Source organism: Fringilla coelebs, assembly GCF_963513975.1.
Source record: "Fringilla coelebs genome assembly, chromosome: 2".
Classification (NCBI taxonomy): domain Eukaryota; kingdom Metazoa; phylum Chordata; class Aves; order Passeriformes; family Fringillidae; genus Fringilla; species Fringilla coelebs.
Window position 1 is genome coordinate 92256305 of NC_140029.1, and position 72089 is coordinate 92328393.

At 41.9% G+C, this 72089-nt stretch overlaps 1 protein-coding gene across 1 annotated transcript; it reads right to left on the reverse strand.

Annotated features, from left to right (window-relative positions):
- Positions 1 to 4385: 4385 nt before the first annotated feature.
- On the reverse strand, positions 4386 to 36551 carry SLC22A15 (solute carrier family 22 member 15; the record flags this gene model as incomplete). The annotated part of the gene is made up of 12 exons (XM_084227106.1): positions 4386 to 4472; positions 7618 to 7806; positions 10377 to 10449; positions 11302 to 11422; positions 12914 to 12999; positions 13764 to 13904; positions 15265 to 15480; positions 17229 to 17358; positions 18829 to 18993; positions 20001 to 20133; positions 23253 to 23465; positions 36465 to 36551. 12 exons carry the CDS (start codon positions 36549 to 36551, stop codon positions 4386 to 4388), a joined length of 1641 nt encoding a protein of 546 aa, XP_084083232.1.
- Between the last annotated feature and the right edge of the window lie 35538 nt (positions 36552 to 72089).

A 72089-nucleotide genomic window follows, 5' to 3' on the forward strand; every position in this document is an offset into this window, starting at 1 on the left:
ACCTGGGTAAAAGTTTTACCCAGCTATACTAGCCTTAAACAGCAGTAGCACCTGGAAAATCTGAAGGCCACAACAGACTAGACAAAATAAAAATACATTAAAATACACAGCATGGAAAAATTATGTATAAACTTGTTCACCCTCCAATTCCACATTTAGATCTGCAGAGAGGTTTTCTTACGTAGGTGTCTTTCTACCATCTACCCTGCAGTAAGATACAACAAATGAGACTCAAAATACAGCTATACCCTAAGTCTCCTGTTTGGTAAACAGCTGAATATAGACATTTCTGATACAAGCTTTGTGTCAGGCCAGACCAATGACAGCACTGCTCTTGGGCTTTTCTGACATCTTCACTGCAACGCTCACAGTTTGCAGTCACAGATTCAGCTGTGCCAAAGAGCATGACCAGAGAAGTGCTCACAGGGTGGGAAAAGGGATAAATAGCACACAACCTTCAGCTAAAACAAAATACTGCTCACCCAGTCTGCATTCAATGATTACCATGTGCATTCAGAAGACTCAATTCAAGAGTTTTAGTTCCAATGTTCCCATTAATACACTCCAGGAAAAATTCCTCACTTTCCCCTTTTCCTGAGTGCAAGAAAAACATTCTCTTGCAAACTGCTTTTAATATGCTTAGGTGAAATACACTGCAAAATGTATGGCTCAACTGCATTCCCCAAGGCTAAATAATATCCTACTAAGCTCAGAACATCCACACAGTTTGGAAAAGCTGGCATGGATTGCACACTTTGAGCTAATGAACATGTGGCTTCCATCCTTAAAGTCATCACTGTAACTACGGTGGAAACAACCTGCTCCATGTTAGTTAGGTGTCTCTGGAAGGGTTCCTTACTCAGCATCCTGACCTGAACACAGAGTCACCTCTGGCTCTCCTTTAACACAGAGCTTCTGCGCTTCTGGTATGTCAGGGGTCTCTGAACTTTCCCAATTTCTAATTAAGAGAGCACTAGCTTTGTTTTCAGAAGAAATTTAAAATTGTATTATATTAAAGGGTATTTCTACCCAACAGCTGCTATTTTGTGTTTTCACTTACCCTTGCCCTAAACTGTTTCAGTTGAATCCTCCATTTTTTTTTTCACTTTTTCCAGCTCATTCTCCTCAATGCTGCCTCACATGACCTGTCACTCTCCTTCACTCTAAGGTGTATTCACTTATCACTTGTGAGCTCCCCGGGTAGGTGAGGTGTGTTTGGGATTCTGCTGAGACCTGACTAATCAGCACCATGGGAAAACCTCTCTTCTCTCTAGCATAATCCCACTAAGTGAGCTACCTGAAAAAAAAGAAAAGAAAAAGGAAGAAAAAAAAAATCACAGCCAAAGGAATCCAGAGAAGAAATTCCATATTGGGAAAAGTGTTATCTTAATGCCTGCACAACATGAAAATGGCTAACAGTACTGGCTATTCTAGCAAAAAAACATGGCAGAAGATTATCATACTGCACTAAACTATAGCAAGAACCTTGGTCTCAGAGTCCTAGCACTACAACATGTAGTAGACTGATGTACCCAGTGCTCTACTTTGCAGCAGCTCCTCATGGCAAACTTACTACCCAGACACTGAGATACAACTATCTCAATATTGTAAGGCATTACATATTGTGGGTAAGAAGAAAAGTGATCCTACAGGTTTCTGTACCAGAGGGCCAGCTCATACTAAAAATGAACAGCCTCAGAAAAGAAACTTAATGCACCTACTAGGTTTGAATGTCAGAAGACAAAGCTGGAATGCAAAGTCTGATGCTACATTGCTGAGCTCCTTCTGCAGGGATTCTCTCCTGTAAACTTTCTGAATTAACTGATATGGGAAAGTAACAATGGAAGATTCAGAATTCCTTTGTAAATAGACCCTATAAAATTTCAAAGGTGAAAACATGGGACAGATTTACAGTTAAAAAAAGAGCAGCAATTCCTATGCAAAAAAAATGCTAATTTTGTCTTCCTATGCAAAAAAAATGCTAATTTTGTCCTCACTCTTGTTTCTGCAATTTCACATATGTATACCAATGACAAAGTGCATGAGTGGAGAGGTAAATTTAATTTTTATTTGAAGACTCACAAAATCTAGCTCAGGTCCCGCAAAGAGTAATCTTCTCCACCTGAACCATTACAGCATCCTACTGTTAATGAAAATTCTATTGAGGGTCTTGTGGCATTACACAGGGTTGCCAGGAGCAGATAATGACAGTTCCTGACTTATTCCACCCAACACCCAAAGAGGGACAGAGGCAACAAACACCTAAAAACAACTGTTAGTTCTTGATAACATGTTATTACTACCAGGCTTACTGCTGTTTGCCATCAGCAATAAAAAATCATTTTCCCAGCTGTCCATAAATTAAAGTGTAAGCAAAAAATTTAAAACTATTTGAATAGCTCCAACTTTTCCAACTGTTTCTGAGTACCTTATTTGGTGAAATTTTCTTATACACAAAAGGGCCAAATAAGGCAGGAAGACTACCCAGCTGGGTTAAAAAATACCACATCTACAACAACTACTCAACATCTGGGGGCTGGGGTGGGGGGAAATGAAGACCATAAGTGAGACAGTGAAGAATAATACAGACAAAAATTACAACAATATTGACAGACTGTTCATAGGAACTGAAGTTCCCAACTTTGCTCACAGTCAACACCTGGATCAAGTTCAGACCCAACTGGAATGCTGCATGCGTCAAACTGCAGACTCTGGGCTGCTCTCTGCACCAACCAGGGCAGTTGCACTTTGCTCAGCATTACAGTTCACAGCGAACAAAGTTCAAGCAGCTAGCTGCAAACCTCAGATGCTCGTTACTTTCATTTCCTTGCAGAGTAGAGGAACTTCCCACTTCAACCAGGAAATATTCAGCAGACAGCTTTTTGATATTTTTAGACCCACCTTTTTTAATTCTAAGATCTGCAAAAATTACTTATGAGCCTGAAAATATATTTACTGCCATTGTGTGCCACTTTGCTAGGAACTTAAAGTAGGAATATTAATGTTTTATGGAAACCAATCTTAACAAAGAGAAAGCCACAGGTTAGAGGATGAAGATGACAATGTCATAAAGAAAACTGAATCTTTGTAAGGCCTCATTTTTGTAGTTGGAACATTCCACACGTTCATGTTTCATACTTCAGGATTCCATATCCCTCTAATGAAGCACTTACAGAAAGTTCAGTGAAAGAGCAAAGTGAAGCTGTTTTCCTTAAAAAGGTCAAGTAACCAAATGCTTGAGCAAGCATTGGTTAAAAAACATCAAGTAACCAAAAAGGTCCAAAGAGATTTGCTGTCTATTTAAATGAAAACCTTAGTTACACACAAGATTTTAAAATAAACACTAGCAGCTTTCTGATAATAGCACCCAAAGTATAACAGCACCCCACAGTTCCTCTGAGCACTTCAGAGTTAAGCCTTTTCCAGAAATAAAGACCCAGATAGGTCCACAAAAGTGAGCTATACATTCTATCACACCATACACACAGTATGTGAAAAATACCTCATCTTTGTCACACCCAGGAAATGATATCCATCACCAAATTATTTCACTCCACAGAGAAGTTGCTGAGTTTCAACAGTTGTGGCAAAGTGAGGACAAGGTAAAAGTAGGCAAAGCTATAAACAGCCAGGCTGAGATGTGGGGAACATGTGGCAAACATACGCACAAGATCAAGAAAAAGCTTTGTGTATGAAAAGAAGGAAAAAAGTCAGTAACTTTCCTCACGTTCACAGGCTTTGTGGCTGCTTTTTTGTGTAGTCCTTCCTCCCAACCTTCCATTATCACTAAGTTAAAGCCCAGCTCATGACTAACCACCTGCACCAGTAACTCTGCACAGGTGTGCACACAGAGAAACCTTTTGTTCACAGCTGCCTCTCCTCTACTAAATATGCAAAAGACATTTTAACATACAATTTCAGCAATTTTTTCCCACTGGAGTAGCACACAGCACATTCTCTGACCCCTTTCACCCTTATGGAAAATACAGTGGTTGTTTCCAAGTTTACCAATTTGTACTGAAATAAAATCCACCACCTTGAAAATAAAATACTAACACGTGCACTGATGATCTGTCCAAATCTGTCTAAGCCTAGGTTATTCCCTGGGCTTCTGAAATACTTCATCTCACTCCTGCTGTCTCACCTGGCTTCAAATGCAGTCCATGCACTGTATTCTGAACCACAAGAATTGGAATGGCTGCTTCCTATGGAGAGCATCAGTGATGTCATCAGTCTGAACAGTACTCAATCCCTCTCCAAGTAAGGAAAAACACAGGCACTTGCCCAATTACATTGCCTGGCAAGCAAGGTCCCCAGTCCTTGTCATACAGCTGGACTGACTGGGCAAGAAGAAGCATAAAATAGGCCACTGTTTCTTCTCTTCATTACTTGATCATGTGAGTCTCTTCATCAGCATCATAGAACTCCTCATCTTCACTTCCACTTCCTGTAGAGCTGTCTTTGTCTCCAGACTAGAAGTAAAAAGGAAGTTGTTAGTTAGACTGAAGCCACTAGATCAGTCTCAACATAAAGAGCATGAGCCACTACACTTCTGTAGAATGCTGGTATAAAAAAAGTAAGAAAACACAGGTCAAACCACTGTATTAAAAGTTTATAAAAGACATTATGTGAATTCAGATTCAAATCCTTGGTCCTTCAAAGTATCTTTAAAACACAATGTGGGATAGTGTCAAAAGCCTTCCCTGCTCTCCTCCCTTTCCTCATCCATATTGCCCTTCATGATGAAATGGCTGACTATCAAATCAAGCTGGCTGAGAAGGAATTGTCCTTAATAAATCCATGGGGTTGTAGTGGATGGACCTTCTCTGCTCCACCTTCAGTGTCTAGTTCACTAGAGAATATATGCAGGAGAGATTGGCTAGAGTGGCTCTGAAGAGGTAATCTACTAAACTTTCTTAAATTTAGTCTAAGCTACCTACTCTCTGGAGAGCTACCGGAAACACAGTAGCTCACCACAGCTCAGAACACACATACTACTTCTATAGGTACTGCTTCTCCATCCCCAATTCATACTTTTCCTTGGGTAGCATGGACATTTTACTGTGCAAGTTGAATTAGAAAGATCCCCCTGCAATACTAAATGAAAGTGTTATGGAAAAGGGAAAATCATTACCATGCTGTATGTTCAGAAGGTAAAATCCCTATTATAGGCATACATACTCCAGTCAGAGTCCTTTTCACGACATAATTTATACCACATACCCAAAATAAAGTCAGCTTTTACAGCTAATTGATTTTTATTTGGCCAGTGTAGCATTTTTCCATGGAACTGACACAAACGATTCCAGTTAAAAAGGTTCTCGTGCTAGTATAAACTCCATCTCATTTGATTATTTAGGATTTTTCCCCCAATATGCTTGCATCCATCTTAAGACCTCTGCCTGCCTAGTCATATGCTAAGAAGGGTGAGAGAGAGGGTGAAAAATAGAGAAATGGAAATAGTGCTCCTGACTGACAGTACCATGCAAGCAAATCTGTAGCTTTAGATCTCTCTTCAGAGGAGCTTTGCTACAGCAATGCGCGTTAACTGCAAAGGAATTTCAAACAGTTTGAGCACTACGACCTGTCAGAAGATGTAAAGGGAATCGTGTTAGGCTTTTTTTTTTTACTAGACTTCTAAAACTATTTGAGGAAAGTCAGGCTATTACTGGATGCTGTCCAACTTGAATATCACATTCATGTATGTTAACAGGAACAAAACCTCCGTTCTGGGCAATCAGAACACATGTTATCTTGAAAATGGTACAAAAGGACAATGGATTCCACAGGGGGAATTCAGGGTATGCCAAATAAATTCTAAATCTTTCTCACAACAGCTTCATAAGACCTCTCATGGCCTTGTCAAATAGGGTTAATGTTTAACAGCTTTCCATTTTATCAGCACTTTCTTTGTAAGCTTTAAAATAAATCCCTAATTCATTCCAGATATAACTTCACTGAAGTTACAGGATTAGTTAAGGCCTGAACCAATTACTTTTTCATTCAGATTCAGTAATTTTAATCCATCTGGGCAAAATGTTCCTGAAAACCATTCAGAACAACAGCCCCTTTCATGGGTCCTGTTGAGGTTGGGGTTTTTAAACCTATAGAAGGACAAGGAAAGAAGATTTAAACCTGAGAGGACTGACTGACATAAGCTAACCAATTTGTGGGAATACTAACAGACAATACTTATCAACTCAAAGGGTAATACTGACTGTAGTTAGTTAAAGAAGAAATTAAAAATGTGACTTCCCACCTGTAAGCTGGAGCACCTGCACTGCTTACAAAAATTGCTTTTGTTGGTAAACCATCTGCACAGTTAAGACGTAATAATCGTGTAATTACCAAAATAACAGCTGATGTAAACGTATATGATGGATTTGTGTAGTCAGCAAGAACGTGGTGCCATAACACATTATCCAGTATGGTTGAAAATGTTTATAAAATAAGCATATGAAGTAGCTAAAGTATAAAATTAGGGTTACAGGCCTGCCTTTTTCAGCCTTTCATCAAGGGTGCTTTTGTCACTAAACTGTGCTGTCCTATTACAGCTAAACTTGGTAAACAAGGCAAAGCATTGAAGCTTCTGATAGGAAGCAAATGTCCCTATTCTAGAAGTACATGATTTCTGTGAAAATAAGTATGACTGCCTGTGAATGTCAGAGTGCTTGACCAACAAATATTCAAATGAAAGTAAAGGTGTTAAAAGAATCCCATCTCATCTCAGCCTAATGGGGCAACTAACATTGTCTGTTAACAAGTTTCCCTTCAAGTCTTTTGACCACTTATTCTATTTCTGTAAGTCCCTCCATACTTCAAGTTTTGGGACCAGGATTTAAACTTTAAAATTTTACCCAGATTCAAACATCCACTCCCAGCTCTATAGCTACTTCTTTCTAATCCCACTTCATTCAGAGAATTAACTATGTCAAAAAACCTCCACGTGAGTGGAAGATACAGACACCCAGAAAGGCGTCCAGGAGTTTAACAAAATAAAGTGATCTGAAAATCACAATTCAAGGAAACCTCATTGAAAAACATCCTGCTGCCACATATATTTATGGTTATACCTGGAAGTTTTGTAGTTCCAGTATTTTCAATGAATCTCATTTCCCAGAGTCAGTAGTGGGAAAGATCTCAGAGGTTGGTCTGCCTTTAACCCATTCAGAGCCTGTCTAATACAGACCTGGTAACCGGCACTGCAAAATAGGTGGGGCAGGTCAGAAGTAGTATGCCGCCTTTGAGAGCAGCCCTTCACAAACAGGCTTTTGGTTTTGTTAACATATAAGGCTTCTCAAGCTTCAGTGTCCAGCTTTGGCTGAAGCACACTGTAGCAATCAGTCTTAGAGACTAGAGATGCACAGACATCACTTTATCCCAAAGGGAAATGTTGTAAGCTTGTGGCCTTGAAGGGATGAATTAATCCAGCTATATTTCAGACTGCATTTCCAGAAAACATTTCAGACATGATGGTAGGGCTGCTACACTATCTTCTCCTTGGGGCCTATCCTCCACAGGCCAAGAATCACTACCCTAATCTATTTAGAATAGAAGATTCAAGCTGACAGCTGAAATAAACACAACAGAAAAGTACTAGGAAAAAAAATAGTATACCTGTGAGCCATCTAGGGCTTGCAGTGACATGGCTTCATCACCCAGCCTCCAGTAGGAGCACACCTGCAGGTCTGAAATAGTTTCTAGCAAAGGGCTGTTTAAGGTCTCTGGCAACAACAAGCTTAAGAGCCCAGATAACAGACCAGTTGCTCCAAACACAATGTAAGGCAGAGACCACTGTACAGATTTCTGGAAAAAATAACAGAGTTAGGTTGAGATTGGCTCCTCATAGTTCATGTTGCATATTAAAGGACCTAGCCTTTACAACCATTCCCTCTGGCAGTGTTTGTGTTCCTATTTAGCACAAAAGTCACCAATCCTTCTGCTGAGGGTTTTTTTGTTTGGTTGGGATTTTTACCAGTATTGCCAGTTGTATCTTGTCAATACTATTAGACCCCTACAGATTTTGTCATGAACTTTAACAGAAACATCTGCTGAATTTGAACTCAATTCTTGCCTCTAATGTATTTACTTTTTAACAAATGTAACATTCCTCTGTAGAAGGGAATAGATACCCGAGAAACACAAGATATGCTGCTTGGAGATCTCTTGAGGTCATCTAGGCCAACCACCTACTCTAAGCACAATTACCGCCTCAATTAGATAAGGTCAATCACTGCTTCACATAATTAAATAGCAAAAAATCTCCAAGGATGGAGATTTGCCCCCCAAGTAGATTATTCCAGGCTGCATTATGCCTCTCAAAAACATTATTTTCCAAATTTCTTATCTAACCCCCAAGCCAAAACTTGTGATAAACATATGCTAACAATGTAGGATAGTGTCAAAAGCCTTCCCTGCTCTCCTCCCTTTCCTCATCCATATTGCCCTCTATGATGAAATGCCTGACTATCAAATCAAGCTGGCTGAGAAGGAATTGTCCTTAATAAATCCATGTTCACTGATCCCGATTACCTTCCTTGCCTTCACATGCTTATAAACAGATTCTGGGAGGCCATGTCTCAATCCTCCCACAGACTGAGTTAGAGGTGCTCAGCCTGTAATACCTGGGTTCCACTTTCTGATATTGGAGACACATGCAGGATGAGCCTTTTTCCTCTCACAGCTACCAGTGATCCCTCACTACAACAGTGGTTTACCACAGATGATGAACACTTGCTCCACTATTACAACCATTCTTATGGAATCTTACCCCACGGAATGGAAAGCTTTCATCTCTAAGTGTTCTTGAACCTACTGCTCCTCCTACTGTTTGCTGGCCTTCTGCTTCCTCAACTGTGCTGACAGGCAGAGTCTTGGAGAGTAGCTTTGTCTCTCAAGACTGAAGCACAAGTATTTCAGTGTATTCCATGTCACCCACCAATGGGATGCCCCTCCCATTCATCAACAGGCATATTTTCTTTAGCTGACAGAATCCCTATTTATGCTCCTTGCTAGTTTTAGCTTCAGCTGAGCTTTGGCATTCCTGGCATCATCTGTGACAGCCCAAGCAATGTTTATACTCTTCTTCCGATGCCTGTCCCTGTTTTCACAGTAAAGAAGGCTCACTTTAAAACGCAGAAAGAATTTAGCTGTGTGTTTCAAAAATTCACATTGTAGAGAGCAATTCTAAATTGATGAAAATAACAGGCTGTGATCAAATTAAAGACCAACATTTCATCTCTTATCTCAGCAGTTAACTTCTCCTATTTTTACTATTATGAGATCTCCAGACAAGACACTGAAAGTTCTTTAAAATATAATGGTGAAACACAAAAATTAGTGATTATTTTCTCAAATCAGGGTTTATTTGTTATGTAACCAGAATTACTTTCATTTTCATGGAACCCTTCAAACATTATGATCCAAGATTTGTGTCTCATGCAGTATCAAATCTCTGGCAGACACAATATAATGAATACCCCAACTGCTACATAAAAGCTGCCTATTAAATCCACCTGGTAGACTGGCAGCAGTCTTGACTTTGCCTGTTGCTCCCCAGAGGTGCTCATGCTCTCACCTGCCCAGCGCTTCGTTCTGCAGATTAAAAGGCTCTCTGTGCTCACCTGCCCTTTTGCTAACCTTCTGCCTCACATGTAAAATGGCAAATGACAGAGAGGAAAATTACCTGAGATAAAATCTGTCACATTAAAGGAATTGTCACGGGGCCTCAGCAAACAGCTGGAAAAGACTGGCACACTTTTTATCTGCATATACATAACACGCTAAGCACAGGAAAGTAATGGTATCACCCCCATGTTTTGTTCTTTAGAACCTTTTTTTGCCTCGCCAGTGTATCAGATCTCCACATCACCTTCATTTACTGAAAGGCAAACTGCTTTGCTGATATTTATAACCCATGGATATTTAATAAAAAGTGTACTGACATTAAAACGAACTTTTTCTCAAAAATATGAGTTATTGAGCCCATATACTTAAGTTTGATGCAGTAGTTCTTTTAACCACATGGGTGTTTTGCTATTGCTTGTGCAGGGTTTAAAATTTGGTATCACCATCTTGGTGATTTGAAATAATCATATTTTAAGGTCCACTAGATAGGATTCCTACAGAGCTGAAACTCCTACAGAGCTAAAACTCCTACAGAGCTAAAATATCTTCTAAATTAAATAATGCTAACATTTTGTTTAATCATACAGAAGATACCACAATGCTTTTGGCCTACCATGATACTGTTAAGACAGGCAATTTATGTATCTTAATTTATAAATGAAATTTATCCCAAACATTCCCATCTCTGTAAGCCTCTGATACACCAGAACCACAAAACAAAAATATATGTAACAGAAGTTCAGACAAACCAATGAAGGGACAAAAGGTGCAATGATTCCACCAACACGGGAAAACATGGAGCAGGCACCCATTCCAACATTCCTATGAAAAAAACCAAAAATAATTAATCTTTTGAAAAGTATTATTGAGCAAGAAAAAAGACTCAAGGAAAAAGTCATGACCCTGAGTACATTAACTGGCAAAGAAAAGTCAAATGTAAGTGAAAGCATCCCAAGAAAGGAATTAAATGTGCTTTTTGTGATTAAAATGATGCAAAAAATCCCCTTTAGATTCAGAATTTTTACATACACACATAGGCAAAACAAGTGTGATTCATCTTGCCTGTGTCTGAAACTTTGACTGAATTAATTTATTCAAATCCTTCTCATCATCAGATTGACCCACTCATGAGAAACACCACAGTATGGTTTCACTGGTGGCTGACCAGCATATGCACCCGTATGGCAGAAGCTCCTGTCTTCCCTGTCAGCACAAGCAGAGGGTGCTTCTGCCCCTACTGTTGCTCACACACTGCTTGTGAAGCACTGAGTTACTTCTACAAAGTTTATTGACCAGTCATCTTCAGTGTTCCTGGTTAAGCATGTATGATGATAGAGCTGTCTGGTTTTATAAAGCACTCATTAAAAGAAATATCTGCAGTGCTACAGTTATCCTCATTAGTAGAAGGGGAGTTGTAAGCAGGCCAAGCATCTAAGGGTCTATTTTACTGTCACATAAAAATACAGTTAGTCTGAAGAGAACACTGCAAACTTGAAGGAAGAGAGAGTGAGAAAATAAGGGAAGAAATTTCTGATGTAAAACTACATCTAACCATTACATGTAACTGAAAAAATCAAATAAAACCTATAGTTAATAGAAAAAAAAAAAAGAGAAATAAAAGATGATCATGTAAGAGAACCAGAAAAATGAAGACTTAAAATTAATTTGTGTTACCTTATGACTGTGGGATAAAGTTCTGATGTGTAGATGTAGACAATATTAAAAGCAGCACTGATTGTCAGTTTTCCCAGCAAAGACAGAGAGCGACTATTGACCACTGCAAACACTCCAGTATCTGAGAGAGAAAATGTGACCCTTGTAAGGCTTTTGAGCACTCCAATGCACCTCAAAGCATTTCAATCACACAATAGTACGGTGTGAAACGGAATCTAGTGAAGAATCTAAAAGCTGAAGCTACAATGCAGTATTTTCAGTCTACCATAAATTAAATACTAAATTAGTCCTATCAGAAAATCTAAGAAGAGTATAATAGATATCTTTTTCAAAAGTACATTTTTTTTAACAAGAGTCCTATTCATTGTCGTTTCTATAGCATAACAACATTCTTCTAACATTATTACTTTGAAATGAAGATGCTGTGAAGAATCACACTAAATTTCCCATCCAGCTTAGTTTATCAGAACAGCCAGTGCTTATCTGCTTTTAACAGGCAAATCAGAGCTCATGCCCAGTGAAGACAGGTGCTTGCTTCTGGCCAGTGAGTCCTTTCACTTCCCCAGGCACTTCACCATTGCCTGACTTGGGGAGTTCAGTACACAGTTGATTTCCTGGGGTCTCATGGTTCTGTCCTCTCTTTTCACATCTTATGTTTGGAATTACATGAAAAAAGTACTTGGTGACTGGTACCAGTCAAACCAGAATATTTCCAAGTGTCTATGTTGAAGCACCTGGAATAATTCTGAAAACTTGAGTTGCATGCCTTTAAAAAAGCTTTACCTATTTGATCCCCTATTAGTCCCACCCCTTTAAAAAAGCTTTACCTATTAGACCCACTGCCATCTAAAGCAAATTCTGTACTCTGTCAGAGATGTTTAATTTCTTTAATCACTCTTCAAGCATTTGAAACATTCTCTTACTTTATGAAAGGAAATATACACCCATAGATCTTACAAGCAAGGTGAATTTATCTATCTGGTTTTAAAAAGAAAAATTGCTATGTAATCTGAAAATTACAATTAGTGCATCTTTACACAAAAGATGTTTAATTTCACATTTCTTAAAGACTCCCCAATTCAGAAGTTTATCAGAATGCTCTCCCAAGCTGTAAGTTATGTGGCCACATTACTATTACCACAACCACACTACTTTCGAATATTACAGAGCAGTGTGGGAAAGACAGGAACTTGCTCCATCACTCAGTTCTTCAGATCTTCTGACATTAATCTTCCACTTGGAGAGAGATACCCAAGTTACATGGGTACTACTTACATTAACCTATCATCTAGCTATTGGAGATACCACAAGAAATATCATTCATTAGGATTATGTCAAAAACACTGGAAAGGAGCAACTAATGTGAACAGAAGTAAAGGGCAGAATCCAAAGGCAAAAATTCAAACCCAAACCTTACTAAGAAGTTTTCTCTAAGTTCTTAGGGAGGTTAATGCTTATTCTTTTTTTCTAATGAGTTGGCTTCTCTGGCTTCAAATATTGAGACTCACATACGGTATGAGCCTAATCTTTCAGCAGCTGTCAAATTATTATGCTGTAGGATGCTGCTTTTACCAGTTCTTATCACATACTTGAGAAACAAAAAACTACTTACCTCTCTTCTTAGGCAGAAACATGACAATAAGACAAGCCAATCCTCCCAGGAACAGAAATGCACTCAACGTTCGCTTCCGACCAAACCTGATAAGCAAAGATAACAAAGGTTTATATTCTGCATTAAGTTTGTGGGTTGCAGAGTAATGAATCCTCTGAATTCACAGTGACTCTTTCTTTGCAGTTGGGAATTCTGAATTCCATCTTCCACCAACACCTCATCTCACACCGTTTTTAAACAAGCTTCTGCTGCACACTTAACAAAATGAGCGCCAACTTTATACAGCAACTGACAATTTCTAGGATTTGGGGTTGCTTCCTGCTGTGTGTGACATTTGTAAAACTCCTGAGGGGAGACAGAGACTCCCAGAGACTGGGAGGAAATTCTACAAAAGCTGAGAGACACTGGACAATGTCTCTCAATGTATCGTGGTTCAAGAAAAGGCAGAGTATCTGCTCTGCTCTCGCAGTAGCTCACAGAGGTACTGCTATTTCAGGAGACCACACGACAGCCCGGGCAGAGTGCAGCCGGGACAGCTCTGTCTCAGCAGCGAGGATGGGATCACGGGGCAGCGGTGGGAAGGACGCTATCTAGTGTTAGCCTGCAGGCAGCGCAGCTTTCTCCGAGCTACAGCAACCCCACCCAAGCCAGAGGGATGGCTCACCGTGAGGTGAGAGACTGAAAACAAGTTAAACTGCTATTTGAAATAGACATAAATCAATGGCACTTTCACATCGAAGCGGGAAGCCCCACAAAACAGATACAAGCTAGGAGGTGGGATACACAGAAAACCTATCTTTGAGGAAAGTTTTAAGGAAATCCTGAATGGGTTAAAAAATTCCATACTTACCATTTTTGGTTAATCAAGTAAATACAGATTGGGTACGCTGGGATTTCTATCAAGCCTGACAGGGCTAAATTGGCATAAATATTTCCGCCTAAATCACCCACATTAAGGGTAAGACCGTAGTAAACCAAGCTGCACACAAACCTGCGAAAGACAGGAGAAAAAAAAAAAGTTAAATCAAAGCTGACACTTTGCCTGCCAAATTGAAGCACTGATCTGGCACAACACAATATAAACTATATCTAGTGTTTCAGCAGATAGGTCTAAAATGTTTCTCTCTAAGTGTATGATGCCTACTAGTGAAATAAACCATTTTGTCCCAGCAAAGACCCAATTCCTGACTTAATAGTGAGTAAAACTTAAGACTACACTTGCAAACAATGTGCATAAACCAGTATAAATTTAAAATACAATCATGACTAAATTATTTAACTTCAGAAATATCCTTGTCCCTTTTGTTTTTATTAGGTTACACTTTCATACACACTTTTTCAAATTGTGTCTAAATCAAATTTCTCAAGCAGTTCAAACAACACCTCGACCTTTTTTTAATTTCTAAACCCTGGCCCCATTTTATTCATTCATTCTCCAACTCTGTTTAACTTTTCTTTTATAACTGTATTGTCATGTTAACTTCTGTAAAGGGAGTTGTCTTTACAGAGAGGAAAGAAACCGGTCAGTAATTCATTCTGCAGCAAATCAGCAATTGTCATTTAAGGAACAGAATAATCAACTATTTATTCTGCAGTAAGCACTTTGAAAAGCAACATGAAAACAGCTCAGTGCTGTATGCTGACAAAACCATTTGTTTTATTCTTAATTGATACATCTTTCCCAAATACATGCATTATAAAAGCAACTACATGAGCAGTCATGCCCAAGGACCTGCATACTATGTCACACATAAGGTTTTTTTAAAGAAGCAGCAAAAGACCTCAGAGCTAGCAAGATATCCGAAAAAACCCAGGCACTTTTGGAGTTAAATTTCTGCTAGTAAATGGAGGGATCATCACGGGCTCCTGCAGCAAATGCTGCAGCAACACTGCACTTTCTCTTAAGAACTGTTGCCTACAATGTCTACTCATTAGACAACGTAGGGCACCCACCTAATGGTGGCATACCTTAAGCTAATGGGCTCCTTACACAAAAAACAAGGAATAATCCATGTGAAGAGATACTGACAGCTCTGAGCCTAAGAGGAGGACACTGTGACTAATCTCAGCAGCCTTGTGGGTCAGAACAGAAGGGGTAGTTCTCAACTATTTTCAGACTCAAAACACAAGATAGAAATGCAGAGATAAAACACCTCAGAACTGGACTAAAAATAGCTTTGTGCTAGAAATGCACTAAGGAAATACCGTAATAGATACTTAAATACTATAAAGGATTCTTTTTAGGTACAGTGTCCCTAACAATCTGTAGGATGAGACAATTCCCAGCACCACATTCTCTCAAAGACTTGAGGTTGCAGTAGCCAGCTGGGCCTACAAATCATTTCCAGTACCAGGTGAACATCATGATCAAGGTGCGTCCCAGGAGAATCCTATATCGGAACAGGTCCAGAAAGCTGCCAGCCTCTCTGGAGCTCCTCTCTGCTGGGAGTTTTAATGAAAAAGTGCATTTCTGCTTGCGGTTCCTCTTTGCAATGAGGTAGAGGGCATCTTCCGCCTCGTTCAGACGGCCCTGGGAATAGAGCCAGCGGGGGGACTCGGGAATGAATCTGAAACACAGACACACACAGACACCTTTAGGGGTTTTCTTCTCTGTGAGGCTGGACTTGTCTAAAGCAATAAGGCTGAAATGCACTTCAGTATAATAACGAGTTTTCAAACAACCCTTCAGGTATAAAATTCATGTATTGAAACAGAAACGAAGCATGTTGAACAGAAACGTGATCTGTACATAATTTAGATACCAAAAAATTACAGTGAGTGTATACATATATACACACATAGAAAGAACAACATTACAAATATGATTTTATACATATATATACACACATATATACACAAGTATGATTAGGATCCTGTCTTTGGAGAATTTTACTACAAGTAACACAGGATGCTTTTGTAAGACCCACTAGGGTTCCATTTCTCATTTTCCACAAGACCAACTTCCACTTCCCAGTTTTCAGCTTTTTACCAAATTCTCTCCTGTAGACAAGAAAGCAGAAACTGTGCACAAAGGTCATGCTCCTTGTGTGCACTCTTCACTTGACAGGTGTGTAACTCCAACAATATCTACTACACACATCTCCCATTATTTTCAGGCTTCCAGATCTAACTTAAACTTTGGAGTTTAAATTAGCTTTTGGCCAGAAACTTTTGAAGATTTTTGCCTTAGACCAGAAATTTTATTTTTCCTCTAAGTTTAAAAGAATGTGATTCTGTGTTTTCACCAAAAAAAGAGCTTAGAAAGGAACATATTTTCTTCCCCAGGATAAAAATCTGATAGTATTTTCTACATTGAGTAATTTTTAAGCAATGAGGCAGGGAGGCAGTGTGAAATTTGGAATTTAAAAACCCCTTTTCTTACAGGAAAGACAGGCTTCTGAGCACAGCTCTGAAATCACAAGTGTAACTCACTTCAAAAAGTTGTACATATCAATCTGAAAGTTTATTTTTTTTCCAAGGGTGCCTATCACCACAAGGTTTTGAAATATCCAAAGTGTCATCTCTGCCTTTCACCTCATGAACAGCCTCAAAGACCCTTCCCTGAATTTTGATGCTTCATTTGAAAGGGTGGTGTGGATTTTTTGAGGAGTAAAAGCTTTATTCAAAGAGTTACTGAAGTGAAATAGACGTTGGAAAGGAAAAGACCTCTAATTTAAACAGCAGCTAAAGTAATTTTGCTCTTTTAGCTACTGAGATTTAGATGTCAGAAAGCAAGTAAGAAAAGAAGACCACATGCATCACAGAGCTTTCAGTGCTGAAATTCACAAAAGCCCCTACTATCTCCAAAAAGATCACTTTTGAAAAATTAAAGGGAGCTGCCCATTTTTTCTTTTGCATGCCACTTTTAAGACTGGACAGGCAAGCAATTTTGATGCTATTCCCTCTGTGTAAACACAGGAGAAGCATCCTGTTATCACATAAATACAAAATCATTCCTGTATCTTTTACCATGTATTCATAGTGCCTTGTAGCACACCAGTTTAGGTCATCTACAGCACACCAGCTAAAGAACAGGACGTGCTTCTCTTCCACCCTAGAGACTGTTCCCATCTACAGGAATACTGCACACACAGTACAGTGCAGACTTACAGGCTCAGATATTGCAGCACTACTATGTGAAGAAACCACAGACCATGTCGGGGGGGAGGGGGTATGTACAAGTTGAGAGAAATACCTTATTTACATAACTTCATGCCATCCTAGAAAGTCAACTTGACTTAATAGCTTGGGTATTCTGCTTGATTTTTTTTTTTTTGGACATCTTTCTTTATGAAACTTGGTTTGAACAACTTACAGAGAGAAGAGAAAGACGACTGTTCCTTCCAGATTAACCACAACAGCCAGAGTCCTCCAGGAACGAATGAAATACCCTAATAAAGCATACTGGGCAATTCCAACAGCAAAGAACAAGCCACCAATGGAACCTAATACACAATTAAAAACAAAACAAAACATTATCACTTTTGTAAGAAACATTAGTAAATCTCAACAAATGGGATCAGACAAGAACTAACTCTTTACTAGCAAAATTTCATTCAGCAATTCAGGCAGAACCACAACTCTTTGACCAAAGAACACCTTGTCCTTCATTCATGCAGAGGAGAAGTATTACATCGAATTGCAAAGATCAGTAAGAGCCCCTTCTACATCCTCCACACCCAACAAAGCCCTGTGAAAAATGAAGTCTTCTAATTCCAAATATAAGTATGTGTATGTATGCAGCATAAATATGCACCTTTCTATGTGTAAAAATAAATACTACGAAACATTGAAAAAACGGTAGTTTTAGGAATATGTAGTATTCATTTATAGCTTCCATGATTTTTAAGACACCCTATTTTAAAACAGGCTCAGCATAGCACTTCTTGGGCTTTGTAAGTCAGGCCCTGGAGCTCTAGTGATGCCTTAGGTTTTAGCTTTCATATTTTTCAGATTCTGTACTGCTTTAGTGTGCAGCTCTGACCTTCACATTAAGGGATAGTAAGCTGTCTTCACAGAATAGCTAGACAAAACAATTCCTTTTCTAGCTTGGGACTGAGGACCACTGATCCAAATTTCAGGCCCAAGAGCATGAACAATAGTGGACTGAAGAGAGGAAAACAAGAAAGATGGGACTTATAACCTATGCTATAGTTGGACAATTAACTCCAATATGCAAATGGACCAGAACTTATAAAAATGAGAGACCCTGTGACTGGTCATCCATTTTTGTGATCACTTTGGTTCATCTTAGTTGCAGCCCTGGCTGGGTTCTTGTACTGCCCTAGGTGCATCCACTGAGGCCTTTTAATAAATACCTACTTTATTCTTTTACTCCATCTAGCCTCTGTTCTAGGTCAGCCTTCAACATGGCATCAGTAGCAGTAGAGGTTACACTCATTTCTGAAGGACAGGTCCAACACTAGCAATCAAGACAGTTAAGGGGACCTGTATCTTCTAAATTCTACGGGTAATTACTACATGGTACAACTTTTTTTAATAACATATAGCAACAGCTTTCTCATCCTCCTATGATATAAAAACACTTTTGATTTCTTTTTAAGAACTGCCAGGAAGGAAAGAATTTATATTTAGCATATGAACACTTGGCTCTGTTTAGTAGAGTCCAACATTATGATTAGCAAAGCTCAGTTGTAACAAACCTTAGATGAGTATTTAGCTGGTAACATTCATGGGAGAGGTTTCAGCTGGATCTTTGTCAACTTGAGTAATGCAGAGCTCTGAATGGCCCCAAGTCATCTGCCCTGCTTGTCCAAGGTTCATATTAAACAAGCAGAGTTCAAAGGCTGTGATCACAGATATGCTCAAGTGGAGCTAAAATTGCAACTGCTTTGTGTGCCTCAAGTGGTGAGTGAGATTGAAATCTATGAATTCTGACAATAAAGGCAGTTTACCTGCTAATGCCCAGTAGGCTGTACCCACACACTCATTCAGTAGAACAAAGGCTACCAGTGACATCCCACCATTCATCATCCCTACCAAGAATCGGGAAACGGCAAAGAATTCATACGAGGGTGAGAATCCGTTTGCAATAGCAAACAAGATGTCAAGTGCAAAACCTGGAAAATAATGCAAAAAGTTTCATTTTAGAAGGGTACCTAAAGAAACTGGTATCTTTATTTGATGCCCACTGGCATCTGTCCTAAGCCATCATAGTAAACACCACCACCACAGGTTTGGAAAGAAATTTAAATACATTAATATCAAATAATATCAAAAGTCAATATCAAAAAGGAGGGGGACACAGAAGGAGTGCTTTTCTGATACATAGTTTGCAGTTTGAACCTTTAAATTCAGTTCATAGCAGACAATTTTTTATACAGCCAGAATCATTGTCTGACTCATGTTAAAGATAGCTTTATATGTATCCCTGATACAAATGGCCAAATATCTCTCCTCATTTTTAGAGAGCAGTGTATAGAAACCTGAGAAGAGAAACATTGCCGGGGACAATACATGATGGGTTTGCACGCAGAGCAGGCCCACCTTTTTGTGCTTTGAATGAGTGCTGTTCCTTCAAAGAAAAACAAAAAGCATAAAACATTTATTTAAACTCTATGTGCTCATGCATTGACACACAACTTTGTACATACACAAAACATGCAGTTCCAAATGTTGTTTGATCCAGGGACAGCTAGAAAGCTTATGAGCTTCAAAACAGTAAGAGAATCACAAATACATAAAAATTAAATCATGCAGACAGGGGATAAAACGTGCAACAAATTCCTAACAGGTTATACAGGTAAGAATGCTGTTACAAAGCTACTAAACATACTAATTACAACTTGCAGAGATCCCACGAGCACAACATTGCACGAGTGAAAGCCTTTCATGGTGTGACTCACAAACCCAGAACACCTTGCAAAAATCCAAATGGTGACTGAACAGTGAAATATTGATTTGTCATCTCAACTTCTATGGAACAAGTGTATTAGAATGCCAAAACAAACAAAATCACAGCACATGATTTACAGCTGCATATCAAGCTCTCAGTAGAAACTGGGTTGTTGCCACTGATCTTCAGGGACACGACACCTTCACGTCATTCATTCTGTCGAGGGGTTACCTGTGAGATAGACTTTCTTCCTCCCGAAGCGATCGGACAGCTGGCCAAAGGAGATGGCTCCAACAAACACACCACTGAAGTAGAAAGAACTGGCAGCACTGACTTTGTACGATGCATTGCCAATTAAAAACCACTGGATGGAGGGGGAATTAAAAACAGAAACAACAAACCAGCAAAAAGGCAAATTAATCAGAATCTGAACAGTTCACCAACAGCTAATAGCTGGAGGGGATGTTTTAAAGAAGACCAAACTCTTCATAAATCTCCTAAGCATCATATTCAGTAAATCACCAGTCCCCACTGCTGTCTCCCAAACTCCTTGTAGGATACTAACAATCACAGCTCTCCTAAATCAAACACAGTCTTTGGTTCTGAAATCAAGAACAGATTCCTCACAATACTCTAATTTCTTGCAGATTTCTCCCACTTTCCCTTCTTCTGCCTTCATTTACATAAAGCTGTTTACCTAAATCGATTCAGCTCTACCTACTGACATGTGTCACTGCAGTGCGTAGAACACACATTGTGAAAAAACAGTTGTGGTTTATGTCTGAAGATACTCCTGCACATGCTCCTCTTTATGAACTCTCTTGTCCCTGAGCAATACTTTGGTAGCATTAGGCAGGCTACTCAGGTTTTCTGCACACACTCATCTTTTTTATAGTGTACTTCATCATTTCCAGTTCTCTTCAATTCCAATACAAATACATCTTGAAATGTTTGATTCTTACAGACTTAATGTCTCAAGCTGAACCTGACAAAATTCTTTGCCCCACAGAAATACAGAATGAAAATATGCCACGCTCTCAATGTTCAAAAGTTATTTCCTTTTGTATTCTAAACACTCCACATCTTCTGTTCTTTTCTTTTACTACTCCTCTTGCACCTTGAGATAATGTTTCCTTTTAGTGAGAACCAACTCTTCTTCCTGTGCTGGTAAGCTGGTGATTATGTCATTATCCCCGCAATAACTCTCTAATCTTCTCCTCATAATCTCCTCTTCCTCTACCAAAATCTCATTAAATATCCTCTCTAGCAAAGCTTATATTATTTCAAAGCTCAGTTATAAACTACCTCATCATGAGAACAGAGCCATGCAATTAAACCTCACAAAGATTAGGATGCTAACAAAATATCATTCATAAGCTCCAAGAAAATAACTTGCTTACTTTCTATATCTGCTTCATTTTGAATTGTTACTTTAACAGGAAGGTAGTTACTGATAATAGTAGGAAATGCACCCATAAAGTGCCAAGACTGACAAAATTCAACTGAAACCAACCACATGATCATAAATCTGATTTTGAAGCTTCTGCAGACTTCAAAAACAATTGCCAGAAAAATGCATTTGTGAAACAATTGCATATGAGATTAATTTTATCCTGGAATAACATGGTCAGATTGTTTTATAACAGCTACAAGTATAATGCCCTAACTTTTGGTAAAAAATTAAAAAAGCTGCCAACATGAAAATTGTTGACATGAGACACCTTCTGAATCATTCAGGGATTAAGGGATAATTTGGCTGTAAAGCAAAATTTCTTCTCAAGATTTATCTAAATGTCTAAGCCCTTTAGAGAGCTCAAGGCTTTTCTCTTCTACATAAAAACATGCTACATATATGCTTATTCAGAAATCAAGCTTTTTACATCACAATATTTTTCAGTGTAAATTTGCAATGGACTCGTTATCAATGATGTCACAAGGTTAAGCATTAACACATCCTCTTTAAATTTAGGAAAAAACTTCTTTACAATCAATCATGAAATCAGATTAATAATGACTTAGTGGTGAAATATTCTCCAGCTGTGTACGTTCTCTCTAGAAATGTATGTGCTTAGCACATAACCCCCAAATATAGCAAATAGCTAAAAAATTCATAAAAACTGTAATTTAATAGAGGGAAACAGAAGAGCTATGAAGATTTTATTCAAATGGGCCTCTACTGAAACATATGCTAAAGAATCAGAATCCAGACTCTACACAAGTAGCCTTGGGGTTGGGGTTTTTGGGATTTTTTGGCTGGGGAGTTTTTTAGGGTTTTTTCTTGCTCAAGCAGGCTTTGTTCTTTACCTGCATTTCTTATTTATGCAACCAAAATGTATAAAGATCTGTATAAAATCTATGTCATATGCTAGGCTCTACAAGCATGTCTGACGTGTCAAGTTTAAGAGAGCAAAAGATTCTTGGGCAAGTTACAAAAACAAAAAAAAACAAAAAAAAAACAACCAGAGAAAATTCAAAAAACTTATTGAGTTTTAAATAATGCTTAAGAAATCCACCATGCATTAAAATTTTAATTTAAATGGTATCATAAGTACTCATATCCTCTCTACTGTGAGAATAAGAAGCAATGCCTTTTGTACACAAAGACTTGGTACTTTTCCAAAGCTGGCCATTTTTATTAATATGCTCCTAACCAATAATACAGGAGTCATTTGGATAGCATTAATACCTCAGGACAATAGCCACAAACTATCAAATGGTACTACACTTGACTCCACAGTTCAGATCTACATTCAGGCTGAGTAACCAATTGTAACCAACGTACTCAGGGCTCTTGTAAAGGGAAATTTGACATTAACAGCTACTGACAGACCCAGGAAGGGCAGGTGTTGCACACATCAATGCAGAGTCTGGAATCATTCCTGTAGGGACTGTGGCTAAACCATGAAAGAAATCACTTAAAAAACACAGAGGGTGTGCCAACGAAGCCAAAGCTTGGTTTCCAACAGAATGTGAGGAAGCTGCTTTGTCCACCTGACTCCCCACTGCCCACGTTCTTGCGTGTCGAGTTGCAAAAACTGCAGGAGCCACTTCCTCCCTAGTTCCTCCAGCGCTTGCTAACTGCAGGATGGATGCACTACATGCAATGGAGCTCAGCAAGGGGATGGCCAGAAAGAGCTCACAGGTCATAAAAGATTTTGAGCAAATTAGTAAAATGAATATCATGATTCCAGCTCACATATGGAACCAGGCTGCAGGATGCAATATGTAACCTCCACACAGAAAAGGTGGGAAGTTTTGGAGCAGAACATTGATCAAGATCTGCACAGCAATATAAAGCTAGCTTTTGTTGCCAGTAAAGACATGAGCACATTACCTGGGCTCTAACTGGAGGTAGCATATTTCATTTGCTAATCAAAACATGCATTAGTATGCAAGTAGAAAGCAGTTCAAAGGGACCCCCAAAACCATCTCAGTAAGATTTACTACTCACACACAAGGCTGCAAAAGACATCCCAGACTTACCTCAGAGACTATGGATGTGAAGTTGCTGCCGAAGTGTACGTGCTCACGCACCTCGCTGCTGTTGGCAGTCAGAAGCCATTCCCCAAAAGCTCCCTGCTCGCTCACTGAATGGTTGCCATGGCTCTCATTAGCTGAGAGCCCTTGGAGATCCCAGTGGTAGGGAGGAGTTGCACCCACCAATGCGATGAGGATGGCTTCAGTAGCCACATAGAGCTGGCATGAAAGACAAAAAAACATCAGAGATGCTCAGCTTGAATCCAAGCATTGTCTCCTCCACAGCCAGATTGAATCAGTATTAAAATCATTCCTATTTTTCTATTTGCCTTCTACCACTGTGAGATGTCGTGTATAGCCCTTGTCTACTGAACAGCACACACTGAAGAACCACAGCTTTAACAAAGGGGTTCTTGCACTTTTTATGTGTGAGATATTTGAGAGAAGTTTCCCTCCTGACACCTTTCCCTCAGTCAGACAGCCCCAAACTCTCACCCACTGCAGGTTCAGATCATGGATTGAGGAAAATTTATTTGATATAGGGTCTCCTCGAGCCCAGTCATATAAGCTCTTGGAGATTCCTATCACACGCGAGATAGCTCAGCCACCTCAGATGGCATAAAATCAGCAGGATAGCTTCTGTGGCAGTGTTGAAAACAGAAAAGTTTTAATAAAAGGCAAAATAACAAAGCTCTTCACAGAGAAAAACCTAGCCAGGGCAAGAGGTTCTTGCTCCTGGTAAAACATCTCACAAAAGCGATTAGTTCCTTTGTTCTCTTTTTTTTCTAGTAAATTGCTTAGGCGGGACTTTCTGGCATCTGTACAATTGGCTATCCTTAAGTTTGAGGTGACGTCCCCAAGGTCCTATAAGGTGGCTTTTTACCTAATTGAGGAGAGAAACTTCCGGGCTTTTTTCCTTTTTTTAGGAGACAAAGGATAGTTTTGTCACTCCGTCAACAGGGGGCACATTCCTACAGCTATTAGATGTGCTAAGGAGGAGAAAACCCCTATTCTTTAATGCAATATATTACGCTTCTATCCTCTCCTTCCACCTGTGTTATTCACTCCTCTAATTTGGTATTTGGGCTAGATCTCCTCCTCGTGTTTTCATATCTAATACTTCCCAGTTTTAACAAAATGAATTCTTTGCTGGCTTTCTAACTTCAGTGGACCTGTTCTACTTTTAGAAGAGACAGAAACAACACACATGCTTTTTAAATAGACCTAAATATTTACAGATACACACAAAGTCTAAATAGTGATCAACAGTCACTTTTGTTTAGGAAAGAATAAATAAAACTGCTGGAAACCCAGACATTTCAAGTCTGGCCCAGAGCTGGGTTGCTGCTGCTCGCTGAGAAGAATAATCATAGGTCACATTACAACTACTGCTTAAAACCCCATGGTTTGAGACATGTTTGAACACAGAAGGGGCACAAATTCTGCAAGAGAAGATGGATCATAAAGTCTTCAGAGAGACAAAAGACATTGCTAGTAACAGCCCCACACACTCTCCAAATAAAACTGCTTCATCTCAAGCCCTCATTGAGGAACTGTACTCGGCACAGTGGTTCCTGATAAAACTAACAAACCCCTTCCTCCAAAAAAACCCTTATTCATGCCTCTCCATCCTTCAAATCCTACTTAGGTACCACCTGAACAGCCCTTGCTCTGCACCAAGCATCTCCTCCCTATGTTCCTGGGAAGAACATACCCACAGGAAGTGCGTTCTCTCAGAAGGCTGCTTCACAAATAATTCACAAAACTGGGAGAACCATAGGTACAAAAAAAGCAGCCTGAGGACCTCTGAATTCTGATGCAAGCAACATCAGATAATACTGCTCTGTACAACAGCTGAACAGCTGGAGTCACACCCAGATCTAAATGAAAATTATTACTAAACTAAAACAGAGCCCCGAGTTATTATCTGAAAGCAATTTTTCCCATTAGCTCCTCTTTGTATTTTACTTGATAAATTGCTACTTTAGTGGTAGGAGGAAGATAAATATTTTTAAAATAATTATCTTTCAATTTTCCATTAAAATTATCAAATATCAGAAGAAATTTGGAAAAAAAACCAGTTAACTGTTATTATTTAAGAACAACTTCTAGATCAACAAAATGAAAAGTAAAAGAACTCATCTGGGAAATAAGGCAATGACTAAGATCACATGGGAAAAGAGGTTTTAAAAAGCTGAGTGACCATGTTGCTAGGGATGTGTGTATACAGTACCTCAAGAGCAGCTTGAAATTACTGAGAAATGAGAATTACAGGTCATGATGTGTAGTGCATCCCCCTACACTGACTCACTCAGACAATTACGTGCCAGGGCTAAGTGATAATATCCTTGCTTTTGTCTTGTGAAACAATAAGCATATTTTTGAAGTAGATCAAGAAACGAAATCCTCAAGGCATTTGGTTTCAAGAAGGAAAACATAACACTTTTCATTTTTGCACGAGGTGAAACCAGCTACAGAAAACAGAATAGAAAAATAAGTGATTGCAGGCACATGCAGAAACACTACAGGGTTTTTTCAATAAAACCCCCTCAACAATCAGCCTTTGACATCCTAGTGGGTGCAGCAACTAAGGATATCACAAAGATAGAAACACTTTCAATTGATTTGCGCAATCAGCAAACCACATGAAGATGGAGATGTGTTTTGATATTATCAAACAGTATTGTTCTTTACTCAAGTTCACTAAATCACTGCTGACACAAAACTCTCCTTTCTAGTGGGCACTTGCCTTGTATTCTGGATAAGAGGTACAGTAAACCCTATTAATTTCATTGTGGACACAAAACAAAGCCCACAAAACACCCCCCCAAATTCACCGGCAATTCTCAAGGTCAGAAGCATTTTCTAGAAGTGATTTTAAAAACATGATGAAGGAAACTCTAGACTTAATTACAAAATAAAGTTTTTATTTAAGTAAGAGTTGTGTAAATTAATCTGAAGATTTCTCCCTTAAGAATTCTAAATGCTTGCATTTAGTATTAATAACATACTTGTGTAGACTGGTGAACAACACAAAACAGTAACAAATCAAATAGAAATGTTATATAACACTGTGTAAAATATAAAATTACTACATTGTATGCATTGTGGCAAACAAAGCCCTTGATTTTTCATTTGTTCTATAACCCAAATCAAGTCAAATATATGTCATTTAGTGTACAGTTCCTGTACATGATATATTTTAATTGGCTCTATATTTGGTTCCCTACCAAATTCCCTGCACTGATCTGTTATTAACCAGGATGAATACCAAGTACAGGGGGAAAGGCACCAGCTCCCAGTCACTGATGATGAGATGCTTAGAGTTCTGTTAGTTTAAGTTTCTCCTATTTGTCAATATTCTATTTAGGTTAATATTTTATAGTCTGCCTAAATTAGAAGACTGTGGTCTAAGGGAATTTATTAAAAGGTAATGCCCTAATAACCTGTAAACCCTCATGTTCCCTGCTAAGTAGAAGGGATTTTAGTTAGCCAGTTAAAGCTATTTCACGAACAGATTTTGAAATTAACTTAAAATTAATATTAATAGAAGTGACCAGCTTTCCAGATGTTCGTTTTCATAATACATTACATCCAGGAAAGATATAGAACCTCCAATAAGACTACCAAGGAAGGGGGAGAATTAATTTAAAGTTTCATTTGTGTATAGTGAAATGAGCACAAAAATAATTTCAGAAACTCTTTTAGACCTCATAATTTACCCATTATGAAGCACAAATGAAAAAACAAAAGCAAGACTTCAATTCTAGGAAGAGGAGCTTTCAACGTCTTTTAGTCAGCTCATCAGCAATTCTCAACTAGCCTGGTCATTCTAGACAAGTATCAGTGGAAGCATTCATTGCTGAACAAAACAATGAGTAAGACAGTAACTTCTGACCTTTCGAATACAGAAACATTAAAATTGCACCCCGAGGAAAGACAGAAATTAAGGAAGAACAATGAATGACCTTGCTCTGGAAGAAGCTTTTGATAAAGAGATGGTTACAGTTCAAGATTAGAATAATTTCTTCTGAACCCATGACAAGCAGCTGAAAAGCTGGAGGGCAACCTAATTTTTGAAAATCTGATGATCTCATCTGCTCCAAGTCATCTCCAAAGGGTGATTTGGCTTTAAATCCACATTTTTTCTCCTCAATAACTCCTATGTAGAAAAGCCCTACAAAGTCTTCTTGCTGAAAAATTATTCTTTGCTGCTGACAACACATTCCTCCATGAAACTATCCTTCCCTTCCTGGTGGCAAAGGAAGAGGGAGAACACCATAAGACAGAAGGAAAAGCTGTAGTTAAAGCAAAGAATCACCATGTGCAGAAGAACATGACATCTCAGGTCCTTACCAAGGCCAGACCCACTCTGACAGGAAATACTTCCCATGCAGAATGTCACCATTGTTGGTTGTTATAACCTGTGACTTACCAAGGACACAGAAGACACATATTTTGAAAGAACTTAGGGTTTCTGCAGACAAACAGAGAAAACCTACACAGTTTAGAGTTTTTAAGCCTGAAACTGCTGGCCTCCAGAATCCACAGCAAGAAGTCCAAAGTCTGTCCAAAACCTTACATAAGTTCATCCTAGAAATTCTTTAACATCCACAATGGAGACAAATATTGCACAACAGACCACAACTCTTAGAGCCTCACCTCCTACAAGTCTGTGGAAAATGCCCCTCTCTAGCTTCCCCCTCCTGTTCCAAACATCCAAACATACCCTCTCAGCTCTGTTTCATTCTCAGCATTACTTTGGTGGGCAGTGGCAGCAGCAGGGGTTTGTTGTCTCTGCTCAGCCTAGGTGCCTGTGAGCCAGGTGACTGCTGCCATACACAGACAAGGGCTGCTTTACTTTCCACGGGCAAACACTGGAGTCTGAAGAGCAAATACCTTCATTGTAAAGCTTTCTGCAACATCTCCTGTGTACACACCTTTGTCTGACAGGGCCACAGGAACACAGCGCCCTCACTCACAACACAGGCTGACATATCTCTCAACACGAATAATGAAGTTCAAAGTGTTATTTTGCTGCCTTTAGAAACATAAGGCAAAAAGAAAGCTCGTGGACTGGTAAGTTAAAGAACCAGGGCAATACACATGAACCAAAATTACAAAAAGCACTATCAATACTACCTCTGCTTCAACAGGAATGTTCAAGGAAGGCAAACTACATTAACGTGCAAACAAGTGCCACAACTCCTCAGTCAAGTACCAGCTACGTAGTTTCACCAATATCACATCAAAAGTGCCACTCCACTCTTGTTATGAGGAAAAGGACTAAGAAAAGAATAAAGCAAAGTGCTACAAGTTCCTAATCCAGTTTATGACTATAATGCAAAGCAGCCCAGGAATGGACCATCCCAATGGTATTAAGCGTAACATGAAAGAAAGTCAGCAACTGCTGGCAAAAAAAAGCAGGAACTGCGGGCTGACAAGCATCAGGCATGGTTTAGCGCTGCTTCCACAAGCATGATTATTCTTTTGTCTGCATTTCATGTTCACCCCTCTTTCTCTCTGTACTTTCCAGTATGTGTTGGCTATAAACTTATCTGAGTCACAGGCAGTATTTTCAGAGATCAAAGTCCTCACCTTTGCATGACATTCTGGGACACTGCCAAGGAATATTGAGTGAGCATCCTGGTTTCAGAGAGGCAGTTCCGCTAAGACTATAAGAAAAGCATATTCTTTGCTAAAGCATTTAACTTGGTAATTTAGTGATTACTTCCAAAGTTTTTGTTTAAGTATCCAGACTAAAAGACAATGCTGACATTCATATAAGCTACTTTCATTTATTTATTCATTTAACGACCTGTCTGAGGGCAAGCAATTAGATCTACTTGTTTGTGTTTTGTTTATGGGTTTTTTTAAAATGAACATGTCTTCTGTTTACTACTATTTCAGAGCAACATGATGCTCCAGAACTGAAAAAATATTTTTTTCCAGTTTCACTGTGGAACTTGCTAAACCATTAATTTTCAGCTTACAGCCTACAGGCCTCAGAATTCCCTGAATTACTTCTTGAAAGTGCTCAGAAAAATGATTAAGAATTACAAAAGTGTTTCAGCACTCTTAAATTTACTGTAAAAAAGCATAACCTCTTCAGGAAGAAGTCTGTCAAGGGTCTACAAATTGAAAGATATTAAAGGACTCTGGTATTTATATATTTTTAAGACACCAGTAACTAAACATCACACCACAAAGTTTTGTAAGCTAAACACACAACTCACTCCATCTTTCCTCAAAACCTTCATCTAGCCTTCCAAGGCAAATTCTTAACGCCCTTTCATCCTGAGCCCACCACAACTGGAAAAATGACCAGGTAAACACAACGTTTAACCAGGTTAAACTGCAAACTTACTCAGAGATCATACTGTAAACAGATAAGACCTAGAAAATAGATGTTATTGCTCCAGAGGGACTCCAGTCCCACTGGGCTAACCCTTGGAAAAAGCAAACAGGTTCTGCTTAATGTAAACAATACACAAGAAGCACTGTCTTAAAGAAGTTGTTATATTAACTACTCCAGTTAAAATAACAAAGGCATTTCAGACCACAAAACTTTATCAGAAATAAAGCGCAACTATCTCATGCAAGTGGGAAACAACTATTCTGAGTTCAATTACACACCTACTAATTTTCTCACCCAAGAGGAAAGGAATTTAGAGCCTCTAAAATGGAGACATGTCAGTGAGGAGTGCCTTGATATTGCTAGTGGAAAAACACAGGTAATTTATTGCCTACAAAACATGGCAAGTTAGAGACTGTGTGTACACAGGGGCAGAAAAGGAAGGAAGGGGAGATAATGTGTCATAATACAAATATTTTTAACCCATAGTGTTTGCTGCTCGGTAGAATTATGCCTGTTAACTCCCAGGCTGCTCTTCCAAGGGCGCTTAGAGGACAGACTAAAAGGCAAATAGCAGAAGATAGGATTGCTTCAGCTCCCACTGAGTCCAAATGCAATCCCATTGCACCAAATATTCTATGTAATAACAACTTTATTATTAATAATCTGAAAACATCTCCCCATATGTACCCACAGCCCATACAAAGATGACAATCACCATTGACACTGTGCCTGCAGGTACCTTCCATTCCCCGTTTTTAAAAAGACTTCACAAAAATCAAGGCATTCAGCCACAGCTCCAGCAAAGAGCCCCAGAGCAAGTTCCTTCAGACAACTTCACTCTACACACCATGTAGCCACCTTTCTTCTTTTTTTAAAAAAAGAAAGTTGGATTTTGGTTTGCTTTTTGGGTTGCCTTTTTTTTTAAACAGGCAGAATACTCTTCTACTCTTCTCTAGATAAGCCTTCAGAATGTCTGCTCTGTGCCTCTCCCAAAACTCATGCTTCTTGCTATGCCCATCAGCAGTAGTTCTGTTAAGGTCTTTACAACAGCACACTGAACAGGCATCTTCTTGGACTGAACTGCACAGAAGCTGAAGTCAGCCTTGTAAATTAAATTGCAGAAGCTGAGCAGAGGCGTCTATACAGATAGACATGCACAGAATGTGTGGTTTAGTGTCAGAGTGAATGTTGTCATCATTAGAAGGGTAAGAACATCCAGCAACTGGCACTTAAAAACACCTAAACACAGGCTCAATTGCATGTGCTTTGCAGTTTAGATACAGCTAAAGAAGGGAAGGTCTTGAAGTTACTGCTCACATTTCTTCTCTACATCAAGCTTGCTCTGACTATACTACTCTTGCAGATAAATGTAAAGGAGATAAATGTATGTGAATGATGCACTGGTATGATTAAGATACGACATAACTTTAAGGAAGATGAAGGCAGCTGATTACATATTCCTAACTTCCCTCCACTAGGGATTAGCTTTTAAAAAAACAAACAGAAGCAAGTTAGCTTTTTAAAATTAATCAGTAAGGAGGCAACTATTAGCATCCAGACTTCTGCACTGTATCTGAGAGTTAAGGACTCCACTGCTAATAAGACATTTCACAGCCCAGCATTGTTATTTCAGGTTTTCTGCAGAAAATACTACAATATCTGTATCAGCTGCATTCATATTTTTAAGGTTATAAATATAATAACATTAAAGGTAGGTGATTGTCTGTCTTAAGGAAGTTTGTTTTGGATCTGAAAGAAGGACAAAGAGGTCAAGGATTGTTGGTTAGCACCACTGAAATCAAATGTCACATGTGAACCAGAACTACTTTTTTTTTTTTGGAAAGATTCCCCCCACCCAATTGATGTAAATGGTAGGATTTCACTTAGCAGTTCCACCAACTTTCAGATGGAAATATTCTTAGCTAAATAAGCGACAGCAGGTCTTTATGCATCAATAGCTTACATACTCACACCCACCTCTTTTACTTGTCCTCCCAAAGAGGTGTATGCTATACCAGAAAAAGGATTTTTATTCAGTGATGCAAGTACTCTAAAAGCCTTCATCATATTTACATGGAAAGCAATACCATCCTTCAAAATAAGCATGTTCTGAGGAGGATACAATGCACAAAAAGATGTGAGAATACAAAGCTTTCCTCAAGAAAAACATTTGGGTCGCTACATCTTATGTTTGTATTCATGCCACATTTGAAATCTCTCCTCCACGGAAGTGGCTGCACATGTCTGACACACATTCTGCAACTGCGTTATTGAGAATCAGACAGACTTAAAACTCATACTTCTCCCACATACAGAAAACAAAACAAACATTAAGGAAATCAAACTCAAAAAAGATTACACAGAAATTCTGAAAATCCTTTTTATATCTGCCACCTTGCTCACTTACCTTACAGACACTTGAACTGTGTCTAAGTTACAGTGCAAGTAACTTTGAGCAAACACTCGTACCTGTCATGATGCCCCTGGAACAACTGCAGCACGCTATACCAGAGTTGTAATGCAATTTGTGATATATCCCTCTCCTTTCTTAATTTTAAATTGTTCACTACTTTTCCAATTTGTTTTGCTCTTCATATTTAGATAAGAGTCCAAATAGTACATATCATCAAGGACCAGGAATAAATTGTTCAATGTACCATCAGTTCTGGCTGGTTCAAAGAAAAGTTTAAAAGATTCAAGCAAATGTAAGTATTAAAAGAAGATTCACTGACCAAGTATTTCATTACTGTCATTGCAACTACAGAGTGATGTCTCATGCCATTAAAAGAGGTAGAGTATGTACAGGGCATAGATAAGAATGTCAAGAAACAGTTAAGCAAGGCTACATCGGGAATCACATCTGCATCCTGTCTGAAGACAGACACCATTTCTTCTGAATTATTTCTAGAGATTTGGAAAGTACTTAAGCCACATGCCCCAGAATGTAATTTCCCTCAAAACACTTGTGCAGATGGGATGATTAAAGACCATCTTTCTGCACTGGGATATTGTAATGACATACGTCATACATTATATTGTTGTCAACAGTAAAGTGAGGTTAGCAACACCATTCATTACAGCTGCACTGCATCACAAACAGTTTAAGGCAAAGATATCATTCAAGCAACTTGATGTAACTATCTTAACTGCTTTTACATCCTCCCTTCAGTTAGTAAGGAGTTCCCAAGATGGATGGGAAGAACCATCCTTGGTAATTATCCATATTACTGTGGAAAGCATATTACTCAACTTCAGGCAAAGCCTTTTTCAGCTGTGCAAACAAGAACTCCCTTCTGAATTTTAACATGTTTTTTAAAGCCTTTTAGTAGAGATACAGTAAGAGCACATTTCCATTCTGTTTGGGCTTGGGCAATCCTGTAACTCCAGTTCACCAGCGCAGGCCGGACTCGTTCAACCAGATATGATGAACAACAAGAGACAAAAAAACTTTTTATTTTTAAAGTATGTTTGTGTGCTCTCAAGCATCTGATCATGGTGTGGGATTTTGTTTCACATTGCTACACATACTAAACCAACACCAAAACACTATTCTTTAATAATACTTCAGTACAATTTCTTCAAAACGTTGCAACAACCTTTCTAGTAATCAACAGGTATGAAGTACTCACTTTAAGCTCAAAATAAATTCCTAAGTATTTTAAGAGTTATCAGCTCCCTTTCTTTCTCCCTCACTTTCTTAAAGATATACTAGAATGCAAGACTAATCCAGCCTTAATTTCCCATCATTAGTCAATCTTCACATTCTTCAGGCAAGTCTGGTCTTTCTGTAATTCCACGTTATTTGGGAAAACATTTCTCTACTGTCAGTCAGCTGCTGTCAGTCCATTATAAAGTTAGTAACTATTGCTATAGAATACATCTAAAAATCTTCCAAATTCCTATTAACTTGGTAGTGAATAAGCCAGACATACCTTGATGTAATAATAGCTCAGCAGGTTAATGAGTAACAGCAGCAGGTAGCAGAGGATAATAGAAATCAGGGAAGATGAAAGAAGGAGCCCACAAGACTCACGTTTAATCTAGTTTTCCACTGATAACATAGAAAAACATTTTTCTGATTAGAAGCAACCTGGAGGTTTTTGCCAGAATGTCAGTAAGCTCATTGCACATATCAAGTACCAGTTCACTCAAGCTCACCTGAAAACTGACTTATGTGGAAAGTCTCACCCCTACAGACAGAAGTGTTTGGTAGAGCTTGACTCAAAGAAATTCTGTGAACTAAACTATGTCTGTAATTAAAATTCAGAGACCAGATACACTGGTATATCACTAAGGCTACCTGGTGGGAGTAGTTTACTGTAGAAATTTATATAAAAAAAAAAAAATCACTGAAACTAAGCAAAATACTTACAAAGTATGAAACTCAAAGAGATTAATAACATGCAGAAATGAAAAAGCATAAAAGACTACAAGAAAAGCAAGCACACCTGCTGGGAATCTTACTAGAAAGGGAAAGCACAGAGTCTAAGCTCTGGATATTGGCTACAAAGATGAAGGGACTTGACGCAGCAGACAAATATTTTTACACATTGGGTATTCTTACCTTTAAGAATGTAGATATATTTTTTAAATCAACAGGCCAACATAATAATATAGGCCAGCTGAAAGAGCACATGGAAAGGGACAGGGAAACTAGCAACAAAATTGAATAATCATGGCACAGCCATTGATACAGACTACCAGGAATTCTCATTCTGCTGCCATATGCTGCATCTAATCCACTACAGGAGCCCACGATTTCCTAGATCTACATTCTACATCACACACACATGAGACATTACTTACCTTTGGGTCCATCCTCCAAAGGCTGATGATAAACCAGAGAAAAGATTAACACCAGTCGTGGAACCTGCCTTCAGTCTTGCTCCCGCACTTCCCAGTGACACATTATGTAAACTTGGCACCAATAAAGGAACACAAAGAGCAATCAACCACCCAAGCAGGAACCAGACGAATAAGTCCAAATCTACTCATCAACTGAAAGACAACAAGCTTCACATCTAAACTCCTTACACACTCCTGTGTCTGCATGATCTGAAGTAAAGAAAGCCTATGAGTCAGAGGATGATACTCATTGGTACAGTTCAAGAATTAAAGATAACATGAGAAGAAAAAAAGCAGACCTGCAAACCTGCTATCATTCCTTATTTATTCTGAATTAGTTCCAGGATTTGCAAAGACTCTTCTGTTTACTTCTCCCATGAGAAATGCAAGTTAATCCATTAAAAACAAAACAAATGAACACAAACATTACAGAACAGATGACCCATACTAAAAATTCTGGAAACACAGAGCACTTGCCATGGTTTGCAGTTCATTCCAGAACATGATCGGCACTGGAAGAAGAAGTAACTATTGCTTCCTTAAGTCTTAATCTTCAGTGAGCATATACATTTTCTAGCCAGCTGGCCAGCAGAATAAGCAATGTCTAATTTTAAGGAATTAATCAGCTAAATCAGTATAAATGAAAGAAAGGGGAAAAAAAACAGTACAAGGAAATAGAAACCTACAAAGCTTTTGGTGCTTATCATCAAAACTTTGCAACCAAGTACAGAGCTCCCATCCAACAAGACTGGGCATCTTAATCTTCTTCAGTCATCTCATAAAGCTTAATATTTTGGTGATTCTAGGGGAAGTAGGGGTTGCCACGAAAAGATATCTTCAGTCTCACAGCTCATGACTGAAGTTCTTGATTAGTACAAAATACGGGTCAGCAGAGGAGGGAGGACATTTATGTTCCCTTCTTCCTTCCTGCAACTATTAAATTTCCACAGTGGAAGTAACCCAGCACTTTTCAGCCTAGCTGAATTCATGACAATGAAGTTTTTGATGCTAACATGGGGTAAATCAGACTTCTGTTAGTTTCAAACCATACTTCTGTCCTATGCCTGACTGTGACAGTACACATACTATTCTTGTCTTCCTTCCCTGTCCTCACAGGAATATGCACAAAGATGAAGTGAAATTGAAAGGTGACAACCATGACTGCAGAGCACATCACTTGTACATGCAGGCTCTGAAACTCTCTCTCCAGAGAGCCTGTCTCTTCTAGAGCACTAGAAGAGTGTTCTCTTCTAGCACTCTACTGTTATTCTGGACTCCACTTTTATCATGCAACTTTAGTTCCAGCTTTGTATCTCACACATCTGACTACCCAAAATGCTGGGCCTCATCCAATACCTAATGGAGAGGCACTGCCCCTGTACTCAAAGAGTTAAGTTGGGGCAAATCAAAGCACCATAAGCAATCATCACCTGTCAGCTGGTTACACGAGAGCTTCTGCACACAGAGGTATCAGTGGCCACCTGTCACTTTATCAGTGACAATCAAGCCACATGCAACCTAGAAAATCCCAGTCTAGCCCATTTACTCCAGGTTGCACGCAGGATTCCCAACAGAGGTTCTTACAGAAATCCACATCTTCGAGTCCAGATCACAGAAACCTCCATTTAACCTCAGCCAGCCCTTCACCTGACCAGCTCCTAATGTGCTCCACGAGTGGCACAAGGTGTAACCGCCCAGGAAATGCGTCGCAGAGAGCATCAGCTGCCTGCCCCAAATTCACTCCGCAGAACTGAGCGCTGCCTTTGGGCAGAGGTCACCAGTGTCCCGGGAGCGCAGCACGCTGCTGCAGGACAGACCCAGAGGGGAAGACGTGTTAGTGCCACCAGCAGCCCTCAGTAGAAGCCCTCCCACACCAGCCTTCGCACCGGGCAGCACTCCCCGCAGGGATATCCACCCAATACTTTGGGAACAACTGCCCACCGCACCCAGAGCATCCCCCTCCCAGCACTGCTTCGCCCTCGGGACGGGAGCGGGCGGGAAGGGCGGCCTCTCACCTGGAGGAGCACGGCCAGAAGGACGCACAGGTACACCTGGTAAGGGCCCATCTGCCCCACCAGCGGGAACGCCTCCTCCACCTCCATCCCGCTCCCCGCCCGCCGCGCTGCTCCTACGAGCGGCCGCCGAGCAGCGCATTCCCGGGGCGGGGCGGAGCGCGGAGCGGCGGCCGGGCCCTCGCGGAGCTGGAGCAGAAGGAGAGGGAGGAGGAGGAGGAGGAGGGAAAGGAGGGAAAGGCGGGAGGCGAGATGCGGCGCTCATGCGCAGGCTCCGGGGAGAGCAGCCGGGATGCGGCCGCCTCCCTTCTTCCCGGGCGCCCGGCGGGGAAGCGGAAACGCGCGCGGCCTCAGCGCAGGCGCGCGGGCCGGTACTCGGCGGTTTGGGCTGGGGCCGTGAGGGGCGGCGCGCGGGGGCAGCGGCCGTGCGGGAGCCGTCAGGGGCAGCGCCGAGGGGCCTCGGGCCGGGCCCCCACAGTGAGCTCGGCACCGGGGGATGTGCCTCCTGCAGCCGCATCTGGGCACAGCTCTTGGGAAGGGGAAAGGGCACAGAGGTGTTGCCTCTGCTGCCTTGATTAGACCAGGGCCGCGCGCTGGCCCCTGCCCTGGATCCATGGTGGCGAGGTGTTGCCGGTTTTATGGCATTGTCCATGCAGCAGCTGGGCTCCTGCCGTCCAGTTTCATCCAGCAAAGCACAGCGGAGTTACAGTGTGCGCTCAGCGGGTTTGCACCGTGGGAAGCTGTACCCACAGAGTGCACGCCGCTAAAGTTCTGTCAGTTCACAGCGGACCCCAAAATGCTGGCACACCTCAGCTGTGGAGTGCTCTACAGTGATACTTCATAGCCTACCTGCCGATAATTGGGGAAAAAAAAAATAAATAAAGCCGAATCTGACATTCTGACATAAGGCTATTGTGTAGGTGCCGCTAGAGGTCAGTTCGGCACCCACACAAATCTTACTGTTCTTGATTTAATGCCTGGTGAGGACGTGCCTGTCTCCGTTACACCAGTTTCCACAAAACGGTAGCTGTAGTGTGTTTGATGAAAAAAAATTTTGAGAGCCTATACGGGGTAGAAGTTCTCACCTAGAAGTAATGGGACTGGGTTGGGAAGGAGCATGAACTCTACTGCATAGAGAAGGGAAGAGAGATAAATACAAGTGAAATAGGCATCTTGCAAAATGGCAATGATCTTTTCATGGTCCATTTTCATTACACCTTTTCCATAAAGCTCCAGGAACACGAAACAACTTACATTGTTGAGGCTTTTTTTTACCTAGCAGTACTAAGAAGCAGAAGCAACATCTTAATGCTTGTAGCTTTTATTGTATGAACAATAGAAAGGAAGAGAGTTGTCATGAGCTGTGACCTTTAGGACCATGCCAAGAGTCTGGGAAATAATACCATTTCTGTGCTGAAAAAATCTTGGCAAATCGACAATCATCAAAGCAATTTACTCTTAAAATGAAATTCACCTTTGCCCTAAGCACTTCTTTTCATATTTGAGGCTTAGAACAGATTGATTAAAGGCAAAACAGCAAAGGATTTCTGAAATGTCAGGACCTTTCTGCTGTTCACCCAACTGCACTTGTCTCATTTTATTGCTCGGCTAAGATGTGGAGGACATGTCATTGTGTTTGAGAGTTCTGCACTCATATCCCTGCATCCTTCCCATTCTTGCCAGTCAGCCACACTTTGTGGCAACCACAGCTTTATTCCAGCTTGTCCAGTAACAGGGAGCTTTACCATCAACACTCAGCTCTTCCCTGACTCTTGAGCCGAGGTGAACAGACCCTAGGGAAGGAGATGATACGTGTCTCCCTGTCAGGATTGTACTGCCCCCCAAATTGCTGTGTGCATCCTGCATTCCCCAGGCGCTTCTCATCTCTGTCTCACTTGAGACCTCCAGCACTCCTGCCTGGGGGTTTTCCTCCCTATGCTCCCTGCTTGCTTACAGCCACCCAAGCTCCAGGCTCTGCCTGCTATGTGGGCAGCAATTAAGAACTGTCAGCTTTTTGTATTCCCCTCCATGGGGTGCTGCCTTCCACATGATGCCTCTGCTCTGCTCGTGCCATGCCTCTGCTGAGATAGCACCTCTGATTCAGCTTCCAGTCCCGACCATAGTGAAGTTACAGCATTGGCCTTACACATATCAACACTGTGCAACAATGCCCTGTGCCTGGGGAAAACAGCTGTTGGGGAGCTGTCCCCTCTTGTGCTGCTGCTTTCCAAACTGAGTCCAGCAAAGAGCCATGAAGGTGATTAAGGGACTGGAGCATCTGTCATGAGAGGAAAGGCTAGAGCTGGGACTGTCTAGCCTAAAGCCAAGAAGGCTCAGGGAAGAACTTCACAATGTGTGTAAATAACCTGATGGAAAGGAATGAAGAAGAGGAACCCAGGCTCTTCTCAGTGCTGCCTTCCAACAGGACAAGAGGCAATGGGGACAAGTTAAAGAAAACTCACTGGCAATGATAGGCCACTGTTCCATGAGGCCAGTGGTTTTGGAGAGGATTGGATGGAATGTTTAGAGGTTTCAGTCAACAATAGCACTGCACTCCAATAGCAAATGATCTGCCCTTGCTGGAGCCCTCAGATCTTCCCAGAGAATTATTGTCTGTGAAGTTCATTAATGTACAATTTGCTCCCTCCTCCTCCTCATTAATAACCATGTCAAATAAGAATAGTCTTAATAATCCTGTCTGTGGGGAATTTTTCTTTTAATGAGAGCAAATCAGGCTTCTTACTCAGCCATAAATGTGGTGCCCTCTAGGTTTTTCCACATCGCTCCCAACCCTCTCTCTGTTACTACTGCTTCATGGGTTTGTTGCCATCATGGGTTTGTTACACATCAAATGCATCTGGGCAACCCAAATCTGAGACAGCTGCATGGCTTCTTTTGCAGCCTTTCTGAAATAATTGTTCCAGATATGTTCTGCTCTTTTCTGTCTATATGTAATGATGACCCAGAGCATTCAAAGTACTAGATATATGTAAATGCAAAGGGATAACCCTAAGCTATGTTCCTCTCTGGGAAACAAACAAACAAACAAGAATTTAAAATTTTTAAAAAAAGAGTAAAATCAGAGTTTTAGAGCTAAAAACTCATTCTGGTTCACTGATATTGTGTTTCAAGATTTGCTATATTCATTTGTAGTATATTCTGATAATAGCCAGTAATTTTTCTTCGGAAACACAAGCAATAGTAGTTTTAAAAAAGACCTTAAAAGAACTTCTGATGTTCCCACCTTCTGGCTGGGGATTGCTTAGCCATTCAAAGTTGTCCACACAAATTGTTGATTCAGCACTTGGCACAGATGAGATCTAAAGAAGTTCTGTTCCTGATGGAGGAAGTTTCAGGTCATCCATGAGTGGATAGTGTGAGTTAGATATGAAACTCTGTAGCCAGGCTGCTGTAGATGACAGAAGATAAGTGGGTTCAAGTGAAGGATCAACAAGTACTAAAAAGTATAAACTTCTTCTGAGGTTTATCTAAAAAAGGAAACATCTCTGACTCTGAGAAGTCCCCAGGGGACAAATTGTTCAAAGCAGATATCTGAAGGAAATATTTACCTTCTCTTGTGATACTCCTGTGTAGGCATTAGCTTTTGGCTACAGCAAGAGACAGCATTTGGGCCAGAAAGGACATTTGCAGTCCTGTTGCCACTTTTGCGATATTGCTCTTCATCAGGTTCCCATCTCCTCATGGCCTCCACCCCTCACCTCACAGGAGGTTTCCAGTACATCAGCTGTGCTGAATGCTGAACACTGAATGGCAAAAGACTGAGCTCTGACTGTGGCAGTGAGAATGGCAGCTGTGGGAAGAGTGGTGGAAATCTATTCCACAAGAATATAAAAGGGTTGTGGTTCATAAAACCTGTTACTATTAAACAAGTCTGGGGCTGAGAAGGGACCCCTCCTTTAGGATGAAAATGAAGCAGAGGTTCTCTTGATCTCTTAACTTCCTCTGGTCCACAGCACGATGACAGGAGCAGAGGGTTGACAGTATCTGCCAGAATGCTTGCCTTTGCTGGCCCCCTGTTACAGAAAATGAAGATTTTTTTTCCAACCAGACTAATCAGCTGCTCGTTGCAGCTGGCTTACCCCATAATACTATGCAAAGCTAGCATATGGCTCATTACAATATACCCTGACTAAGTGTGCAGCCAAACAATCCACCAAGGCATTTTTGCTTCTCTGATGTGTTGTTTGCACTTTTTGCAAACAAAGCAACAAACAATTCCTTTGGAGGCACTTTTCAATTTTAGATGAGGCTTGGGGATACTGAATTTCTGTCTGAACTGCGAATGATGTTAAAAGCTGATTCCCTGTCCCTTCCTAGATGGACAGTTGTCTGATGCAAAACAGATCCAGTTCAGGTTCCTGAGAAATCTGAGCTTGCTCGCATATCATGTATCTCTGGCAGAGGATAGTTGCTCTTAGGATGTCTCCCCTGCTCATGCCCGAAAGTGTACATCTGTGACCAACACCTTCTTGGCTAGAAGCCTCTGTAAATCCTGTTCAGTTTTCCATCACTTAGACATTGCCCACAGTGTCCATCCTGGGGTGGAAGCTCTGCTTTCATCACAGAAGGGGGTTTCAGATTGAGCAAAGGAGTTTATGAAGCAAACCTCTGTGCTTAAGCATACTAAAATCTTAGACATTAAAAAAAAAAGAAAAAACAGGGTAGTCTTAAGAAGCAGGATTGGCCTCTGTGGCCTCCCAGCAGTGCTTGGGACAGCGATTACAATGTTGAACATAAAGGTGAATGCTTGTACCTCTAAATGGCTCTCTTGAACAGTTGAGCCATACTGCCTTTGAGAGAACTCATGTGTTCTCTGTAGGTTCTTTTCTTTCCAAGCAGTCATCATTTGGCTGCAGTACGGCTCATAATCTTGACATTTACACCATTCATTCTCTGCCATATCATCAGCATGCAAAAGACTTGTTTGGACCATGCCTCGCTCTGGAGACTGATGAAGATCCCACAGAAGTAAGCAGGAGCACTTACAGGTGTTTTGTCTGGCAGAGGCAACAGCACTCTGGATTTGGAGGCAGAGGGCATTCGGCAAGTGATAGCTTTTTCACAATTCCCTCAAAATGCAAAAAGTAAGGATAACCTCATAGATTCCAGCAGTTATTTCTATCCCAGATGTGCCATGTAGTGCAGTGCTGGTATTCTGCTCGGTATGTTTGACCCCCCCATTAAATTTCTTAATCATCTCTGCTGCAGATTATCACAGGACTAACTTATCTTTCAACAGTAACTCCAAGCTGAAAAAATAAGGCTTTTGTTCCTGTCATGCTCTTAAAAATGAAGTGTGATAATTTAGGAGCACCCCTCAAAAAGGAAGGTGTAAAGACAGCCAGACACCAGGCAAGTGTTGCTGAGTATAAGGTAGAAGCTCATGGTCAAAATTATCAGAAGTTTGGAGACCTAGGAGCACTGTGGCAGCACCATGGAAAGTCTGATGAGGACCTGCTTGTTGTACCTGATGGGCAGGCACAGACCATGTTATATGGACTGCCAGGCTCTGGCTAGCACTAGCTCAGGGCTATCCAAAGTATGATCTAAGGAACCATGTAGATGCATCTTGGGCTTCTGCATAAAACAGGGGAAGCATGCATGGATGATGGGATTCTGTATATTTAGCTCTAGACATGGGGGGGGGGGATACTCCTTATGTGAATAAACAGAATTCCACAAAGAGGTTTTTTATCAGTAGTAGTAGGGCATTTCTCCAGCTAAAAGATTTGGGAGAGTTCCAAAGTCACAGAGGTCTTGTGGACTTTGTTTCTCCAAAGAACTGTAGTTCTCAAAGTGATCTTGTAGAGCATCTACAAAAGATGTCGGTGAAAGAAGACCCTCACTCACTACCAGGAAGGGACAGTAACACAGTCTGGGTTTTGCAGCAAAGAACTCTTTTGAAACTTATGCAGCTAGGCAGTGGAAGAAGATAATCCCAGGTGCTTCCCTTGTTACCCAACGAAAAAGGAGGTTTCGAGTCATCCTTGTGTTCTGACACCACAGTTCATTTATGGGTTAAAAAAAGACACACAGGACACAGTTTCATAGCATCATAGAATTGTTAAAGTTGGAAAAGACTTCTAAGATCATTGAGTTCAACCATTAGCCCAGCACCACCATCTTAACCACAAGGCCATGTCCCCAGGTGCCATTTCTAGATGGTTTTGAACACTTCCAGGTCCCGGCGCAGCCAGTTGCAACGCCTACCACCTTTCCAGTGAAGAAATTTTTCCTAATATCTACTCTAAACCTACCCTGGTGCCACGTTTCTCATGTTTCTGCTCGGCACCCTCAACAATTGGCACTTAGGATAAAAGAGCAGGGTGGGAAGAAGGCAAAAGCGAGCCCTTCTGTGGTCAGAGGCTCCCTCCCGGCCGCCAACTCTGGCCCGACGCGGGTGGAACAAACGGGAGGGCGGAACTCTTCCACCCAACAGAAGGCAGGAGCCGAGGAAGATGCTTAAATCTCTTTTCAGGACGGGACAAAACCCATCAATAAATGACCAGCTGGCGGAGGTTCCCTGCGCGCCGGGAACAAAGAGCGGCTGCGGCGCCGGCGGGGGCCCGCAGGGGGCGGCCGAGCGCTGCGGCGTCGGGCGGAGCGGCGGAGGGGCGCGGAGGGGCCGCGCTGCGCTCCGCGGGGCTTTGCAGCGCTGCTAATTAGTTCCCTGCAAGCCGCTTATGCAGGGCGGCACTCGAGCATCAGCCCTCTTGGCGTGTCTCCTGAAGCATAGGGCATGACAGCAACTTGCACATCTTGCTGCTTAAATGTGCTATTTAAATAAGGCATGGCTGAAATCTGGGGTTGGATGCTGTAGCCTGGATTAATCTTTGACAGAATATGAAAGCGGTCTCGTCGGATGTTTCTGGCAAAAGATAGGCAAATTTGCCATTCAGACTTGTAAAGATCTAGTTCTTAATTGCTATGACTATTAGTCACTATGCCCATCACTACATCGCACTATTCCAGCATGGAGCTGTGATATACAGCAAAAGCCAAAGAACATTTTTCCACCAGAAGTGAGAGCAGCACCTGCTCTACAAAGGGTTGACTTCCCAACAAGGCAATGATAAATACCAGTCTTACCAGTATATTGTCTCTTGGCCATGATGGTCATGTCTTCCAGACTGCTGGCGTGTTTTAAATTGCCGTAACAGGTACAGAGTAGCTACTAAATTTGTTTATGTTGGCAAAACCTAGGAGAAGGGCAGAATGAGACCCTTCCCAACTCTAAATCACATAGCTGAATTCCTGAAGGTAAATGCATGTGGCAGTTTTACACATTTTTAAGTCTCTGGGCTACTGCACAAAAGCAATTTTGTCTTGAGTTAGTGTAGGCTGAATGGGAGAAATCCTTTTAGAAAACTGAAATGGTAGAATCCAAGTCTTATGCAGCAAACTCAAAGACTTTTTAGAAAATCTGGACGATGCTAAAATCTGAGAGTCATCCTTGTCCTCCAAAGAGAGAAGGATTTCTCCACATTAAAAATACATGATCTTCTGAATCAACATGTTCTAGAGGAATTCAAAATACATTCAGCAAGAGGCAACCACATTTCTGGTCTTTCTGGATTTGTATGACAAAGGAAAGGGAGATCTTATTTCCACTAGTATTTCTATCGTGTAGAATTGTGGGTCATTCCCTGAACAAACCTGTTGGCTCTGCTGATTTTATTCCAGGATAGTTTCTGTACTCTGTAAGTCTGCTGGAAATGTGGATGCCTCTCCAAAACATCATGTTGCTGTTCTGGGTGGATTTCAGTAAAAGTTGTTACACAGCTCTATGGGTTTGGGTTTGAATGTCTTCCTCAATTCAGAGTCAAAGGCCATGAATGCCTGCACTTCAGTTCCTGTAAGTGTTTTATGGCCACAGGGAAAGCCTATGCTGGCCAGGGTGGGCTGTCTGACTTGGAAATGAGCTCCTTCTAAGACCTGACTAATCCAGTTGACCCTCCAGTGTCATTAGTATGCACCTCATATAGAAGCAGCTGTACTGTGTCTCAACAAAGATCAGTCCTGTCTCTACCACTGACGAGTTGCAGATACCAAGGGAAGACTATAGAAAAGGTGGAAAGTTTACCCCAAGATTTCCCAGGCCTCTTCCCCAGTCTTCTTGCAATGTGTGGCTGGTTCAGCCACAGCTGATGCCTTCATGCCTAGTAGGTCTGGATAGGTTCTCTTCCATTGTCCAGTCCCTTTTGAAAATCCTGCCCACACTTTTGTTCACTGTGTCTTGTAGTAAGGATTTCCACCGTGTAACTGCATGTTCTTTGAAAGAGAACCTCCTGTTGTTTTCCTGACACCTGCCACCTGCCAATACCTTGTTCTTCATTTGGTGAAATAGGAGATTTTGCATCTTCCATGCCACTTGTAGTTCTGTAAACTTTCACAGAATCATAGAATGGTTTGGGTTGAAAACAACGTTAGAGACTACCTAGTTCCAAACTCCCTCTCCATGGTCTTCCACTAGACCAGGGTGCTCAGAGCTTCACCCAACTTGACCTTGAAAACTTCCAGGGATGGGGCATCTGCAACTTCTCTGGGCAAGCTGTTCCTGTGCCTCACCATCCTGAGAGTAAAGAATTTCTTCCTAATATCCAATCTAAATCTCCTTTCTTTCAGTCTAAAGCTATTCTCCCTTGGCTTTTCACTACATGCCCTTGTGAAAAGTCCCTCTCCAGCTCTCTTTTAGGCCCCCTTCATCAGGTACTGGAAGGTGCTCTAAGGTCTCCCCAAAGCGTTTTCCTCTCCAGGCTGAACAGCCCCAGCTCTCTGAGATTGTCTGCTTTGTTACATCTGCTGTTCTTTTGGAACAGTGCACAGAGAAAGGATTACCTGGGAAAGCTCCTCAGCTGGAAATGCAGGGAGAAAGTGCATAAAAAGTTCTCAAATCTGTGATTTTCTGTAAGCAGCTCCCAAAGTACTTCTTTCAGTCCCAAGCTGGCCGTTTGGAGCAATCTGATTTAGGACTGTTGATATAAATGAAGTAAAAGCACTTTATATAAGTAAAAGTGAAGGAGAGCACTTTTGCTGTCAAAGGTGGTGCTGAATTCAAGCTATGCAGAACCTTCATATGTACAGACTTCTCAGAAGAGGTTGCAGACAATGTTCCTGCTCAATTTCCCCCTTCTGTGGGAGCTCTGAACTGTGAGAACAATCCATCCGGCTGAGTTTGGTCTCCCAGTCTAATTCTTTCTGGTAGTAACAAGCATGAAGATAGGGTAGGATACACATTTCTTCTCCCCAAAATCTGGTTATCCACAAGCTGTACTCATCAGTTGGCCTCAGACCCTGCAATTCTTGATGGGATTGCTCTGCTGATCTGTCCCCGAGACTGATCTCCAGGAGACCTGTGTGGAGCCAAGGAAAGAAGTTTCCTGAGCAGGGGACAGTTCACACAAGCAGCTATATCAGATTCTGGTGACAAACAGCATCAGTAGGAACTGACATAACTCCAAGCCCCAGTAGGAAGCAGCAATAGAGAACTTCCCTTCTTCAATTTCCACTACTGGCATTCAGGGCCTGAGGCCTCCTCTTGGAGACTGGGTTCATTCTCCATCACTTAGCTCCTCATTGACTCAAACTGCCAAGGAGGACATCTGGTAGCAAAGGGAGGTGGTGCTTTTTCTGAGGTGGAAATACAGTGTCTTTATTAGCTGCTGCATTTAGACTTCTAACTAATTTCATCTAGGCCACTGAACAGTTGGAGAATGACAGCAACTCCACTGAGTTTTGAGGGTACAAGTGTACCTAAAGGCTTCAGCTGTATTAACATGTTTGGCTACTGTGTGACAGATCTGCCGTGGGGTATGAATTCAGGGATGGCATTCTAAGAGGAGCTGGCATTTTTGATCGGTTCGTTGGTCATGACACCTGAGGCAGGAGTTTGCATAAGTCTCAAACCCTATTTCCAACGCCTTTAATGATTGCAGTCACTGAAGTGCATTGTGTCGAGGGTGCAAAGGCTCCATTTGGAGGGATAAAGGAAGCACAAGTGTGAACAGCTGCGTTACTCTTCAGCTGTTCAGTGAGGCTGGGATATCTATCCTAACCCCAGGGTGGGCAAGAAAAAGTGCTCCGAGCTTCACATCAGAGATAAACTTCCTCACTGCCTGCCAGTTTATTTTTCAGATCCTCATGTGTGAGTGTGGGGAACTGAATCCCACCCTAAATTATCAGATGTCCTGGGGACTAGAGTGAGGCAAGAACTGAAAGTCAGTTTTAGGAGTCTTAGAGAAATGGAACCCATGAGCAAAGCTGATTTTTGTAAGTTCTGTGAGATGCACAGGGAGTCAGCAGCAGTGCTGGAAGATGTTATGTGATCTTTTTCCAGATACAGCTGTGAAGTGGACTGCCACTATCCCAGGTCTTTTTGCAAAGACTAGGCTAGCAACCTTCCTGCAAGAAGGGGACCAAAGGTAGAAAACTCTCAGTAAGGGTAAACTCATTAGGACAACAGGTATCTAGGAGGATAAAATAAAGTCCCTACAGGGATTTTGATTTTAAATAATTTGTGAGATGCACAGGGAGCCAGATGGGTTTTAAACAAGGATTGTAGGGACAAGCTCATTTCTCAGTCGAAGAGTATACTGATCCTGTTCATGCTTCAGATGTGTGCCCCATTTTTTATACCAAGTGGAAAAAGAAACCCAACTTCTTGGACTTGACTTGCTTTGCTTCCTGTGAAATGTGTTTCTAAGGTTCAGTTTGCAGAGCTGAAAGAGATGCACGGGACATGAATGGAACATGGTGCGGTGAAGCTAACACACCGTAACATTTCCAGTACTCTGAATCAAGTATCTCTGCATGGCACAGTGTGGACCTGGCAGTTCATTCAAAGCCAGCTTACAACTCTCAGACTTGATATGCACTTGCATACCAGTCTCAGCCATTCTGGCCTGGCTAAGCGGGACTTTGATTGTTGTTTCTTCACAGAACATTTTTTTCTCAGTCAAAAACTTCATGTCAGTTCAGCCCTGTTCCATTCAAGTTACAGTGTTGGGAGAGGGAAAGCTACCAATGTTTGCTTTCTGTACTGAGAACAATAATGTTGGAAGCACTAATGAAGAGAAGGAAGGATGTTTTCATAGAAAACATGTTGCCTACGTTCCATCTGAGAATGCGAAAAAACTGTGGTTGCCAGCTCTAAACTTGACAGGTTGCTGCCAAAACAGAAGCATTGCCAATAAAAGCAAGGAGAGATTTGCTAAGAATACAGGCAGAGCTGATTTTGCTCTTCGTGAGTGGAGAACAGTTGGGAAGTGATTAGTCCACAGTGCCACTTGAAACAACTTTATCGTATGTGCCATATGGACTTCAATACAAACTTCTCTATAGTTTAATACTTGCTAATAAAGAAATCAACAGAAAGAAGCTAAGTGAGAAAAGTTACATCTATGTCTATGTAGACTGAAAGAGAAAGAGCGAAAATGGAAATTGAGAGGGTTTTTTTTTGCAGAGTTGCACTGCTAAACCTACAAGCAAACAGTCAAGAGGTGAGAACCACAGATCTGCCCATGGGAAGAACAGGAAAACTAACAATCAGCCAGCATGGATGAAACACCTCCCCAGGAAAGGGAATGCAAGACTTGAGGTAAAATGCAACACCCCCTTCTTCAAAGTGTGCTGTAACTTTAGTCATCTGACCAGAGTCCTATGTTCTCCTCTGTCATTTTCTGGCTCATCATGGCCACTTAAATTACATTACCAGTTACATTATATATGATCAGTTAAGTTATATTTCTAATACCAAAACAAGGAACCACACTCCATAATTCAGTCAAGCATCTATATTTTCAGAGTCAATAAAGACTTGTCAATTGAATCAATTGAGCTTTGTGATCAGAGGCAGGTCAATCTTCTACAAAACACTTGAGGACGTCAGTTCCTAGATTTTAGGTCTGGGGATTTAGTTTTTCTATAAACCAGAAAAATCTGGGGCCAGATTAGGTAATCTAAGGTATTTTCACCACACATGCCACCCCATCCATCCGTCCATCCATCCATCCATCCATCCATCCATCCATCCATCCATCCATCCATCATTAATGCCTCTAAGCAAGACTACTTAAAAACACTCATAAATTGCTGATTTCTTTAGAGCGCCAGTTAGGATTATTTATGTTCCATTTCCAGTTATCTGTAAATAAAACGTAACAGCTACAAAGACACTAAAGGAGGGGAAAGGCAGAAATGGAAGAGAGAATAGTCAAGAGAACTTTTTAGAGTCAATTAAAAGAAGTTTTTCCTTAATTCATGCTATACCAAATCCATATGAGACTTTGGGATTTTTTAGGTTGAAAAGTTTCTTGAAGCAATTTGAATTTTAATTTTGAAGTTTATCCCATTTCACATCAACTGAACATCCTCATGCTGTGCTCAGTACTTATAAGATCTATGCATTTACCTAGTGTCAGTCTCAGGTTATCCAAGCAGCATCAGACAAGCCATTTCACCTCTGTGCCTCCATTCCTCCTCTTCAAGAGGAACCAGAGCATTCTTCTTGCCTACATGCTAGCATTTTCCAGAACCCACATATTTCCTGATTTTGCTTTTGACCTTAAGTAGCTTTTGGATCACTGATCCAAAAGCTACGTAAGGTCAATGCAAAGATTTCAACTGATTTCCCTGAGCTTTACCTTAGTTTATAAATATACTCACTCTGAAGCCTTTGGACAAACAGCACTGTAAAAATGCACTGTTGGTACTGCTGCATCTTACACTGTCTTCAGTCCCTTCTTTAGCTGGCAATAGTCCCACGGAAGACAGACTGAGTGAAAGCCAAGTGTCAAGCTCCAGATTTCACCCATTGTCTTCTAAAACAACTGAGTTGTAATGCAAATTGTTCTGCTTTGTTAGGAATGAAGTGCAGCAACTCAACAGAAGTGTTTATTCTCAGGGATATTTCTTGATAGACAAGCTGCATTGCACCCAGGCGGGGAGATTAGCTTTTTGTTACATCCTAGATGGAGCAAGCCGAAAGGGAGCTTCCCTAGTGAGCAGAAGTATCCATATTTCCTAAGCAGGGAAGGCAATGACAGTTTAAAGCCAAACTCCTGTCAGCCAACAGGAAACCTCCCGTTAGCTCAGAAGTGCCCAGATTTATCTAATAAATCGGCAGCACAGGCAGGGAACTGACCCAGAGCCCACATGAGCAAGAATAGCTCTGCAGATTGGCCCCGTGACTCTGCTCCTTCTTTAAGCATTGTCTAAACTCCTTGCATTCATTTACCCACGTTGATGAATGGCTGCCGACTTTCGCCATTCATCAGTGCTGAGGCTGGGAAACGGCGTGGAGGCGCTTCTGGCCTTTTCAGTCCCATTTGGTTTAACACTCATCTACTGAGGTCTCTGTTTAGTGCTTAGGCCCTGACAGGAACCTTTCTGTGGTGAAGATCCAGCACTAGTTAATACTGGAAAGGAATCCCGCCAGACAGAGAAACCCTGCAATGCTTCCTCGGTGTCTCCCAGGCTATAAGGGTTTACCTCTTAACAAGATCGCCGAGATGAACAGATGTGCCCTGACCCGAAAATTCTCAGCGTTTTGATCAGTGTATTAACACACAACACTTGAATTGTCAAAATCATTTACACCTCCAAACACATTCCTTTTGCCAGGCAGTTGGAAGAAGTGTGTTGAATGTTTAAACAAAGGCACTGACCTGTGTGTGAGACTCAGCAAGCTCTTTGGATCGCTCACCCTGTAATATTGCTTGTCAAAGCAAGGCAGAGGTAGGAGTTCCTAAGTCTGAATTGCCACTCTGGAGTCACACAATACACAACAGACATTTCTTTCTGGCCTAGAAGTGGTGTCACGTGCAGAGAATCCTCTGTAAGCTCATGCAAGTGCACTGTGTCAGGTGGATAAGCAGGGAAGGTCAGTCATGCTGCTCCTCAGGGTGTTTCCCGGGGCTGGGCAAGAGGGGCAGCATTTATGGTCAGATAAAGGTCAGAAATCAATAGGGTTTAGGGCACATTTATGTGCTCTTTTAATAAGCAAGATCATCTTCAGATCCTTTTACAATAGTGTGTTGCATCATTCTTCATTGAGGGTGGAAGGACAGAGGTTGAAGATTTCAGTTTCTGTAGCCTGGGATATTTTGTAGAAGCTGCCAATGTCTTATTTCTGTCTATCAAGTGATCTACCAAAGCCATTGGTTCATCTTGGAGAGGATCCAGGGAATAAGAAAGAAATGGGTAACAATAACTCATTATTAAACCTGGGTTGTTGACTCCTTCCACCAGTGAGTAGTTTAGATATCAGGGATCAAAGGCATTGCTTCCAGCAGGAGGCATTTGCACACACATCTGTTTGGCACTAATAAAATAGCTGCTAGACAAAGTGGAGACTCCAGCCTTTGAAACCTATCCATCTGTTGTTTGGGGCTGAGGGCTCACAGTTCCTTGGGCAGCATTTGGAGTGATTTTGAGGATCCAGCAAAAGACATCTTTTCTGATGTAGCAGACTGTGTCAAAGTGGGAAGGAAATATTGGAGGAACTGCTAAGTCAGCTTGCACATGTATTTTAATGCTATTTGTAAAAAGATGTCTTCATCCCTAAGGAGACTTCTTCTCTTTTATAGCTGGAACCTTTCTGGTTCTTACCCAGTGAGCATGTGGCAATATAGAAGAGGATGACTGCCCGCAATCGTGTGAGATCTACAGCAAGAATGAGACTACATGGATAGAAAGCAGCTTGCAGAAATGGTGCAGGGGTAGTCTGCTTCAAGTCTCAAAGTTATGTCCCCTAGCCTGCATGGAAGTGTTCCTGCTTTGATTTTTTTATCATCATTGGTTATGGGGCACATGGACACAGAAATCAAAGCTATACCTTTCACATCTGACCATAGTAAAAGGTTAAGTAGTGAGATACTCTTGTTGTGGGTAAGCACACCCATACCCCCATGATAAAAGGAAGCCTGCAATTAATTTGGTGAGTACAGTAACCCCAGTGCAATAAAAACTGAGAGAGCTACTTTTAAGGAAGTTACAATGTATTGGTGCTTATACAAACATACCATGCAGAATAAACATAGGCAGAGGAAGAAACATCAACAACAAAACTCTCAGTGAGCCTCACTAAAGATCCTGCAAGTGATCCTACCTGTGAACTGAGAGAACTCCAGCTTGCCCAAAGACACAAACCCAGAGAAAACTCAGGGAAAGATTATCATGGGCTGCTGAATTGAACAAAAAGCAGCATCAAAATAATGGCTGATGTAGAAGAACCTGTGTATTTTCCAGAGCTAACAGTTTTCATTAAGCAGGAAAGCCAAATAATAAATCATAGTCCAGGACACATCCCACAGAAACAATTCAAGAGATAAGGTGGATAACATACAGGTCATGAGCAGGTGTGGAAGATGCTGGAGAAACAGCACCGTTTCACTTCCCATTGGGATCTCTTCTGCAGAAGGAAAGCACAGCTGTATAATGGATAGTGAGGTACATGACACAGACTTCCAGTGCAAAGGATTTTTGTAGCGTGACAGCAGAGCCAGGGAGATTCACATATGCAAGGCACATCTCTGAAGGCTGCCATTCAGCTACCATTGTAACTCTGCTCTGAGATCAATGACCAATGTGATTTCTGCTGGATTACTGACCCAGCTGCCGTGCAGTACTAAGAAAAATGATAAGCAAGAAAATGAGCTGGGAGAAATACATCCATGTGCTGATTATGCATTGGCCAGTGGAAGGTAAATGCAATTCATAGTAGAAAATGCATTATTCTGTACAAGAAACAGCAACCTATTATGTGCTGGAAACAGCTAAATATCCTGATCTCAGGAAAGATTCAAAGAAACCAACATGCTTTAGAAGAGTCAAGAGCCGACCGACAACAGCAAGCAGAATTTCAGTATTGATGTGTGCAGTGTACTAAAGCAAGGATAGCTGGGTGCCTACATCTCCCTGAGGGTTACAGACTTGATGACTTAATTGTCTGTCTAGGTCTATGACAACAACATTGGGCCATTTCTCCTGGTAAGTTGGCTCCTTCCATTTTTCTGGAAAGCTACTTTTTATCGCTATGGAGTTGACCAAACAGGATGTGCCTGACAGTACCAACACAATACCTGTCCAGAAGAAACATGATAAGGGCAGGAAGCTGGGGGTGACCTCAACATAGGCAGAACAGCACCTTCATCCACATGGTCTAACAGTTCTGGAGCAGGACAGAGCAATGACAGTCCACTGACTGTCCTAAACAAGAAGAAGTGAGGTCAGAGAGCTCAATCAGAAGCTGTAGGAGATGGGTCAGAGCTAGGGCAAAGCTGGTTACAACACAGGTCTGGAAAACCAATCAGTAAGGCAAGATAAGGCAGAGGTACAGTTCAGTCTAGATCTGGGCATCTGTGCCCTGAGCTTACCTTGGGTCTGTAGTAGACAGCCTAACAAAGGCTGTGTGAGATGCTGGTACTCAGTTTATTGTATGGGATCATGGGGGAATGCCAGAACATCCTTGTCATATGTGAGGATGAAGAGGTTATTGTAGATCTTATCCAGCTCTGTACCAAAATACTTCAAGAAGGTGAAAGCCCTTCAACACTAAGATAAAGTTAGATAGTAACCCCTTTGTGCCATCTGTGAGACTAATGAAGCTGAGAGATTTGCTAGCCTTGACTATAAAGCCAGAAAACAATGAAGAACACCTATAGATATTTTCTGACAACATGAAGAGAAAAAGACAGTGGCAAGAAGATTCCTGGCGGTATGACAAAAATTAAGTATGCAGTCTGTTACAATTCATACACAGCATTAAAATTATAATTTCTGCAAATGGCTGGACTCTTAGAAGCTGGGATTCATTAAGGATGTGATGGAAATCACATGGAAAGGATGTGATGGAAATCACATGGAAATCAAGGACCTTATGAGAAGAAGCAAGAATCAGGCCTCACACTCGGTTTCAAGTGCAAATCTGGGTATATAATTAAATCAAACATACTTCATGTCATCAGTACAGACCTAAGTCTGCCTTCACTGTGGGCAATGGGAGACACACACTTTCCAGCCTGAGGCTGCCGCCATGATTCACATGTACCATCACAGTGACACTGCATGGACAGCACTGGGCAGATAAGACCTCTGATCCTCACAGTGCCACACACCACAAGGGTCCCTGGTAATTATGATCAGGGAAATCAGAGGCTAGTGATAGACATGAAACAGGGTGAAAGGAATGCACCACTTTGCAAAAGCTTTCAGTTTTTGCTCATTTCCCGGAACAGGAAACACCATCAAAGGCAATGCAAGAGAAGCAGCAGACAGCACACTCAAAGAGACAAGCGCCATGAACCATGTCCAGAAATGGGTGCTCTTGTAAGTAGCCTCTGCCATCAGCTTGCTTGATGGGGAGTTAGGAAGAAAAAGCTGTGGGAGCAGCAAGAAGGATCAGCTAAATGGATGCAGCAAGAGGAAGGAAAACATCCATCAGAGAACAGGAACAGTGCACACAATGAGTAGGAGAGGGATCCAAAGTCTGGCAGATTTGAAAGGCAGCAATAAATGTTCTTCTAGATGGGTCTGTGTGTTGATAACTGCAGGGTTTGGCAAGGCAGCAAACATTCAAACAAAACAGACCAACAAAAGCAGCTAAAAAGCAAGAAACAGCAAGTTGTATGGGCCATGGAGCTGTGAGTGCAGGCTTGGAGCAGGCTGGGCTTTGGAGAATGCACTAGGAAGTCTGTCCAGCCACATGCAGACACAATGACTGCTGTTGCTGCAATGCCTCTAAAACAGCTGGTGTTGGTGAAGCACAGGTTTAGTCTTAGAAACATTGCACTTTTCTTTGCTGTGGGTCCTACTAAGCAGTGCTACTAAGCTACAGTCCAAGCTGAACACACTGCCAGTGCCCCCAGAGACATTTAAGACTCTTTTTCTGCCTTATACTCCATCAGCTGCAGAAGAGCGCATGTGTCTTGAAGAACCCCAGGTCCAAACCGTACCAGGATCCCTGATTTTCCAATTGTTTTGGTGTTTAGGCTGCTGAGGGTGAGCAAAGTGTGTGATAAGACACACTGAAACATCTGACATGAAGCCCGTCTCCAATTCTTTCAAAACAAATAGCATGCAAAAAAGGAGCAGGTTTTAACCAGCCTTGGTTTGCAGCCAACATGGGCACATGGTTAGCTTTAGCAGGACTGGACAGCATATGGCACAGCGACCTGGCTTGTTGTGAATAATGGAGTATAATAAAACCTGTCAAACTGCTATTGGCAGCTAGGGTGAGGAAAAGTCTCAGTGCACAGACAGTTTGAGAAAACCTACTTGTCACTGCCATGCAAAATATTTTATGGCAGTAAATATACATCATAAAGTGCCTCTCAGCCCTGCGTGCTTTATCCTCAGTCCCCGAACTTCTACAGGAGTCCAGCACAACTGTGGGGATAGCAAATGGGAAATGATAACAGCTGGGGGGAACAAAAAGCAGGTGCACGAGAAGGTGAAGAAGATAAAGACCCAAGGTCCAGAAGCAAGAACAGCAGGAGGAGTTAGAAGGGTAGTAGGAAGACAGAGGAGTGTCATGGCCACCAGCAGGTGTGTTGGCTGAGAAATACGAGGGGACTGCCTGTTGGCCCAGGTGGCAGAGGAGGAAATGGTGTGTACTCAAGGCAGGCAGAGGGAGGAGGAGGCAGGATCCTGTTGGAGAGGGCAGCACTGTCTGGCTCTAGGTTGGAGGAGGACTTTGTGGCTGATGGGAGGGCTGCATTTGTGTGCTAAAGCTTGAAGGCAAGGAATCAACATGGGAATTTCTTAGTTGTTCCATCCACACAGCCAGCAGGGAAATGTGGGATGGGGAAAATGCAGCTCTTTACCTATAAAAGTTCAACCAGTGCTTGGCCCCCACAGCATCTCTGCAGAGCTTGTGGGGCCGTGAACTAGGCTTGCAAGGGCAAATCCAGCTGATATGCACGGACTCCATCCCTGGCCTTGAAGGACTGAACAGAATTCTGCCAGAGCAACGCAGGTCAGAATTAACCTTGAATTTTCGTGTCTTGAGTCATCAGCCTGAGCTTAATTTTAGGCTGCATCTCTGGAGAAAAGTGAGTATTGCAAGGCTTAAGGGCAGCTCAGCCTGGGCTTCTTTGTGCCCTGCAGTGCTGTTCTCCCTCTGGCCTTGGATTTGTCCAGTTTCTGGAATTGTCCTGCTCTGCAAAAGCATAATGGGGAAGTAGAAGCACTGCTTAGTCATGATATCCTGCCATTTCAAGCATCAGTCTTGGTTTTGTTTTTGGTTTTTTTTTAAAAAAAACACTGAAAGTACTTCCCTTATAGACTTAACTGCCTTAAATATTGCTCCTGCTGCTTGGGGTGCCTTGTTTGTAGTATCAATGGCCTGCCTTAGCTGCACTAAATGCACTTACGTGGGAGCAATAGCAACAATCTGGAATTCAGAAAGTCTACAAACAGGCAGGCCTATTTTAATTAGTTGAGTACAGAGACTAATTAATATGCAAATGAGGAGCTTACCAATATTAATCATCTGTTTTACTAGGCTGCTTTACTAAAGAGTTTCTAACGAATTTGCAGATGAAGTTTCCATGACATTAAAAATCAGCTAAACACCTACCTGAGAAATAGTCTCCCACAATAAAGGGGAAAGAGAGAAGGGGAGACTGATGCTTTGGTTTTTTGGAAGGACAACATCAATGACTGAAACTAATTTTGTCTTTGGCAAGTGTCACATAGGCTGACTGAGTCAACTGCTTCCAAACCCTAATTGAAAGCATTTCAGTAAGCAAGACACCAAAAGGCACTTGGACAGTAGCAGCACACCCATGTCCATGTGTGCATATTTCCTTCTGAGAATTGCCTAAAAAATTGCATGATTTTCTAGAAAATTGCATGAGTGACTAAAAAATCACTGTCTATCTTTGACATCTCTCAATAGCTGTCAACACTGTGGAGCATAACCCCCAGGTAAGATCACACTGGGTTGTACCTTCTGTGTAATTTCCTATCTCCGCTCCTGTTACCAACGCCTTAGAACAGGGTAACTGAAATTCTGCCCCTGAGCTACACCACTCTTTCCTCTGTTAGTTTTACATTTTGCACTTCAATGAGCTTCTGGGTGGGTTTGGTGGAGCTTCTTGTCAAATTCACTCTCTGATTTTCATACTTTAGTTCAATGCAATTGCATATGGGTTCCCCTCGCTGCCCCGGGGAATGCAGAAATCAAATAAAGAATGTTTTCATCTCTAACAAATCTGTCAAAGTATTTCTGGTTTTCTTTTCATATACCTTCACCCCTGTGTTTCCTGTATTGAAAGCAGAACCTAAATTCTTGGTGTGATGTGCCCCTTTAAGTGGCTGAAAATGTGAGAATGAGATTTGCAAATCTCTTCTTGAGTTACAGGTGAGACCAAAAATCCGCCAGCAAGATACTTCAAAAAAAAATTAAAGACAGCCCTAAAAATGAATCCAAATCCACTGGCTGATCTTCAGGGCCAGTGAATGGAGCTTGGCGGGTGGTTTGGATTAAAGAGGTTCCTGAGGTTGCAGAGCTGGAAAATGGAAATAGCTCAGCAGCACCTGCCATCACTCCTGAGATAGCCTTCTCCCTCCCAGTTGAAAATGTGGAAGATACACATTTCATTTATTTGGAAACAAGACGGGCTGAGGCTGCCCTTGCACTCCATTCACCTGCGCTGAAATCAAAGCCAGGGGTATGTTTCCTTCCTGAGCTGGGGATACTAAGATGAGAAGGATAGCTGAGCCCCATCCTGACTCCAAGCACCTCCTGAAAATTCCTGCTGCTGCCAACTGGTAGCCAGTTTTCCTGTAGCTGTCTGAAACGTGGAAAATTGCTTTAATTTCAGTTTTTGCATTAATGTGGGAGACTTGCTCATTTGTCATCCTAGCACCAACTCTTTTTATCACTCCTTCCATGATGCTTTTAGCACATGACTTCAGGAGCTCTTGATGCAGTGCAGTAGGTGCCAAGAGAGCCCCACAAATTCCATGGAGATTCCACGGAGGTGTTGGCAGGACCTTGTGGGGGACAGGCCGGGGCAAAGGAGAAATCATGGGCTATGAGTCTATTTCTGAGGGATTTTGTTGTGTTCGGGAGTAAAGAAGGGAAGCGAAGAGGGAGAAGTGAGGAGTGGGAGATGTCATGTTAGTGTGGGAGGGTCTACAGGCTTTAAATCCACCTCAGAATTAGGATTTAATACCAACAACCCCACCATTGCTTCAGCTTGAGCTCCAATAGTACTCATTGTCCTAACAACCCCAAATCTGGCTTTCATGGAAAGAACTGTGCACACCATGGAGAGAGGCATGCTTGTGAAACAAGGACAGTTCCCTGATGGTTCAGATCCTTTAAAGGGGCTGGGTTATTAGCCAGGTGCATAACCCCATCCTGGACCCCATCCCCATGCTCCCACACACCTCCCACATGCATGTAGGTCTGAGCTTTGTTCCTTCAGATATTTGTGGCATATCCCACCTCATCTCCCTTGATGAGATTCCCCCTGCCTTCTGCATTCCAGAACTGGAAACACCAATCCTGGCACTCACAAGTCCTGAGTCTCAGCTGGAGATGGAACAAACATAGAGACGCGGGGCTGGCAACCTCCCTGTGTTGGTTCAGGGTCCTCTTCTCCATACATGGTGCCTCTTCAAGCACTTCAGCCTCAGAACTGAGGTGATAGAAGTGTTTCCTTCTACAGAGCTGCTGAATGGCTTGGACTCATCTTTCCTAGAGAAATCCGCCTCTGAGTGGTCATGAGAAACGGGCAGACTGCAGCCTCCAGAACAAACATTTTAGAAAGCTGTGAGTGACTGAAGATTAGTGAACAGAACAAACTGTTTCGCTGACTTTAGCTGTAGTTGTCACTAGCACAACACCCACATCAGCAGGTGGAAAGGAGGTGAGTGCAGGAGCTGGAGAGGTGTGATAAATACAGCTAAGTAGTTGAAAAAGCAAGAGCTATCATTTTGCTGATACAAGCGATTTAAAGTAGCCTCAGAATTTAGGATCTGTGAAATGAGCTCTTTCCATGTTTAAGGCTAATAGCACTATTCTCATGGGGGGGGGAAGACCCCATTGATTGGAGAGAATTCTAACAGGAAATGTTTTTTCTCAGCAGTAGCAATGCAAATAAGAACAGAGTGCTAGAGTTTGGTAATGGAAGGATTAAATCATGTAGAAACTGACTGAAAAGAAAGCAGGAAGCATGACTTTTTTTCCCCTTTTCCATGGAAAAGTAAGCAGAACTGAATGAGATTAAAAACCTAGGTAGGATGTTTCGGCTGTTTTATACAAGAAATTTCCATTGTGCCATTGGCCAAACTTTTGAGGTCATTTTGTTTTGGCGAGTTTGTAGGAAAATTTACAGTTTTTAGTATGATATCCTTATTTTTACGGGATAGTAAAAGTTTCAGGGGAAAATGAGCAGTCTTCCTGTTCTTTGAAGGGAGCATAAGGACAAGAGAAAAGACAGAAAGAAAAGAACAAATTTGGATAAACAGAAGCAGTGGAGTGTCTCATCTCTGATACAGAATCCCATAAAAAAGGCCACTGAAATGGTCTTTCCAAGCCCTGATGCCCTATCAGGGTATAATCCCTTTAAAGTAGTGTAAACCTCAGTGATTATTAATATAATTTTGGTTGTTTATATGAACCTTGAGGGGGAAAGGAAGCTTCTGCCATTTTAATTCCTTTGTTAATGTCTTTATGAATGCAATTAGCACTTCATTCACGCTTCTTTGTTTCTGGATCCCATTACGATATGGCTTATGCCAACTTCTCTCTCCCAGGAGAGGTGAGGCATCATGCAGCACTCCACTCAGCTGCGTGGCTGAGCACTGACAAACTCAATTTGCTGGAGGAGAGCATGAGATGACACGGTGCAGTCGCTGCTGCTGTGATATGGACAAATGGCCTCTTTTGTTCCAAGCAAGATGTCACCTGTCCTGAGGAAGTGCATCTGTGCATAGGTAAGTGAAAGAAAAACAAGGTTGATTTACCTGACAAGAAATTAGCCTACTGCAGCTGGTTCTAAAATGGAAGTACCTGATTATTTAGTCCCTTTTTTACAATTGCACCACGCAGCTGGTCAAGTACCTGTTCAGATGTTTTTAATTTCTTAAGATGATGTTAAAGTCATCCCTTTTATAACACTATCGGCCTCTAAAGTCCTAAACCAGGGATGGATTTGACCCCTCAGTTTTTTCCTGATTGCTCTAAAGGGCTCTGATGTAAGGTCAATGCCCCAAGCTGCAGGGCAGCTGAGGTTGTACAGCTTGACTTGTAGAATCATATGAAGCAATCATGAGTTGGAAGGATCCCACAAGCATCCCACTGAGTCTAACTTAAGAAAGCTGGACCTTTACATTACCAGAAGCATGGGTTCATTTGGGGCTGATCCTGTCAGTGTTCATCAGGGGAGGTTAAGAGGAAGCCCAATGAGATGAGTGGGCTTGTAGTGGCGTAAAGTTGAAGCCAGAAGGAGCTGAAGCCTGTCATTCTGTAAGGGCAGCTCTCCAGTGTTACATGGGCATTTACAGATGCAGGGACTGTGAGCATCAGGGGTTTGGGCAGCCCCTCTGAGCAGCAAGGAGCCTGTGTGTTTCCAAATATCCCACCAGGAACCAATTCACACCTAAATACTCTTGGAAATATTGTCCAGGACTTCTCTGAGGCGAGGAGCCAGCCCTGATTCGGGAGTGTGTTAACTGAGCACAACCAAGGAAATCCAGAGAGGTTTGAGCCTGTAGGAGCCCAGCAGTGCTCCCAGCTGCAGGATGATGAAATTTTTGCCACCTCCATCTGTGAGAGGATTGAGCTAGGTGCAGTTTACCCACAGGATTGATTCTTTAAAATTACTACAATATCCCATGAAGGGTGAAGAGTGTCTCTTCCCAAACAGGGATGAGGGCAGCTTATGAAGACATAAGCTGTTTCTCCTACCAAAAATTTCTGATGAGGCAGATGGGGAAATGCTGGTTTACAGACAGTGTTGTAGACTCTTTCTTCCTCTTTTTATTTTGATCCCATGCACTCTTTACCATACCCAGTACAACCGGGCATACAAAGCACATCAGCAGTCACTGAAGTCCAAACACTCCCTGTGGGCTCCAGGTCCCCTTTTACACTACCCCTACATCCCCAAGCAACCTACTGCCAGGTAAAGGGGATTGTTGTTTCCATCACAAGACAGAAGGAAGGGAAAAACTGTGGGCTGAGAGCCCAAGGAAAAGAGACAGGAATTCTTTATCGCTTATTAAATGTGCAATTCAAAACCTGGTGAATAGGGAGATGAAAAGCTCCTGCTGAGAAATGGAGAGAGAAATTGCATTTTGGCCTTGGGGAAACCTGTGCCTATAATATTAAAGATGTGCAAATAAATAAATAAAGGCAATAGCTCGATTTACGTGTCTAATATCCTTGCATGCCGTGATCAATGTCGATATTTTACTTTTTTATGAGGTTCTCCAAAAATCTATGGCGCTTTCCTTTATTAATTGTTATCCTCATTGCAAAGGTCTTTCACATGTCTCCAGCAACTAGGTCTTAGCTGTCAACTCCATTAAATTCTATTATAATGTGGCATGATTGAATGCTCCAGTGGGATTGGCCAGCCAGTGTGTATTAATATATTATGGAGCATGCAGAGGCAGGCACCAGCACCTTGCTGCATTCACAAAGATGCTGTTGTGTTTACATTTTTTTCCCCTCTCTGTGCACGTCTGCTGTTTCAGTGGAAACTGGCTTTACCATAAATTATCCCTTGCAAAAAGAACAATGTAAACTGTAAGGGAGCTTTCCCTGGGACGTGGAAGCCAGCGATCTTCCCTCAAGTGATCAGATTCTCATTCTCTGCCTTGGATGTATTTGTACGACTTTAATTAGTTTGTGTTTGTACAGTATGAAAATCTAGGAGGCCCATGTTATTTAACATTAGGGAATATTGAAGAGCAGAGGATTTCCCACCCTGCTGGTTATAAGCAGAGATGTTGTGCTGCTGGGAGGGAGCAGAATCAGAATTCAAATAGGCGTGATCATGGATTTTTTTTTAAAACAAAGGAATTTGGCAGATCACACATAAGCACAGTTTAAGACCTGTGCCTTTTGGGGGTGGTGCATGCACACACTGGATAGGATGTCACCGGCAATGACACCCCTTAGACAGCTTAATACCATCCTCAGTGCCTATCTGCAGCCTGAACTGAGCGACCCAACTTGGGCACCTTGTGCTTCTACCAGGAAGGCAAAAAAGCAAAGCAAGACCACAGGCTCCAACTAAAAGTCAGTTTAATTCAGAACTGGGAAAGAGAAAAGTAAAGGCATATCCAGCTCTCAAATCTTTGTTTGTCCAGAAGTGCTCTGATCAGATGCATTTCATAGTTAGCAGCATTAAGTCAGCACTTCTGGATCTCTGGAGAACTCTGATGGGTCACCAGCTTCTCAGCCCAACACTGCTGTGCTCATTGCTGCTATTCTCTCCCTTTGGCTGTGTTTACATTTGCCATTTCCAAAGCCCTGTGAGCAACCATGAGCAGGAACATGGCCAGGCAGCAGCTGCCCCAGCACTGCAATGGGTGAGCTTTGATGAGCACTAACACCTTGGCTGCAGCCAGACAACAGAAGATGTAACCTGATTGCCTCTTGGGGGCCATGCTGAGGTCAAATCAAACACAAATTTGTGTTGGACCAGGCAGGATATGTCTATAAGGAGCCAGGCAGGGTGTACCTCAGTGGTGCACTATAGGCACACTTTGTGAAACTCTTGTTATTGAGGAGTATCTGCCACAATGGGATTGTTTGAAATGCAGCAGTATCCTTCTCCTCCCCTGATTCATGCAGGTTCATATTCTGCACTGTGTGGTTTTAGTTCCGGTGCTCCTGACACACTAATTGCCACGGTCCAAGATATTGCCATGCCCAACTCAATCTGCTTTTAAAGACAAGAAGCTCACCTAATTCCGTAATTCATCCTTAGGATCACACTCCACTTGCTTCCAAATGAAAAATAATATACAGATTGATTGATCTTTTACAAGTGCTGAAGATGGTCTAGTGTTAGGGGCTGAGGCCAGGGAGAAAAAGATACTGCTCATACTAATAGACAGTAATTCTTTTCCCAGAATACCTGGAAAATTGCCTTTAGTCAATTCAAGAGACTAACCAATTTAGATGAATAAAAATAATCATTATGGTTACAACAGTGACTGGGGGGGATAAAAAAAAGGTAAAAAATCAAACCTTTCAGAGAAGCAGAAGGGGAAAGGGAAGCTTCTCCCAAAGATGTGGTTCACTTTTGTGCCTGTGCCATGCAGAAAGAAAAACAAGTCTGCTTTGTTCCTCCTCGAGCCAAGTCAAAGGGTGATGATGTAAAACAGAAGTGCAGGCTACGTTTTCCTGGATCCGAGGAAGATGTAAATGCGTAAAATGTGATGGAAGAGCTTTGATTTTTATTCTTTCTTTTCTCTTTTTTTTTCCTCCCCTTTCTTTTTTTTATTTTTTTTATTATTTCTCTCAGGAATGGTCTGACAGCCCCAGGCTGGAGTATGTGTCTCTCCCAACTACTCTGTCACCCAGGTAACCATGGAGACCATGACGATCGATTAGATGCCATCTGATCTCAGCCTCATAAAAAAAGCCCCACGTGCACCCGCGCGCGCGCATACGCGCACGCACTCACACAAAAAACAACCCAGGCAGCAGATGGCAACCAGGCCACTAGACCTGTCTCCAGAGAGAGCGAGCTGGGGAGAGGGACTGAGAGACACAGGCAGAGGGAGATCATGAGGGAACAGGGTAAAAAAAACAAAGACAGAAAAAGTGTGGAGGAGGGAGACAAAGAAGTGAAGAGATCAGGAGAAAGAAAGGAAAGAGGGAGAGGTGAGAAGAGGGTCCGCAGCTGCTGTGATTTCTGGGGGACTGCCTTGGGTGAAGCAGCAATCATTTACACTGCCTGCAAGTCTGTCTTGTTCTGAGGGTGGAGACTGAGGCTGAGAGAGATTAAGGAATTGAAGTATAAACACACCAGGCCAAATCCAAGGGAAAGCCCACGGAAGTGCAGTGAATGCGTCTTTGCGCACTTCTGCGACAGCTGACCCCTCCTTGCAATCGGTCAGGCCAAACGTGGTCTCTCTGTAAGCATGTGAGAAGGGCTCTAAACAGAAATCAGAGCTTCTCACCTCTCCCCAGGCCAGAGTGGGTACAATGTGAGAACTCCAGCACCAGCTCCATGCCACCAAGAGGATTGCAGCTACCCTCTGGGCATCCTATGGGGATGTGAGAGATGGAGCCAGAAGAGCTGCCTCACCTGCAGCTTACCTCTGAGGAGCTGTGCATTTTCTAGACGTTCTCACTAGCCTGGAGGTGACTGGCAGAAGCAAAACTGCTGAAATCCTTCACAGCAGGAACTCCTATGTCTGTACAATGCTTATGAAAACTGGGTCTCTCCAAGGCCCTTGTGGAAATGCCAAATAACCAAAGAAATCACAAAGGTGTCCTGGAACTGTAGGACAAAGGATTGGATTAAGATCCCAACAGCATCTCAAAAAATACTGGTGTTTGTACCAACACTTTGGTAGGGAGATACCAAAATGAGACAGGTTAGAGCCTCTCTGAAATCTTGCAGCAAGGATGTCCATTTTTTCTGCTGCTGTCAGTTGTAGAAGAAATAGAAATTTCTTTCCAGCACAAACTGATTTGAAAATGCATAGGCCCAGCATGGAGGTGCAAGGTGCAGAATCTCAGCTGGAGAGAAGGCCAGACCTATGTATATGACTTGCATGGGCCTCTTTTGGAAGCTGGGGGTGGGATTTATGTGATCAGTGCTGATGCTGATCTCCAGTCATCAGTCTGAACTACTCTTACTGGGGAGAAACAGGTCCTTCTGGTAAGTATTTCACATTCCTCTACCACAAACATCTAAAATAGGCAAGACGTGTCACATCATCATTGTGTCTTCTTTTCTCCAGTGAGCGTAGAGGGAGCCGGGAGGAACTCTCTCAGATGAACTGGGGACATAAGAAGTTAACGGAGATAAACTCTGCTCCAAGCATGTCAATGGCACCAAGACTCCTGCTAAATAGTTCATCTTTATCCCTGCCATCATTTTTTTACAGACATAAATGAATTCACATCTCAGCAAATGGGAGTTGGTCCCTAGGGATCCCTTCCCAGGATGCTTGTCAAGAATGGTGAGTATGAAACCCTCATTGTGAGGACATTGTCAGGTGAGGAAAATGGCTCATGTTCAGAACATGGGGATTCAGGTGACCTTGAAAATTGCTCTCAGGAACAGTGGACAACTTGAAAATTTGGTAACTGACAGCACCTGAAGTTAACCATAGTAAATCATAAGTAGTTTAAATACCAAAATGACAATCATCCTTTCCTAAATATGGTACCTGTCTGGTGTCAGGGGAGGCAGGCGAGGGCAGGGGACTGATGGTTGTCTGAAGTGGGGCTTCATTGAGACCAGCTCTCAAGATGGTGTTAATCTGCCTCTACTTTAAGGAGTAGGTAGAGAGGACCAGATCTGTATTCATGCTTCATAAAGATTAGTCATGATCTCTCTTTCCTGGAGTTTTGTGGGACATTCAAAACAGGGTATTGACCCCACTGATATCTAAATTACTTAATAGATTGACCTTTACTCTAGTTGACACAACAATCCAAACTTCAGGAAAGAAAAATAGCCATGAGCATTATCAAATTCAGATAATAGTTCTGCAAATCCTGAAGATGGCCTGCAGCCCAAATCCTTATTTTCAGAAATGTCATACTTCCTGGTTTCTTCTCCGAATAAGTCCTTTTAAAAGAAAGGTTTATTTACCTGTCCTCAAGGAAGCATAGAAAGGAAGCAAATCAGAAAGCCAAGAAGATGCTAGAGAAGGTCAACTACAGCTTTGCAAGTATTTCTTTCTAGATGCCTTCAAGGAAGATGAAAGCACAAAGCCATCTTCTATTCTCAGCCACCCCTGTAAAAAGTCACATGGAATATTTCTGCAACAACAAAGTTGCTCTGATTTTGCAATGAAGAAACTGAAAAGGCAACATAACAAGTCATCTCATGGCAGTCAGATCAGGTCTAATGTAATCCCCCTGACCACACTGGTTATTCCTCTGAACCTTTGTCATTCACCAGGAGCATCCTGCATCTCTCTGAGTGTAAGGCAGTGACATTGGATTAGTGTCACTAGCTGAGGGACAAAATTGCCCTAAGAAGGCTGAGTCCAGCTATCATGTGCGGGATTGTTGAAATGAACAGAATCTGGATCATGCATGCAGAAAGAGATGAGTTCCAGGACCGTCAGAGCAATGTCATGTCTAAAGGCAAGTATTGTTTCAGATAAAATTTGTTCTATTTACTCAATTAAAAGCAGAATGTTCTATGACCTTATATGACCAGAATGACCACCCCGCTAAACATCAGTGTCTCCATCTACTTTTCAGTCTTCCTGTTCTCCTGCGAGAGTTTCAACAGTGTTTGGTGTTTAAAAACAGTTGGTACTCATGGCCAGCTCCCATGACATTTTTTTTCTGGGATAACAAATCCAAAACCCAAGATAGAACTGATGGTTCTGGTTCTGTTAAGAGTCTACCTGGAGCTCATATCAAACTTCCTAGCTCTCCACTACCTTTCCCATATTGTGTCAACTGATGTAGCTTAAGAGAATTACCACGGCTTTACTGACATTGATCATACGGTAGGAAGTGGTCAAGGGCTCCTCACCAGCAGCAAGGATAGGTGTAAAACGTAAATGGGAAGCCTAGCATCAGGTTGGGTGTAAGCTGGCAGGGTGCAGCATGTTCAAACATTTGCTAATTACCAATGCATCTGACTCCCAGCAGAACTGAGTATTAGTTATCCTCGGGGCTGGAGGGCACCATTATTACTGCAGTGTTTTCTCACTGAGCTATCGCACCGAGAGGTGGCAACATGTGATACAGCATTTTTAAGCAAATGATCCTGAATCTCACTTGATTCGTGAACAAATATGGAAACTCGTTCAATTCAGCCTCAGAGATTTTTGCAAGAGGAACAGGAACTGGGCAGTGGGCTCAGTTTGGTCTGTTGGGTTGGCAGGGTTTTGCTTGACAGTTTCTCCTGCCTGCCAAAATATTACTGAGGTGCCCTGTTTGGAGCAAATCACCAGAGCATTACCCAGGGAAGTTTCTGAAATACACGGTAATGGAAATCAATATCCCATAATGATGTGACACAGGAGTACAAGAAAACTGGCATGTTTGGTGTCTGAGAGAAATTCTGAGTAGTTGATTTCTCTGTTTTGGCTAAATTGATGTGGATTACATGATCATATCCATAGGAACAGAGCACAGAACATCTTGGTTTGGGTGACCATAGGTAAGTTCCCAAAAATGAAGACACACTAAACAAATAGGGCCTTATCTTCAGAGCTCCTGTACATCCATAAATTCTCTAACCTTAGGTGCTGTGGGAGATAAATGACACTTTTATTTAGATGTTAAGATCTCAGATTAATTTTATTCACTCAGGTATAAAAATATGAGCCACTGTGCTTGGAAAGGTAATTAACAGTGCTTGTGAGGATTCTTCTTGAAATGACATCCATTATGTCTCTCATCAAACAGAGCTCTCTGTTCTTGCTCTTTAGATAATATTTTCCCATTTTGTTAAACTGGGAAAGGTAGCAGATTTCTCTCACAAGAAAGTACTTTCCTACAGCCTGTTATCGCCTGCCCTCATTTGCAAGAGTCCTATCAGCCAGCCTGTAAGCCATAAGCTTCTCCTCCCTTCAGCAGAGGTAATATACCTTCCACTTTTATTTCTTTTTTCTTTTTTTTTTCCATTTCAGCCAAACTCAATGTTTTGCTGTAAATTTGCATCCTGATCTTGCAGCTCATTTTCTTTCTGCACACTTAGCCCACCTGCCTCAAGAGACTGTGTCCCACTCCAGCCTCTCCTATGCCAAGAACCACTGGCATATTCAAATTTCTCAGAGCTTTTCTAAGTCTTATTTAACCAACAGGGCAAGAAAAGTATTGTTACTTCATCTTCTGGCTCTCAAACTCAAAAGCATTGCCTCACTAAGGAGTACAAGCACAGATATAATTTAAATATCTCCAAAATAGTCTTTTTGCCTAGCGAACTAATTGTAAATGCCTGATTTGCATAGACACAAGAGCAAACTACAAGGAGAAACTGATGAACAATAGAAAAAAACCCTAAATTTGGGAAGAACAGTTTTGTTTTGAGGGAAGAGCAGCTCTTGGCAGCAACCAGCGGAGAGCAGAGACGGGGATTATTCACAAGAGCAAGGGAAGTATTGTGGGACTGCATGAAGGAGCAAAACAAGAAGGCGTACAGGACATAGCAGAAGGAAAATGTGATCTGGACCTGTAAAGGCAGAGGCTGCCAGTGAGCCTGTGGGCTCTCCCACAGGCCTGAATCACGATGTGTGAAAGAGTGGTGAGCACAGTCCGATGCCAATGAAGGACTCTGCTGGCCCATACAGCTTGGTGGCACAGTGTCACTCATGAGAAGTGTAAGAATCCATCAGCTTCCCAAGAAGACCACTCCTGCTAGTGCTTCCTGAAAGAAAATGGTCACATGGAATGGAATGGAATGGAATGGAATGGAATGGAATGGAATGGAATGGAATGGAATGCTTCTAAGTGTCTGAGGGATGCCACAGGTTGATGTAGCTCAAATAGTGGCAAATCAGACAAGCTGTAGTACATGCATATCCTCTGTGGGTCTGACACAGGGTGAGATGCTGGAGAAGGTCTCCTGAAGCATCTTTAGAGCATATGAGAGCTGCTGGTAGATGGAAAAGCCTTCCATGGGACACAGAAATCCTATGGCTAGAGTATTTAAAACCAGGCAAAACAGTAAGAAAGGTATGATGCTTTATAAGCATATGATGGGAGAAGAAGGGAGCAGATGGAATCTTTTCCATTTCTAATTTCATAAACCCATTTCCTATTTTGTTTTACCCTATGTCTGCATGACATATTCATAAGGAACTCAGCAGAAGGGTGACCCCACCAATATTTGCAAGATGTCACACCTATGTCTGGCATAAAAAATAATGCCACCAGTGCTAGTAAGAGTGTGCTCTAGAGGCTCTGAAGACACCCAAGCTCTGGGCCAGAAGAAGTGGGACTTGGTAAAGCCATTATTAGTGAGAGTCTTAAGCCCAGACTGTCATTCTGAAAGGTAGAGGGCAACAAGTGTTCAAGCCTGAGTTTTGCTTCTGGGCCTGGGTGGTTTTGTGCCTTTGCTAATGAAGCTAATTTGACTTCTTTAGGTCTCTGTACTTGCTCAGGCACCCTCCTTTTACTACAGAAGACCTTAGGCTAAAGAGCAAGAGAGCCACTTGCTCTCAGCTGCTCAGGATGAGGTAAATTCACCAATTTCAAGCGGTAGGTTTGTCTGCCTATTGACTGGCCACAACTATTGAGATCAGCCTTGAAACTTGTCTTTAGAAGCTAACTTTTCAATACCACCAGTCCTAAGTTTTGTTTCCTTCTCAAGTCAAAAATCATGCAGAATTCCTAAGTGTGAATAATTTACATTAGAGGATGGTGTGGCAACGACTTAGATTAACACACTCAAATAAGTTCACCACCCTCAAGGATGCTCAAAGCTCAACATGACCTGATCATACTGCTAAGAATATTTTTTCCTTTTTTAATTTTTCCTTTTTTTTTTAGTAATTCCTCCTTCCCCTTTTTCTACTCCTTTCTTCTTTCCTTCCTTTTCATATCTTTTCTTGCCATTTACCTCCTTGCAGTACAGTCTCCTCTCCTTAGTAGAAAGCCTTGTACAGAACAGGATTCAGACAAGATGACCTGAGTGGGCAGTCAGGCACTATTTCGGACAGAGCATAGCCCAGCAACTCTCTTCCTCATGAAGCTTTTTGTCAAGGCTTGCTCTGGATTTGATTCCCCCCAGCCTTCAGGACTGCATCCTGCAAGTTTGATATAGTGCAATGCCAATTATTTCAGCTGTGACATGTGAGGATAAAGTTGTGGGGGAGGAGGCTGAATAAGTCCCTGAGAAATCACAGTGGCCAGATCTTCAGGAGCTCTGAAGAAACTAATTCCCTTCAAAATCAATACTGCAATGCCATTGAGAAATCAAAGCAATGCACTTGAGTGAGAGCAGAGCTGAATATACCCATGAACAAGTGTCCTGATCACACATACCACGGTGCCTGATCCCCTCTCCCTTGCAATATTGCAACTCACAAAGAAATTAATTGCAGTCCACAGGGCAGTGCAATCATAAAGCGTGAGTAAATCAGTGGAGAATCAGGGCCGATAAAAATACACTCCCAGTGATCGAAACATTCTTTGCCACACCATTCTTTTCCTCGTCCATTTTTTGTCTTCTCCTCTTCATGCTTAACTTCACTTTTCAGGCTTCCTAGCACTATGATTATTATTATCGCTATTATTATTATCATTGTTGCTTTGTGGGCTGAGAGTTGCAGATCTCAAAAATAAAGCAGATGTCAGCAGCTCTGAAGGATCCTATTCTATTACACAGCAGAACAAATGAGTATGTCAAGGAAGGGCTTTCCAATCTAACAAGAAAACAGCACAAACAGACACTAAAAAAATAAATAAATAAACCCTGCGGGGACAGGCAGACTAGTTCTGATTAGATATTATGCTAACATGATGCCTACTTTCTACACTAACAGTGTTTTAATACATTTAAATGATACTGGGGAAATAAGTCATGAAATAGGAGAAGAAGTCTTCATGTCAGAAATGATTAAAATTATCCAAGGGGGCCAGACTGCCTCTCTCATGGAAATGTGGCTCATGGTGTGGGATTATGAATGTAGCCCAAACAGTATTTACATAGTGTGCCTGACTCCATCTCATTACCTTTGCCAATGATTGCTTTTCCTGGCTGCTGGAAGAGCAGTCCAGCTGGTGAGGGGGAGCCCAGCACCAATGTCTGCACCATGGCAAAGTCTCAGTCTCTGTTGAGGCTCTGGGATTCCTCTGGGTTTTATAGGGATATGTCACAGGGAAATGCCCGAGCAGCCATAAGAGGGACTGGAGCCACCTGCCACACTGGTGCCCCTGCTCTGTGCTTACAGCAGGTGCAGGCCCACCTCCTGCTTTCCTGCAAATGGACCGTGAGCCAGGCTGAGCTTTTTGGGAAGGCATGCTTCCAGAGCCAGGCTACATTCCTTAAAGTCATCTCCCTCCAAACTTTTTGAGCAGTAACAAAACCAAGCCTTGCTTGACTCAGTCTGTAGCCTCTAATCTTTTTCTCATCCCCAGCTACTTGCCCATGCTCCCCCATTTCACAAAAAGGGAGATCTCTTTTCTCTTGAGGGATTTACATAAAGAGCCTGAATAAACTTGTTAAGCTCCAAGCAGCAATGTTAATTTTGCTTGTGAAACTGCAGCCTTGGAAGACCCTCCATCTCCCGAGTCTTTGCAGCCCTAGTAAATGGCCATTTATTAGCTGCAGTCCATAATTTGCTTCCTTCTGTGACCCATCTTGTAATTTTCCTTGAGATGACAAGCTCTGAATGAACAGCATACTCATTTTCCAGCTATAGCATATAAAATATGGATATGGTCATGAAATCTTGAATCCATCAAAAAAAGCAAAGACTTTTCCTTTTAGGACCTAAGGCTCTAAGGACCCAGGGCTGGGCTGGAGCCTCCATACCCTGCAAGCTGCAGTCTGCTCAGGCACAGAGCAGTGATACTGATCTCAATTACCAGTAACTTGATTCACTCTAGTGCTCCGACAGATGAGCTTTGATGAGCCCCACAGTAGCAGTTTAGGAACCTCCTGGTGACCCTCCTCCCATTACTCCCTTTGCAGAATTGGCAGATGGGAATGTGCATCCTCCTGTGGCTCTGCCATGGTGAAGTTTGGTGCATTAGCTTAAAAGCACTGAGATACCAGATGATGAACTGGAGCTGCAGAGACTTTCTGTCACAGGAGCAATAACTTGTGGCTGGTGGAGGAGGCAGACAGCTGGATATGAAAGTAGCCTAAACTGCCACAAAAAGACTGGCCAGTTAATCTGTCAACCCTAAGTGAGTGGTGAATCAAACTGCATTATCTTCTGCTCAATACTGAAGAGCAGCAGTTGTCAGGAAGCTCATGCTCACTACACAGAGGGGGGACAACTCACAACTAAGTCCTCATTCTAAGAGACTGGAGAAAGTGAGCAATTTTCTCTTACCTGAGAAAATCAGAAAAGGGCTTCAAGACAGCCAAAAGTTTAACTTTATTTCTTTAAACCCGAACCCTGAATACAAGCAAACTATGGTCAATAGCAAGCAAGGTTGTTTACAGACTAAAACCAGCTCAGAGGTTTCATTTTTTCTGGAGCCAAGGACTCAGAGATGCCATGCTTTGTAAATGACCCTGTGGAGACTTTAAGTACCACCAGTCTGTGAAATATTTCCCTTGGAAATTTCTCCAAACGCTGGGATCAGAGAATGACAGCGTCAGCAGACCTGAGAGTGTGAGCTTGTTTGGTTTAGCAGAGCACCATTAGTTACTGCTCTATCTTAAGCCACCTCATGGAGGTAGGCAGAGCACTGTTCTTCTGCATAAAAGCTCCTGACATCCGAGTCTTGGTGAAGAAAGGTTTGAATTGGCTCAT